The sequence below is a fragment of the Misgurnus anguillicaudatus genome, chromosome 8 (assembly GCF_027580225.2).
Source record: "Misgurnus anguillicaudatus chromosome 8, ASM2758022v2, whole genome shotgun sequence".
Taxonomy (NCBI): domain Eukaryota; kingdom Metazoa; phylum Chordata; class Actinopteri; order Cypriniformes; family Cobitidae; genus Misgurnus; species Misgurnus anguillicaudatus.
The window spans coordinates 7,812,489-7,884,577 of record NC_073344.2 but is presented as its reverse complement, the minus strand read 5'-3'; the positions used below and the strand labels follow the sequence as shown (position 1 = coordinate 7,884,577).

Below are 72,089 nucleotides of genomic sequence, written 5' to 3'. Positions count from 1 at the left end.
TCTATTTCCTTTGTATAATTGTTTATAGTGGAGTGTCCTGTATAAATATTTTCACGCGCATGCGCTGTTGTACGCGGACTGTACGCGCACTGTCCGCACGGTCTCAAATTTTGGGCTGCACACGGACGGTCCGCGCGGCCGGCTGCGGACCCTCCTGATGACGAAAATGACGTCATGCGGACGGTGCGCATATGCAGACGTCCCTAGTATACTTTTGGCTTTAAGTGTTGTTGGGGCCATTTTTGGGTTGGGTCTTAATTTGGCCACAACTTTCTCTGTGTTTCAGCAAATTGAATGATTTTTGGTGACAAATCTTATATTGACACATATTTTAAGAAAATGCTTTGAAATGTTTCGAAAACGTAACAATATATCGTAGGCAAATTTACTACCCTTTCAGGTTTTAAAAATGGCCACTAAATTAAACTTCTGTAAACTACCAAATGTTTACAAAATTCCACTATTTTAACTCTTTAATTGCCAAGTTCATAAGTGATGTCCTGATTTAGGGAAAAAAACACAAAATGATTGATTTTCAATATAAAAAGTGATTGTGGACGGGATTTTGTTTTGATCTTTGTCTTGGGCATGTCAAAGATTAGTAAAAACATTGGCTTTGATGCATTTTTAGTTTTTGTGCAGCATCAGAGTTTATTTTTTTCTCCCATTTATGGTTTCGTGGCCGTTTTTGCCCAATTGACTTCCATTATAACCACATTTTTTGATTGCAGCGCTATGCCACCTTATTATCATGCATTCTTGATTGTGTGATTGTGGTTTTTCCTTTTGCAAAGAGGTAAAAACTGTAATTTTTACTTTCATCACCATGTGGAACCATTAACCTTTTGGAAGGCCTGTGCAAAAAACAGATTTTAATTTCTGGTATGTACATTGAGTTACTGAGGTGGATTGAAAATTTGAAAAAAAAAAATTTTTTTACAGCCGTTTAATTTAGTGGCATTTTTTGGCCACTAACAAAACAAAAGGGTAGTGAATTTGAACAATGCACAAGGGTTAACTTAAGTCATTTTGCATATTTAATCTTTCAACTAAAACAATATATTTTTGAAATTGTTGTTATACTATAAGTAACACAAAATTGAGCCAAACACAATAAAATAGACACATATTAGGTCAAGTTTAATTTTTTTTTTAAAGGTTGATACAGATTGTCAAATTTTTTTACAGCAAGTTACTTTTTTATTTTTGCTGTTTTCTGAACTGTTTGTAGTTCAAATTTACGTTTAACTGATCAAATTATTGAACGAACAAGTACTGCTTCTTAAATGTCAGGTTCTTATGTTGACATCTTACCCCATGAAGGGAGCCCCAGTCTCCCCTATACAGTATGTAATATTTAATGGTTAATACTTAATTGATTTTATTAATAAGTAAGCTTTATTTGGATGAAACACCTTTGCATGACAGAGTTGTTCAGACTGCTTGGCACGAGATAGAAGAACACCCTCTGCTGCCACTCAATGCAATGGGCAATGCCCGTCAAACTACCTTCTGTTTGCCCCCAAGGTAAACATTTAGGCCCAGACTACCTGGGGAGTCTTTACATTGTTTCTCAGATCTATAACGGCAAATAGATCTGAGGCCATGGTATAAACATTTACCAAAATACACCAAATTATGTTTAAAAGCGAAGTACACAGTAAAATAGTTTACTTTTATGTTTTTCGTACACCAAATTCAGTACAAAAATTAACCCCTAACAAAGGCCTTTAATGTGACAATGCACATAATTACATAATTGTAATTGTATTGCATTTAGTGTTACAAAGTCACTATGCTACACAAAAAGTAGTGCGTATAGATAAGCATAAAAACTGGATTTCGACAATTTTAAAACACAGAAAGATTATGCACTATTTTTAGATCATCGAATTAATTAGCAAATTTGCAATAATGTCCATTTTTTCATGTGAAATTGATTGATTAATTTGCTTTACCCATATTTAGAGCTAATAACTTCATTTGTAATGACAAAATTGGCATTGAATAAAAAAGCCAAAAACAAACATTTTAATAAGTGACTTTTTTTTTACTTAATTTATACCTGTTCAAATTTAATTTATGTTATCTTAAATTAATTTCATAATCAGCAAATGTCTACAGTATATACAGTAGTAAGGTTGATCTAATTCTATAAGGTATAAGATGTTGCGCTTGTGCATGTCGACAAGTCGTCTATTTTGATTAGTAACGCATGAAAACGTGTTAAAGTGAAGATAGTGTTATATCTCACATCCACTTTTGTTTCTTTTTTACCCCCTTAAAAGTGTGTGTACAATTCATACCTAAAAAGAGATTGAAAGTAAAAGAAAGGGAAAATAAATAAATGAGTTTGTTAAAAGAGCAAAACTAAGGAGGAGTTGAAAGTTGAAAGTGGATGCTGTGAGAGGGAGACACAGGTAAAGGGTTGCTTAGTAACCACTATCCTTTTGAGACATAAAGACTATCAGTCTCCTCCAGCCTCCCTAGCGACCAGCACCGTGACAACGCAGCCACGTGCAGCTATGGGCATTTATCACAGAGCGTGTGTGTAATGAGTACTCAGCAGTGGGGAAATTGGGCTGACCTCTGGGCCAAAGCTGTTAGCAGGGACTGGTAGTAAGGCCAGCGGGGTCATGGCATCCTTGTCCCACCCACTTAGTGGGCAGTTATCACAGAAGCATTAGTTTACCATTGGCCTCATATATCCTCAGGCTCTATATCTAACACTGAAATGTTTGTACCACCGTAGTTCACTAAGAAAATTTAGTAACTATGCTTGTACACTTACGGGCAGATGTATAAAGACAGAAAAAATGTATGATCCTTATTAGAGCTTATTTAAAATATATGTTTGCTTATGTTTAAAGCTGAAGTGTCCTTGTTTAAAATACACTTTGTCATATTTTAACTTGGTTTCTATAAAAAGCCATTTGTTGGTTGATTTCACTAAAGTTTGGATCCTGACCACAGCCATACATGGCATCATGATTAACCAATTGTTTGACTTTTGGGTATGATTATCTGTTTGTCCAACCAATGGAGGACAGGGCAAGGTCAGGAGAAACATATGTGTACGGCCCATTCGGTGCTGTAGGAGTGCTCAAATTACAACTTTATTTCGTAAACTTTAAAATGAAAATGAAAATAAACATCTTGATTTTTCATTAAATATGGATCCAGAGCATAAACTTAAAAATACCACTATTTAACTCTTTCAAATCTTCACAGTGTCACTGTCCATTTTCTTCACTGAAAGAACAAAAAGAGACAATCAATACATAGGCAGATGGAGCACAGAAAAAGGTTGAAATAGCCATTTTCAGCCCAAGCTGGTCCCCAGAAAGTCATGAAATCAAAATTTGAACTTTAAAATTGATAAGGATTGATTTTACTGACAGCAGGATCATAACGTACACCTCTTTAGAGACCCTGGTAAAGGGCTAAAGATGCCGGCCATAAAAAACACTGAACACTAAATTAGACCATGGCTAGACAATTAGCTTTTTACTGTTTTAGGATATGGGAAATCTTTAGCGCTTCATCAGACAGGATTAGACGTCATTAGACCTCGGGGAATCTGAAAAAGACGAATGCAAAAATAAACTTGTTTGGACAGATGGATTGGATAGAATTCTCGATAACCTTAAATATTTTTTTCCTCTTTGTCAAAGCAAAAGCTGGGCTATATCAAATAGTACTCTGAAAAAAAATTTGTTATTAAATAGTAAAATAAAAAACAAACTAGGTTTAATATATATATTAAATATATATAAATGTATTAATATTTATGATATATATATATATATATATATATATATATATATATATATATATATATATATTATAAATAATTATTTGGTAACATATGCATCAATATTTATATTGAAATTATTCGGCTCCACCCTCTGCACCAAATATTAGCACAAATTATAAGAAAAATGACTTTTCGTCTTCAACGACATTGATGCATAGCATTGAGAGAACCCCAAATAATAACTACCACTTTAATGACCAAAATATGATAATGCGTGCTGTTTTTAATTACTAAATAATGTTGTATCCAGGAGGATTACTCATAGACATAGAGAATTAATGGTACTTTAATCCCATTGAGGAAAGAAGTTGAAAACATTATTGGGCGGAGTGAACCGAGAGCTAATTCTTGTTAGGAAAAGTGATTAGCGAGTTTGAATGGGGAGGTCTTTACTAGAGCTAACATTGGAAATACACATTGAGCTGCATGCTGGAGAACAGATGGTGTGTCATAAATTTTCGCCCCGTTTTCTGACATGTATTAGCATTCGGCTAACAGCCACAGCTTGCCAGCCATTTAGGTAATGTTTCTATTTGAGTGCTTTGGAAAGAGTGATAAAGTGTGTTTGCCGCTCCTTTAACAATTTCTGGTTCGAGTATGCAATCAGTGGAAACCGTTATTATGCCAGTATTCAAATGCTTCTGGTGTCCAAAACTAATCAATTCTGAGAGAGATACTGTAAAGACAAACGAACACTAAAAGCTACTATTGTATATTTTACTCTTTTCATTTTACATTTTCTTCTGCAGAGCACACAATGTGTAAACTAACAATGGCAGATGTGTTGGATTTATAAATGTTTGGGCTTGATGCTGTGCTAATTACTAAGATCATTAAGAAACAGCGGCAGTGACAAATGATTCGTAACATTTGCCTTCTCTTACATTTACCTAAAATAAAAACAAAATAGGTCTGCATTCTATTAAAGAGACACTACACTTTTTAAAAAATATGCTCATTATTCAGCTCCCCTAGTGTTAAACATTTTATTTTTACAATTCTGAAATCCATTTAGATGATCTCAGGGTCTGGCGCTAACACTTTTAGCATAGCTTAGCATAATCCATTGAATCTGATTAGACCATTAGCATCGCGCTCAAAAGTAACCAAAGAGTTTAGATATTTTTCCTATTTAAAACTTGACTCCTCTGTAGGTACTTCGTGTACTAAGACAATTAAAAGTTGCGATATTTCTAGGTTGATATGGTTAGGAAAAATACTCTCATTCTGGCGTAATAATCAAGGACTTTGCTGCTGTACCATGGCTGCAGGAGGCGCAATGATATTTTGCAGTGCCCGAAAATAGTCCCTTGCTAAATAGGGGACTTTTTCAGACACTGCGAAATATCATTTCCTAACTTTTTCCTCCATATCGCCATCTCTGGTTAAAACATAAAATTGCAGAATACGTTATCATGTCACAATGATATTGAAACCGTAAAGTAAAATCATACCATACAATTCAAATTATAATGATTATAAGCTTCCCATTGCTGATCGGAGTAAGGAAAGGTTTCTCAACACTATCTTACGGCAATTCGTACATATTTTACGAGGTGGCTATTTTGTTTAATTTGTATGACCACATTTGTACATTTTTGTATGATTTGACTTTGCCCTGTGATGTTGTGGTTTGGGGCAAGGTTAGGGGTCTTTTTTATAATAACCATATGTCGTTGCGCAATTAACGTTGTATGAATTCATACGATTTAGCCAACTTGTAAAATATGTACAAATTCTCGTAAGATCAAGCTGGGTTTCTTATTTAGGGGAGAATCGGGGCAAAAGTTACACGGGACGAAAGTAACAAAGCGATTTTCTCAGATCCCTTATAACATTTGCATCCAAAACAATGACAGCATCTTTACCACACAAACCCTTGACAGACATGACAAATATTGCGTTATTTACTCGCCGTTTTCCGCGTGTAGATCCAGAAAGGTGTTTTCAACCATGATAAGTAAATTCTTAAAGCGGTCATTTTTTTCCTTATAACGCGTTGTGTTTTTCGTTTCATGTGTTAAAGTAGTGATCAATCTACAGGTTATTTAGTGCTCTAACACATCCTGAAGTTTGACTTCTCTGAGTTTTTCAAAATAAAAGTAAATCATGTTTTAAATGTGAGAAGATCCTGTCGAGACGAAAGTAACGCTTGTTCCTTATGTCCCGCTGCTAATACTGTTGTATATTTTGAAAATTTATATTATTTTAATTTGATTTGATACAATTTTTAATAGTGTTCAAACTGTTGAAAACATGTTTTATTCTCAACAATTTAAGTTTGTACTTTTGGTTGCTTTTGAAAAAAATTCAAATTTTTTGATAAAACTGAAATTTAAAATTAAAAATGTAATTTCATTATAGATAAATTACAAAATATGTTTGCAGTTACATAGTCATGTATATTTAATAAAAACACGTGTAACACAAAAATCAATCTTGTTTTGTTGTGTTACTTTTGATCCACTGGTGTGTTACTTTCGTCCCTGCAAGTGGGGTCGAAAGTAACAATTCACTTCTTATGTTTAAAGTGAAATTATACTGAAGTCGTTTTACATTTTTACTAAATTCCACCTGGTATTGATAGACCACACTTGTGAGTTACTGACCACAGCAAAAATATATCTCTGTCTAAAACATTATCTTTTAAAATGAAGTTTTTTGAAAAATGTTACTTTCGCCCCTTCTCTCCCCTATTGCCTGTTTATTTTTAACCAAGAGTTAAGGATTGCAGCTTTAAGTAACTTACTCAAGGTCTTAGGTTAATAACTGTAGATTACATTAAGCACAAAGCCAAGTTACCAGTCTAAGCTGTTCCATAAATGTTTCATAAGCAGCGGTACACTGCTCTGCTCAATCTCAAATAAATCTCTAAATTCACTCCTGGGACCACAGAAAGGTGTAAAGCACAGCGAAGGATCCTCTCTACAGAATGAGAGAGCAAGCATTACATGAAGACCAAAGCTTGTCATGGGATGATGTTGCTTAGATTGAACTGATGGTACACCTTGTCTCATGGAGTTCAATTTTCACCACAAACTTTTTTCATTTCAGTACGAGAGCCTCCATCTGACTCTTTCTATCACTACATGTGAATGTTTTTTAGAGTGGCACAGGAACGAGATGAAAATGCAGATCTTGTCCCTGGATGTGAATTTTACAAAGAGCAATCTTACTTTTGTGCTTTATCTTCATTCATTCCTTCCAGTATTCTTCCTTTGAGAGTCTATTTATTCCTTGATTTTCTTATTTGTGATAGGAAGGTGATACAAAAATACTTAAAAGGATAGTTCACCCTAAAATTGTAAGTTTTTACATTATTTACTCACTTTCGTGTATTTCCAAATCTGTATGACTTTTGTTCTTCTGTAGAACACACAAAAAATAAGGGTGTTTTATAAACCATATCGCTGTAGATTGCTGTGTTCTGAAACCGTGTGTTAAATGGTTAAAATTTAGCAATTTTATATTGGTTTGGTTTGCATTCACAAGGCAATATTTCCACAAAACAAAAACAACCAGACTTTGTTAATACAATTAATGTGCAAGTAAACTCTCCTTTAATTGGTCAAGTGCATCTGTTTATTTTCCGTGATTCCGCTCAAAGTTGTCTGTCAGGATTGATAAAGTCCATAAAGAACCTTTCAGTTTTCAAAAAGGTTATTTGTTTTGGAAAGGGTTCTTTAATTATATTATATAAAAGTATTAAATAAATGGTTCTACTATAAGAACCTTTGACTAAAACATTATTCGAGGAACCAAAAATGGTTCTTCTATAACATTTCAAGAACCTCTATTTTTAAGAGTGTATACAGGTTTTGTATGATATGAAGGTAAATGCATGACAGAATTGTATTACTATAGAAAATATTAAAAGCTTTTCAAAAGAGCAACCATAAGTATTTAAGTATTGTTCAAAAAATTATCTTATAATATAGCGGAAGATTTTCTTTTTCCGGGTGGATCATCAAGACTATTGGTCATCCCAGTTGTCAATCATTCTGATGATATGTTGACATAAGGCCGCCGTACGTACTCGTCCCTAAATTCGCTTTTTGCACAGGCACACTTTGAGGTGTTTATGTGTTGGGGGCTATGGCTTCATTCATTCCAATCATCATCCAAGCCAATCATTGAAGCTCACGTTCTCATCGTGTTTTTCGCAAGAGAAAAAGTGTCTACGAATTGCATGACTAGAAGAGAAAGGCCTCTGAAGAAAGAAACAAGACCAGAATCTTTATTGGGAGAATATTTCACATGCTGGCGTGCGCTAAATGATGATGCCTCAGTCGCAAAGTTTCTACTCGACAGGTAAAGTTTGTCATGCTCTTTGAAGAAATCACTGCTAGTAAAAGTTGATGTAAGCAATGATTAGCGATGCTAGCCCTGGCACAAGTCACAAATCGTGCAGATACGATAAACATCTCAATGTATGAGCCATGCCGGCAGCAACTTGTAAACAGAGCGAAGAGAAGAGGCTCATGCTCTCTCTCTCGTGCAAACATTTAATAGGCGTTCCCTCTTGGGAGCAGGTAGAGTGTTGCACATGTGCATTTTTTTTTAAGTGGAGGGGCGGTTCTTTTAAAAAATTCGGGAAAATCTTCTGCTATACCTTAAAAAAAATTTAATATACTACGTTACAAATTATTATGCACATGCCTTTTTTTCCAATACAGTCAGTAAGTTTACAAATTTTATTATATTTTAATAAAAAAATGTCAAAAGATATTTTAATACTTTGAAAAATTAGCTTTTCCAAATTATTATGCAAATTGTACACAATTTCTAATGATATAATGGGTTATAATGATCCAAAAACAGATATCTTTCAAATGTGCTGCATGGACAGATAATATTATTAAAAAATGAATGAATAAATAAATAAATAATGTATTTACACAAGTTGCATAATAATAAATGAGCATATCTATGACGTGACTTTGCCCATATGAATTAAAAAAGTCGGTGGTGCTTTTTGCAGCATTGGATGGTGTCTTATCCTGCATGATAGTAAATTTATTTTTTAGAAGACATTATTCCTTTCATATCCCATAGTGAAAAACCAAACATTTTTAGGAACTCTACATAATCTTCTAGATGTACTTTTGACACACTCTCAGGGACCCCAAAGGGACCTAGTATCTTAAGGGCTCATTATAGTTGTGCGTACATCCAACGACGGCATAGGATTCATAGGATAGGTTTTTCATATACACTTCTGCATCGTCGCCTGCGTTGACGTGCAAACACGCATGCAAGAACGCTGGTAGGCAGTATCCACGCGTATAACCACAGTAGCATCACGATCATCAATGAAACAGCAGCTTGGCCAGCTTAACCCACAAAGAAAGGAGAAACAGCTTGTTGTGTATGTTTTGAGAAGACCAGCAGTGATTGAAGTAAATAAACAAACAGCGACTTATGTTGCAGTTTAAGTTAAATCCCTCCTCAACTTGGCCCATCTTTGTTCTCAACGTCACAAACGGAAATACTTATGACGCAGTTTTGTCGTCTGACAGAAGGGGTTCAAGTGGACCAATCACAGCGCTTGCGGTCCGCGTAGAACTGACGCTCTGTAAAAAAATTGGCAAGGTGCACGTCAGGCTACACAGAGGCTATGGATAACCACGGCGTAGACCTTACGCAAGACTATAAGTTGAACTTTACTTCCCAATATTACAGCTCAAATCATTACTCTGCCACCTTTCCCTAATGTTACAGTCTTGTTTGAACAGTAGTGGCTATTCACCAACAATTCAGAATGGCATTTATCTATACTATTCAGTGTATTTTGGCATGTCAATGAATAAAACTGTCTTTATGTATTCCTGGTTCACAACAAATGTCGGGGGGTAAAAATACAGCTTTATGCACTGAAGGATCCTGTATTGAGGGGTTCTTGCGATCGACACCAGCAGGATTAAATACATGTTTGCTTCTTAACGGTGGCTTTTTATTGCTGTTTTTTCCTAATATTTTCCTTAAAGGGGTGGTTCAATGGTATTTCATGCATTCTGACTTATTAACACAGTTATAGAGTTGTTTCCTCATGCTAAATGTAGGCAAAGTGTCAAAAAAGCAGTTGGGCGTGTTACAGAGTAATTCTGTGCACAATGCACTTCCCCAGGGTTTTGTACAAGTTTCGGAAAGTTTTTTCCATTACGGGTCAAGCTGACGTTTCAGGGGTTTCTTTACGTATTACTTATTTTATGGGCACTTCCCCCGGAAAACCCTGCCCACTCGTCAATCAGCGGGAGACGCTAGAACTTATAAACATCACGCTACAGCTTTGTTTAATTTCAAGACTCAACAATGGCACGAAAGAAGAAGTGTGTTTTTAGATGTAAGGAGAAGAAAGCCAGCCTTATGGAAACATTGGATAAGTTTATTATCCGGGGTAGCAGCTGGGAGTGTTGCATGACTCTTACTCGCTCCTCCCGCGGTAGTTACTCCTCCTTCTTCATTTTTCGTACAGTATCGGAAAGAATTGGTAAAGTTACTCTTTCTTTTATAAATCTGATTAAACTAAAGACTCTTTGGAGATATAAAGGATGTAATACTATAGGTACTCCAGATTAATCAGAAATGCAGAAACAGCTTGTGTTATGTGTGCTTTAAAAAGCCTTGATATAGTCAAAAAATGATTTCTGTTTAGGTTCACCAAATATAAATTGTTAGGAAATACATTGCTTTTTTAAGATAATGCATGCTTTTTTGTCTTTAAAAGGATGTTGTTTTCATACATTGTATGAGAACTACAACTTGCTTAATAATTTTCAAGTTAAAATCTTTTTCAAGTAGGTTTTTCTTCAATTAAGGTCTCCCTGCAAACTATCTGAGATTGATAAGATATGGGAAATAAAACAAAAAACCTGTATGTCTTTTTACTAAAATCTTACTGATATGCGACATGCATAATAATTTGGAACGCGGTGTAGTATACACGTACATGCATAACTAACATAACTAAACTGCCTGAAGTAAACCACACACACAAACTCTGATGCCACACACAGATTATGTTGCCGCTCGGCAGAGCTGGAGAAATGGCAGGAGAAGCAGAATGAAGATGGTTTCATTACAGCTGATATGAGTGGAACAGCTGAGGAAGCTCCTCTGAGCTCATATATGGCTGAGAGAGACAGGCATCTGCCAGCACGGCCTCTTTTATGACCACCAGCGCAAGTATGTGTGTGTTAGAGAAAGGGTGAAAGTAGCTGACAGGTCAAATCTTCAGCTGTGCTTTCGTATGTGTGTATGTGTGTTTGGGGGTTGTAAGACGACGAGAGGAGAGGTCTCTCCAACCCTGACCCTGGATTTAGCACAATAGGAAAGGCGGTAAGCCCACTCACCTGCTTTCTCGAGTCTTTGGGAGGTTAAGGTGTGAGGTGTGGTATACTCTACACCAGCACTTGCAAAAACACACAAGCCCCGGCATAGCACGGTCTTTAGCTCATAAGCCTTTACTATGCAAACAGCTCACATTGGCGAGCTTAGGTGGACGTAAGTTCTGACACTATAACTGTACACAGATATATATTACCTGCAACCTAACAGCTGACTTCAATCCTTCAGTAAACTTTTGCTTTATACAATCTGTTAAGAAACATACTGCTGGACAATGAGTACAAGAATCAATAAATGTTCGATATGACAATATCTTTTGGCCGTAAGCCCTAGCGTGCAAAGACCAAGGGAGATGTGTGTCATCCTGCAACTATGCGCACTATGCGGATATGGAATATCTGACTAAACATGTGTGGATATTGATACTTTGGTATCTTTAGTAACGTCCCGTACTCACATAACACTTAACCAATCATTAAGATAACCCCAATCATGTTTCACTTTGTACGGATCCATCAATGCCCCTGATTGATGCAGTGCAATATATACATATGCAACATAAAGATATTCACTGTATATTATATGTCTCCATTCTAGTCTTAATTTCGAGTCATACTGTATCTGAAACACACACGAACACCAGTCAGTGTTGAGTAGATTTACATCTCTTGAACCCTGGCAGAAGGTGTAGGCCAAAAACAGGTTTAGTGCGAGAATCCAAGACACAGCAATCTGCTGTATTTAAGCGCTTTGATGCATCTGGGGTTACAGGGCAGCTGAATAGTGCTGGGAAGGTCAGATGGTACAGGCTGTTCTAAGGGCACACTCACACTATCATTACCAAACTGCTTTTGAGCCCCAAAGCTTGGGATGTTTGAGTAGTTTTATCGCTTGGCTCCATACTGTGCCTTGGTTAATTGTGCCCTGGCCCGGTTGCAGAGGTGGGCTTGGGCGTATTCATTTGGGCACGAAAAGCAAAAGGCGAGACCTTGAAGGGATATATATTTTTTTGAAAATATGCTCATCACTCCCCTAGAGTTTAACATTTGATTTTTACCATTTTGGAATCCATTCAGCTGATCTCCGGGTCTGGCGCTACCACTTTTAGCATAGCTTAGCATAATCCATTGAATCTGATTAGACCTAGCATCACGCTCAAAAATAACCAAAGAGTTTCGATATTTTTCCTATTTAAAACTTGACTCTTCTGTAGTTGGGTGATTCTCACGAAAACTTGGTTTTAAACATGTCAAGCATGAAAATGTAAAAATTGCTTAAATTTACTTTTTTCCCATCAGACATTGAAAAACAAAGTCTGGAGTAAATGGGAACATTAATTTAAAAACTTTTACTTATCATTTAACACTTTTTGTAACAAAATAAAAAAAAATTAGTCCTAAAAAATCTCATTACCGCAACAGTCAGAAAACATCAACACTGACATATTTTCAAAATGACATGACAAACCTGAAAGAACATAATTTGGAGATTCTGCACATGCATTTAAAATCAAAGTATTATGCTTCTATTAATTAAATTAACATTTAATAAGCATCTGTTGCGGTAATGATAATCAAAATGTCGTGTAAGCATTCTGACAAGACAATATTTCAAATTAACTGTAAAAAAATGATCTTACCTGGTAGCCATCTTGAAGTAACTGGTCCATGTGCTTGGTCACTCAAAATCAAACTTTATTAAAATTCTGTATGTGTGCTTAAACTGTTCTCAAAAAGTGTTGCGGAGGATGAGAACATCAGGCATGGACACATCATTTTCCAAATTTTTCTTCATTATTATTATACATGAATATTCAGTAAATATTTTTTCTGTCATCTAAAGTAGTCTAGCAAAACATCCATTTATTTTTTTTCTTAATTTTTTTGTGTTAATTTAATTAAATTACAACATAACGCATTTTCAAACACAGCCGGACACATTGCGGTAATGAGAATTTCAGCAGAAAATGAGATAAAATTTACAATGATAAATTCTTATGTGGAAATCACACATTTTGCAAGGTAGAACACAGTATTGTGTTAATTCTGATGCTTTTTAATGTTACTATATTACACATTTTAAAGCTAAAATCATTAGTGCCGTGGTGTTTCAATGGTTTCGTGAGAATCACCCAGTTACATTGTGTACTAAGACCGACGGAAAATTAAAAGGTGCGATTTTCTAGGCAGATATGGCTAGGAACTATACTCTCATTCTGGCGTAATAATCAAGGACTTTGCTGCTGTAATATGGCTGCAGGAGGCGCAATGATATTACGCAGTGCCCGAAAATAGTCCCCTACTATTGAAAGTTACTAAGGGGACTATTTTCGGCTGCTGCGTAATATCATTTGAGAATTTGGAAAATGAGAATTTTTTTTACTTAACTTCCTGTTTTCCTTAAAAACAATCTCACCCAATGACAGTTCACCCTAATAGAATAAGTGGTCTAATACAACATCGGGAACTTTGCAAAGGGTCTTAATTTGTTGTGTTTAACACTCTTAACAGGAATAGCTCAGCATCGGCATCCACGCCAAAACCCGAACATCAGTTGACGTTAGAAAAATACAGCAACTAATAAATCTAGTGGCAACTCAACTCGGGTTTCAGTCCAACAGCATGCTGTGATACATCAGAGTTATTCATTTTGGAATTGCCATTTGGGAACTCAACTCCAGGGGGTCATTTGTACAACTTGTGCTTCTACAAGGAGCACAAATAGCAGGAGAAAGAAGCTTTGGCCTTTGCCGAAATGAAACCAACACACGGCTCATTTATCTTTTCAGCAGGCTCTTATTTCTTCTTTCCAAAGATTGTCTCTAATAATCAATGCCACAAACTTGCTGTTTATATTTAACTGCCAACACACCCCACCAGTTGCCGGGAAAATGTCAAGTGTCTATCAGAGGACTCGACTGAACTTGGAGAAGTAATTTGCTGTTTGTTTTGAAGGCTGAAATTTGCGGGGTTCCTTTCAATTTTATGGAGAATTACTGAGTAGATTATAATGCACTGTTAAAAGAACAGACTTGCACACTGAATATCAGTTGAGATACATAAATAATTTTTGATATTAAAGCTGTTTATTTAGCCTAAAGACCTTAAAGTCACCTGCACCTCCAGCTAATTCCATTGATAATTCAGTCATTTTTTACAGGTTTGGTAATGATGCTATTATGAAGACTGGCAGCTTTATTTAAGCAAGCGAAATATAAATATGATTTATTATAGGCAGTTTACACTTTACAGATCATGTCTGCTATTCTCATCTACACTAGCAAAACTTGATGCCTAATCAGCAGGAGTAAAACCGACAGACTGACACTCAGACAGACAGATGGAGGGAACAGACATGAGCTCCTGTCTCGAACCGAAGAAGCACTGAAACCAAAGCCCCGCAACTCATAAACCACAGCCTTTCACATTTCTCAATGCTGCCACTCATCTTCACCGCTGTCTCTTTGCTCTTAAGCAAGTGGAATCTAATCTTTTAAAAATTCAGTAGCTAGAATAATCAGGAAGACATATGCTTAAAAATAAAGTGTGTATTTTGGGGCGTGGAAGGGGTGGGCATGTTTTCGGAGTCGGCAGATGCCTGGGGTCTTACGGACAGCTTGACTTGTTAGGAAAACTGGGTATATGCTTACACTTCCGTTGACATGACTGCGGTATCAGCGTGTTGGACACCCTCCGAATGACCCTGTCAGGGTGAGCGTGTTTACAGAGAGGATCCGACAAACATTTTCCCAGCGCAACACGACGGGTGGATGGTAGTACAGTGTGTTTACAGCCACCAACATGCCGATGCCCTGACAAACAAAATTTTAAAATCAAGATGGCTATTAGATAGATGTAGACAGGTCTGAAATGTAATACTAAAATTAGCCATGTGCTCAGGCTTACATTATACTGCTAATACCTAAGGCCTACATTGAAGAAGGGTAAGATCCAAATCTATGACCCATGATATCAAAGATCAATCACTAAGCAATCAGCAAAATGCTAAAAAGCACTCGGAACACCTAGCAACCACATAGCGATGGCCTGCAAACCAAACACCTTAGCATTCGGTTAACAGAATTGGCTCCAATTACCTCATTCATTAACCTATTCTTTAAAAATGTAAAAAATCCCAATTCACCCACTTATACTGTGCCCTAAAACTATGTGCTGTTTTTGTTATAGGAAGTATATCACATTTTATTATACATTGTATGATGAGAACAAAAACAATAGATTGTTTATTTACTATTATGCGTATATTTTTATAATTAATGACTAAATGTATTATATTTGGATAATATAATTATATATATAGACAATAAATGTAATAAAAAATAATATAATTATATGTATAGACCCCTTCAAGGTTTGTAAACATTGAATGACTATCGGGTGCGCGCAGCACGGGGTCGAACTGTTCATACCATTTAGGCTTTATAATTTAATCTAACAGTGCTGAAAAATGATGACTTACCTCAAATGAAGTGAGCACTACAAACACAAGCCTCTTTGATCTTTGCATTGTCCCAGTCTGCACGTTAATTTCTTGCAGACGCAGATGTTGTATTTTTTTGTTTTTGAGATTCTGCATGAATCGCGAAAACTTAACGGAAGACCTGGTGCAATTTTCACAGCCCACGACGTAAGTAGGCATTTTTGACGATACCGAAAAATACGCAACTCAATCTGCTGTAATGACTTTTCTGACCCCGACATGCGCAGTGGGAACAGCCTGTGACGTGAACCGTGAAGGGGTCTATAGACAATAAATGTAATAAAAAATATTATATAGATAGATAGATAGATAGATAGATAGATAGATAGATAGATAGATAGATAGATAGATAGATAGATAGATAGATAGATAGATAATAAGATAATAAAACTGCCATACAGTATGCGCTACCCAGTCTCACAAAGTTTCGTGATATAGTCACGCATTTTTTTAATTCTTTTTTCATTATATTATCATGAATTCCTGCGTTTTTCCGTGATCGTATAACGAATTCCTGTTTTCGTGTGATTATCACATATTGGTTACTCAACTGCTTTTTCCTATTTTTAAACCATTGTCGCTTCGATTTAGGGTTAGATTCGGTGCTTTCATTAGAATGTCACTTTATATATTGGTTTATACTATTTTTTCTTATTTTTTTATATGTTGCCTGGCGTTGGGGTTAGAGTTAGGTTTGGGTAGAGATGTTATTTTATGTAAATCTAACCCTAAACCGAAGCGACAATGGTAAGAAAATAGGACAAAACAGTTGAGTAACCAATATGTGATAATCACACGAAAACAGGAATTCGTTATACGATCACGAAAAAACGCGGAAATTCCTGATAATATCACGGCTGAATATACAATCTGTTTTATATTGTAGAATATGACTGTCAAAAAGAACAAACACAAAATTATAAACTTGTTTCACAATGTAAACATTTTTGTGGCTTTTACTGTCTTACTGTCATAAGCAGTGGTGGCCGCTGACTTCTTTTTTCGAAAGTGCACAATGCGAAATTCATCACAACATGTATATAGCCCGTTGTGTGTTGTTCGTAATTTCAAAATATGTGTTTGGTGCGTCGAGTGAACCTATGTGCATCACGTGTCTTGTCAAAATAAGTGCCTGCTGCACACTCATCTAAAGGGTTTATGATAAAAGAGACGCTCACGTTTGCCAGATACTCGCATAATCTCATGCGTAATCAGAGTTTACTGTTAAGGTAGTGTCTTGCATGTATTTTGTGAACGTAAGCGGTCATAAACGGTTTTGACGCATGTGCAGTAGGCACTTTTTTGACAAATCACGTGATGCACATGGTTCACATGACGCAACAAACACATATTTTAAAACATGAGCAACACACATGACACTCCGAACACATATTTTGGATTTGCATCCCTCGGACGAGCCGCCACTGGTCATAAGAGCAGTCTCTCCCCATTATGTGCACACATAAAAATGCAATTCAAATCTTGCTGTAGGTCGAATCTTATAAACTAAATCAATTGCCATTGTTGTCTATAACAGTTCCATATTATACTGTTCCAGTACGACGGTACATCAATATTAAACTATTACATTTTAACACAAACCATGGTAATGTCATATTGTAAGATACTTTCATGTTTTTAAATGTTTTGACTGTAAAACGCCTTTACCTGCAGTAAAGAATTGTTTACAAGCAGGACACGTAGGTGTTGACAGTTTGATCTTCATTGCTGCCTATTGACGGTTTCAGCAGTTACAACATAAACAAACGGCTTTCGTGGAACAAACTTAACTTCCGGTAAACTTCCACAAAGAGTCAATGACTATAGAGTCCTTATAAAACAGTTTATTTTTTAAATAAAAAAGCAAAATAAATAACAATTAGATTACTTTAGTTCAAATCATAGCTAAAGCATGTCAAAAACTACACTGAGCTAACGTTACTGTGTAAAATGTGTACTTTCTAATGTATACAACCTTAACTACAGATCGGCTGCCAAACCTCCCTTCACATAGTGTCACAACTGGGATGCAGGAGTGAGGAAGTTAGGACGCAAGTGCAGAGTTCACAATGAAATAAATAACATTTATTAACAGAACGAGAATAAAACAACGGGCAGGTAACACAGGAACATCCAATAGAAGAAACAGGAACAGACATGAAAGTAGTGACAATGACAATGATCCAGCAGTGAGCAAACAGAAGACAGAGGTATATATACACACAGACTAAATGACAAACAGGTGTGATGAGGCAGGTAATTAATCAATGAATGTCCAGGTGATAACAATCGGAACAGAGACAAGACATGACACGGATTAACCGTGACATTACCCTCCCCTCTACGAGTGGCTACCAGACACTCACATAAAACACAACAAAAACAAAGTCTGGTAGCGAGAGTCCATGGGAGGGGTGGTGGGCTTGGGGACCCTGGCGAAGCCGGCAGCCGCCGGGATGAGACCAACAGGACGGTTGGCCGGACTGCGCCAGGAGAACCGGAGCGATCGCTCCGAGAACTGAGGCAGACGAATTACCCCCTTCCTGGGAATCGTCGACGATTAGATGCCCCTGGAAATCATCTCCCATCCCCTCGCGGAAACGGAGACCCTCGGTAGCCACCCTGGGGAAATGATCGGGCGTGGTCCGTTCCGGATCCCCCTGCGAGCAGGATGGTGGTCCTCCGAGGGACCGTCGACGACGACTCAACCGTTGGGCCCTCCGCCTGGGCCGATCCTCCTCCCGCAGGCCCGCAGGAGCGAGCGATCGCTCACGGTGGTCCCCAAGAGACATCGGGGCTGATGGGGAATGAACCCCGATGTCACTACTCCCCCACAACGAAACTCCTGGGGGAGCCGCCCTCCGTGAACCTTCTGCGTCCAGTTTGGCTGGATCATTCTGTCACGACTGGGATGCAGGAGTGAGGAAGTTAGGACGCAAGTGCAGAGTTCACAATGAAATAAATAACATTTATTAACAGAACGAGAATAAAACAACGGGCAGGTAACACAGGAACATCCAATAGAAGAAACAGGAACAGACATGAAAGTAGTGACAATGACAATGATCCAGCAGTGAGCAAACAGAAGACAGAGGTATATATACACACAGACTAAATGACAAACAGGTGTGATGAGGCAGGTAATTAATCAATGAATTGTCCAGGAGATGGTAATCGGAACAGACACAAAACATGACACGGATTTAATCGTGACACATAGTGGCAATCCATGATCGCCGTCTCCCCTCTGTCGTCATGATTTCACACAGTAAGATATGATCCTGGATCAACATTATTTGTTGGTCCTGGATCAACGTTTTAATCAAAGAAACCCCAACTAACTCTTAACTCAAATCCCAACCAGTTTTACACCTCAAATTAGTGTGAAATAATAGTTTGAGAAGAATTATTAAAAGCCTCTACCACACTCATAAACCTAAATCTAACATACACCCTAATCCTGCAATCTGATTGGTTAATGAAAATGTTGATCCAGGATCAACAATGGTGAAATCATCCTACTTGGTGAAATCACATTCACCTTCTCCCCTCGCTCTATGAAACCAAAACATTTGTTATTTTTGAAAAAATATTTGTTCCAGAGTTGAGTTTAGCCACTAGCCAGACCAAAAAACAGAGACTGGAAGTTAAGTTCCATCCAGACGTGTAACCGTGACAACGCACGTGCGTCCAATGAAACCGTTTATATGATAAGATGCATTTGCAGGTTTTCATTTTGCTTCATTGTTTATTCTCTGTGCTTGTTTAACAAAGTCACATGAAAGGTCACTCCAAACGACATGAGTGAACTAAATGAATCATTTAGACTGATTCCCAAACCATTTCATGTCTCTGTTGAACAACTGATTACAAAGAATCGATTCAAAAAAGGGAATCATTCATTCATGAATCAGGCCTCAGAAAAAATGGGCCTCTATGATGCTCATGGAATAAACTGCGCATTTGTTTATAATTTTTAAAAAGTATTACATTAAAAACTTGATTAAATGTATTATAATACTCAAAGTGAAAGTCCAAATTAAAAATACAGTTTTGTGACTAGAAATGTTAAATTAATTTACCATTTAACATGCTTCCACTTTTTTCCAAAACTAACTGTGATTTGTTTGTAAAATGTGAATTATTTATTTATTATTGATAATAAGTGTTATTTCATCTTTATTTTTACAATGTACTTTAAAATCCTATTTTAATATTTTACATTATTCACTATTATGTTTTTTAACAACTTGCTAAACCATGTTGCACACTGCTATGTGTACTACTATCTAATCACCACCGGTACTATGCACACGCACACATATTTCTTAATGTCAAAAACAGGAAGTGTGAAGGACAAGATGAAGAAGATGAGTGTCTTTAAGGACCTGAGGTTATCCTAATGATGCCATACATCAACCTTTAGAAAGGCACATAGAGTCAAAGTTGTCAATGCATGAATGCCACACCATTATCATCTCCTAGTTTTAATCATTGTTCCTGTCATGTAAGTAATCAGCTCTGTAACTTGTGTCCAGAGAGATCATTCACAGTTACCTGAGAGTAATGTGTACACTTGCGCCAAGACACTCATCCGGCTTTGTAGTGCGTACGTGTCTTTTCAGTAGCTCTGCTTTAAATGTTGTTGAGACAATGCTAAATGACGCTTTTTATGAATGTGCTAAAACAACTTCCCCCAGTGTGGGCTGTGGCACCAAAGGCAATGATGGGTGAGAACTAACACTCCAGGACCACAAACAGTGTCAGGGGTCCTGTGATTTCCTGTGATCACCTCCCATCTGCCCCCGCCTGTTCCTTAGAGATGGTCTCTCTGCATGGAGCTGCGATTTTTGCCAGCTCCCCTAATCTTTTTCAGTCCAGGGCACCAACCCCCTCTTCCATGTCTCACCGAGTTAATAAGTTAGGAAGCATCCAAAACATCAGGGATGAGCAGAGAAGGGCAGTTCTCACCTCTACTCTTGTTATGCCTATTAGGAGCCAGCACGTATGGATCTCCACCTTCAGCGCAGTGATGCAGAATATGTTTGGAAGGTGGCAAGGGTGGGATGTATTCATGCTTAGTAAGAGCACAGTTTCCTACTGTATATCTACAGTTTGTTATATGAAAAAGATTGGGAATGCTACAACACTATCACTCAGCCCAAAAAGCCAGTAAAGTTGACTTTTTAACCAGACTTGTTGTTTTAGAAGTTTTAATGTCTATCCATATTTATTTTTCAATCTATTTTATCTATTTAGATGCAAAAAAAAAACAATTTTAGGACTAAATGTCTTCTTTAGGCATGGTCGGTGTTTAGTGTGACCTGTCTTGGGACTAAACATATCTTGAGCGTTTTTGAGCAGAATGAAGTAAAAAGACAAATTCTTTAAAATTAGAAATTAGGATTGAATTTTATTTTGGTTTAAGAGATCCTGCAGTTTCCTGCTATTGCTCAAGTGGAAGGGGAGTTTACCCTAAAAAATTGACACATCAGTTTACATTTGTATACAGTTTTTAATACTATATACACATTTCCGAACCCCAACGTCTCGATACCGGGGTGCCTCAAGGCTCTGTGCTTGGACCCCTGCTCTTTTCCATATATATGACATCCCTGGGCTTTGTCATTCAAGAACATGGCTTTTCCTAACACTGCTATGCAGACGACACTCAACTCCACTTATTGTTTCACCCTGATGATCCCACGGTTTCTGCCCGCATCTTGGCATGCCTGAGGGACATCTCACTCTGGATAAAGGATCACCATCTCCAGCTTAAACTTTGGGAAGACAGAACTATAACATTCCAAAAACAACTAATGTAATTCTGGCATGGTGGCCTAAGATTTTTGCACAGTACTCTTTGTTAACCAAGAAGGATCAGTAGTACGTTCACATACACGTAAAAAACAGACTATACTCCAGACTTTATTTAGCCTACATTGTTTACGCCTAGCATAGTTCAAAAGCGGTGTGTCAAGACACATTACTGTTTACATCTTGTATTTACATGCGATACAGTTGTTTGGTGAAGTCTGTATATGTGTGAGCTTTTCCAAATTTTCAGTCGTATGGTTATTTTTATTTATAGCCAACGTGATTTTAGCACAGTGGTGGGTTGAAATTACAGGAGGCTTTAGGGTGGATTAGCACTTACACTAAAAATGCGATGTGGTCTCATTCTTTACTTACTTGCTCTAAATATGGTTTGAGTGATGGGATCAAATCGGACAAAGTGGTCTGGGCCTCTTTACACCTGTATTCGGCACTCTCCAGTTGTCATCAGATTGCTTAAAAATGGATTTTAATAGGCAATAATGAGATCATATTCAACTCAAAATATTTAGGATGGCATCTGACCTCTTCTCAAGGAACACGACGATCTTTTACCCAACAAATAACTCATTACACCTCCCATCCTAATGATCAAGGTCCTATCACCTTTCAGATCAAAAATCTAGGATGTTTTATGTCACCAAAAATAAAACAGGATTTGGAGAATGAGTTATAGGCGGAAGGGGGAACATGGAGTATTTCAACACCACTGATATCTTAATACAAGTTAAGAGACCATTCACACCTAATGGATGTAGTTTCAGGTGCATGGGGTTAGGAGTCAGATGGATGAGGTATAAAGTGTCAAGTTGTACACCGTGAGCATTCCAACCGGACTTTGGTAACTGTCCACCCTTGCTTACTGTGACTTATTCCTAGAAGCTTGTATCAGCTCTTGGAAATTTGTCACCAAACAGGGCTTTCATTAGGGGAAGACAGTAAAGAACGTTATGGTGGGCCCGTGATGAGAGAAACCCAAATGCAATAGGTCAGGGGTAACTGGAAACCACTTAATTTAGTTCTGAGACCATTACAGTTTAGAATTTGCCTTACACCAAACAGACATTTGCATCATACTGAAGGCTCTTAAAGAGCACTTATTGTCCGATTCACATTTTTACATTATGTTTGGTGTGTAAGTAGGACATGTTAAAGATATGCAAAAGGTACAAACCCCAAAGTAAACAATGATGCGAGTTATCGTCTCCAATGTTTGTTGGACTACAACAAACACACAGATTGTAGGCAACAGTTTACTTACTGGGATTGGTGATGTAGACAAGATCGACATTATCATAATTCCTCCTGCTTCGGACTCACTGCCTGTAAGTTAACTCCTGTTAGCATTGCATTGTGACCGAAACTTTAAAACATGGTAAGGAGCGTCACATTTCCGGTTGACATTAGAATCATTCCGTTCAATCACAACGTACAGATTAGTTGGCCAATCAAGTACACAGAGATTTGTAAATCAGTGTGTTTCAGAAAGAGAGAGTGAAATCTGGAGCTACAAAAATGTACGGTATGTTAAAAATAATGTTTTTTTTTTTAAATAAACCACGCAAACACCACATACACAAAATACCATTGTTTTTTAACAATGAAATTAGATTAGATTATCATCTAAGTGAGATTTCTCTTCAACATGAACAGAACATTGCCTAACCACCATTCATTATTAACGAATATAGGATGAATATAGGTTACAGTAATTTAGAAGTCCTGAAAAATATATCTGATCTGACTAATGACTCTATGGTCTCCATTGCCCTATTAGAACTCATCTGAATGATGAGGTGGCCGCTGAACTTGCCTGCCTGTTAATAGTCATTGTGCAAAAGTGTCGCGTCAGCTCTTTTTGTCTGTCTTTGCCTACTAGCAGTGCTGTTCTATGGACCGCTTCAGGGATGTTCAGGACTGTTTATAATAATATGACAATGGTAAGGATTGGAAAAGATGGTTTGGGGTATCCTTAAAAATATATGACCCTGCCTGTGAAAATCCAGCTAAAGTCATTTTATGTGATATACTGTTTACTACATAAAATTATTCTACATACTGTAAAGAAAATAACTTTAATTGTTTTAATATTAACTGACTCAAGCTCAGAAAATGTGAAGGCTGAAGATAATAAATAAAAGAAAGAAAGAAATATGTTTACAGCTTGGAACAAAAAGTGTTTTTGGTCTACAACCCCAAAACAGAAAAAGTTGGGACACTGTAGAAATTGTGAGTAAAAAAGGAATGGAATAATTTACAAATCTCAAAAACGTATATTTTATTCACAGTAGAATATAGATAACATATCAAATGTTGAAAGTAAGATATTTTGAAATGTCATGCCAAATATTGGCTCATTTTGGATTTCATGAGAGCTACACATTCCAAAAAAAGTTGGGACCGGTAGCAATAAGAGGCCGGAAAATTTAAATGCACATATAAGGAACAGTTGAAAGACCAATTTGCAACTTATTAGGTCAATTGGCAACATGACTGGGTATAAAAAGAGCCTCTCAGAGTGGCAGTGTCTCTCAGAGGTCAAGATGGGCAGAGAATCACCAAATCCCCAAATGCTGCAGCGAAAAATAGTTTTCTGAGTTTCTCAGAGAAAAATTGCAATGAGATTGAAGTTATCATCATCTACAGTGCATAATATCATCCAAAGATTCAGAGAATCTGGAACAATCTCTGTGCGTAAGGGTCAAGATCGGAAAACCATACCGGATGCCCGTGATCTTCGGGCTCTTAGACAGCACTGCATCACATACAAGAATGCTACTGGAATGGAAATCACAACATGGACTCCGGAATACTTCCAGAAAACATTGTCAGTGAACACAATCCACCGTGTCATTCGCTGTTGCCAGCTAAAACTCTGTAGGTCAAAAAAGAAGCCATATCTAAACATGATCCAGAAGCACAGGCGTTTTCCCTGGGCAAGGCTCATTTAAAATGGACTTTTGCAAAGTGGAAAACTGTTCTGTGGTCAGACGAATCAAAATTTGAAGTTCTTTTTGAAAAACTGGGATGCCATTTCATCCGGACTAAAGAGGACAATGACAACCCAAGTTGTTATTAGCACTCAGTTCAGAAGCCTGCATCTCTGATGGTTTGGGGTTGCATGAGTGCGTGTGGCATGGGCAGCTTACACATCTGGAAAGGCACCATCAATGCTGAAAGCTTTATCCAAGTTCTAGATACATATGATCCCATTCAGACGTCGTCTCTTTTAGGGAAGACCTTGAATTTTCCAATATGACAATGCCAGAGACCACATACTGCATCAATTACAACATCAAGACTGCGTAGAAGAAGTATCTGAGTACTGAAATGGCCAGCCTGCAGTCCAGATCTGTCACCCACAGAAAAGATTTGGTGCATCATAAAGAGGAAGATGCGACAAAGAAGACCTAAGACAGTTGAGCAACTAGAAGTCTGTATTAGACAAGAATAGGACAACATTCCTATTCCTAAACATTGGTCCTCCTCCAGCTGTTCCTTGTATGTACATTTGAATTTTCTGGTCTCTTGTTGCTACCTGTCCCAACTTTTTTTGGAATGTGTAGCTCTCATGAAATCCAAAATGAGCCAATATTTGGCATGACATTTCAAAATGTATCACTTTCAACATTTGATTTGTCATCTATATTCTTCTGTGAATAAAATATAAGTTTATGAGACTTGTAAATTATTCCATTCCTTTTTTATTCACAATTTCTACTATGTCCCAACTTTTTCTGTTTTGGGGTTGTATATAGCTTATTTTTCCCTTTATGACAAATATGTGGGGGGTCAATTTTTGGTAACTCATCTGTTTAAATTATATTAAGCCTTAAAGTTCTGCATAATTGCTGTAGCCAATTGAGTTACAGGTGATCAGTCACTGCCGTTACTACCAACAAGCTAGGCAGGCGTGGTTTCAGCACCCAGCCACCTCAGCTCCACCCACGTCCAGCCTCTTTGCCCATTTTCGGCGAGTGATGCCTGGTAACGCACAGCCAAGATGGCGACAACATGCTTCATCAACTAATGCTCGCCACAAACCTACGGGTGACGTCAACACTACATCTATATTTTTTATAGTCTATGCTTTTTACAGGCAAAAATGGTCCCTAGCTGTCACTGCAGCAGTTCCTGTTTAAAAAGGTCCTAATATATATTATTTAGGTTAAGATCAGTGGCGGCTCGTGACTGCTCTTCCGAGGGGCGCAAATTCAAAATATTGCTAGTGTTTTGAAAATATGAGTTTGTTGCGTCATGTGAACCATGTGCATCACGTGTTTTGTCAAAATAAGTGCTTGCTGCACATGCGTCAAAACCGTTTATGATGAAAGAGATGCTCACGTTCACAAAATACACGCAACTTGTTTGACTCTGTGGACCCTGTACCAGGTCCAGAATTATTTTATTTTGACTTCATAATCATGGCCCCAGTACCACATATGAGATACTGTTTGAAAGCTTAGACTCTCTACTTTTTGCAGATATGCATCACTTTGAGATATGTTTTGCTGTAAAAAAGTTATTTACATTTAATTTACACTATCACCCCCCCACACTATTTTTTATATGATTTAATATTCACATATCTCATATTTTTCAAGTATGACAAACATGGGCAAGTCTTATATCAAATGAAAGCTCTAATTCTCAGGAATAAGGCTCAATCGTTGAATGAATAAAGAGGTAAAAAAATCGTCTTTTGTAAACATATGGGAAACTTGAGTGTGAACTGCCTCAGATAGTACAGATAGCCACAAATGATACACCATCTTTTCTCTTAGGTCCTACTCTAAAAATTATTTTCACAGCATTTTCTTTGGTTGTGTGCATGAATAATCCCTTGCTATTTATTATATGTGCAAAACAAAAAATTAATATTTATATGAAAAATGTATTTTCGCACCCTTCAGTAAAATAAGAATATCTTTTGAATGCGACATGCTAAAGAGATCATTCTTTTTTTGGGTGTTTACTGTCTGCTGCTGGTAACAACCAGAACTGCCTGCAGTCTGCTAGAACACCCAGAACCAGAGTTATACACTATCAAAGACAGAAAATTTGGTGTTTTATCATATGAAAAACAACATAAATAACACTATTTGTCACAAACAGCAGCTTTTTATGTAACTTCAAAGAGTTTTCTGTAAAATGATATAAAGATATTGCATTTATTCCACTGTATGTGGTTATGGGAGCACTTCAAATATGTTTAGGCTGAAATTAAATACAAAAAGGGTATTATTCCTCCCATCAGTTGGAGTAAAATAACTCCATTTATAATGATAGAGAAAAAAATCATTTTTCCTCTGTAAGCTGGCAAATGCTGGAATCAAACAAAACTGTCTGCAGGTTTGTTACCACTCAGGGCCAGAGTTATACACTTTTAAATACAGACTTTAGAAAAAACATCAAAAAGCGCCTATTTATTTTTGTGTTTATTAGAGGACTGACAACACATACAACCATATTGAGCACTTTTAAAAGTGTTTAATGTAATTTCAAAGGGTTTCCTGTTAAATGATACCAAACTTTTGTATGTGCACCTCTGCTTGTGGGTATGAGAAGCTTTTGAAATTGGGTAGGCCAAATCCAGGCGGAAATCCCCAAAATAGCCTCAGAGTGGCAAACTCTAAATATGCATGAGATTATGCGAGTATCTGGCAAACACGAGCGTCTATTTTATCATAAACCCTTTAGATGCGTCTGCAGCAGGCACTTTTTTTGACAAGACACGTGATGCACATAGGTTCACTCGACGCGCCGAACACACATTTTGAAGTTACGAAGCACACACATGACGGGCTGCATACATGTTGTGACGAACTTCGCATCGTGCGCCCTCGAAAAAAGCAGTTACTGGCCGCCACTGGTAAAGATATACATTTGGTACCAATATGTAGTAATTTGCAGCCTTTGGTGCCAATATGTACCTTTGAGGTACTAATACGAACTCTTTAGGAATTAAAATGCACTTTTTTAAAGCGTACTGCCCCAGTGACAGCTATAGGGATCATTTTTGAACATTTATGACAGTGCACTTATCTTTATCTTATTTACTATAAGCGTTACATTGCTTCAGCAATCCAAAATGACTTCATGAGGGACAGGCCCATCAGATGGACAAATTTGAATGAAATATTGCAGGGTGGATTCTGCATTGGGGATTGTGTTTAATTAGTGCAGTGTTCTTTGCATGCTGAAGACCTGAGAGAGGACACACAATGCCTCCACTAATACTGTTTCACACATATTATAACACATGTTTAAGCAGATTATTAATCTAAAAGAAGTGCTTACATAGCCACACAACTGCATTACAATTCATCTGAGTGAAAAATGTAAAATTTTATTTGGGGAGCGATGGAAAGTTTTGTCTTCTTACATTACTCTAAAAACTATCACAAAGTTCAATGCGCTGAATTGCAAATGAACAGTAAAACTCTGAGAAATATTTTTCTTTTTTTCAATCTTTTCATCCAGATCATGAGCTGTCTTTATCTATAATATTTGTTGGAGAAAAGCAGACAGAAATGAATTTTAAAAAGTAATTTTGGTCATAATAATGGCACGGATGAAAAGTAACATTTAGTCATTACTGTCAGGGGAAATATATATAAGAGATATATGCATTAGCATTAAGGAAGCTATTAGTAATGAATCTCATCCTTCGGGGTCAGTGCTGATGAGTAATAATCTTATGCTAATATATTCTAAGACAGAATCGTCTGATTTTGTGGAGAAGCAGCAAGACTTTTTAATCTGAAGTCTGTTAACAACCAACATTATCAACCTATTAGTTTACATTCTGGTGAAAACACAAGTAAAACAACTGTTTCTTTAAATAGTAATTTTGGACTTAATCACCGCAAAGCAAAAAAAGCAAAGACGTGACGCTGTTTCTTTTTCTCATAGACATGTAGTTCATTATTATACTGCAGAGTAATTTGGGGTTGTTAAAGAGGACATTTCACAAGACTTTCTTAAGATGTCAAATAAATCTTTGCTGTCCCTAGAGTGCGTATGTGAAGTTTTAGCTCAAAATATCATGTAGATAATTTATTATAGCATGTTAAATGTGCCACTTTGTAGGTGTGAGCAAAAATGTGCAAAATGAGTTGATCTCTGCACTTAATTGCAGTGCTGTGGTTGGATAGTGCAGATTCAGGGGCGGTATTATCCCCTTCTGACATCACAAGGGGAGCCAAATTTCAAAGACCTCTTTTTTTTCACACATGGTTGCAGAGATTGGTTTACCAAAACAAAGTTACTGGGTTGATCTTTATCACATTTTCTAGGTTGATAGAAGCACTGGGGACCCAATTAAAGCACTTAAACGTGAAAAAAGTCAGATTTCATAATATGTCCACTTTAAATAAAGTATGTATCATTCTATTGCTCAGATTTCGGTCTATACTCTGTCTGAAAAAAATGGTCAAAATATGTAACCTAGCTGTCTCTGGGGTTGTACCCTTTCAAAAACCTTTGCACCTAAAGAGTTTATGTTTCTCAAAGGTGCATACTGGTACCAAATGTAAACATACCTGTACTTATGGTACATATTAGGACCTTTTTAGGGGGAAGTACCCCAGATAAATGCCCCTGATATATAGGGAACATATGAAGAGTTTGGTTCCAAAACGCAATAAATCCATTTTGACTAATTTGGGTAAAAACAAGTTTTCTATAGACGGTTTCATCGGACGCACGTGCGCTGACGCGATACACGTCTGGATCCGAACTTTAATTTCGGTTTCGTTTTTTTTATTGGTCTGACTAGTTGCTAAACTGATCTCTTGAACAAATGCCTCGTCGAAAATAACAAATGTTTTGGTTTCCTAGGTAATCTATGTGTTGTTGTTTTTTTTGCTTGTTATATAAATAAACTAAGTTTAAAGAACTTTGTTGTTATTTATTCTTAGCGAAGTTTACCAGAAGTTACGTGCAGACCACGACAGCCGCTTGTTTATGTTGTTACTGCTGAAAACGTCTATACCAAGAAAGTGACAAGATGAAAACCACTATTTTCTGTTATAAACTTTCACATAGCATCTTTAGGTTATAATAACATTAAAAATTCAAATCCATAATTTGATTTCCAAAGATTTGTTTTAAAAACTGATATTTTTTTCCGCAATATGCAATAATTTTTTTTCTATTGAATCAATATATAAATGTGCATTCATCTTTGCCATGTTATATTCATTAGTTGACTAGTGATATACACTGATTAAACATTAATGGCATTAATTACAACACTTACTTTGTCATATTAAGAACACTGTCATTGCTGCTGTTTTGGTCTTAGTTTAGTTTTCTCTAAATATCATCTTGAAATTTCTGTCAAATTTTATAAAGAGAAACACAAATGAACACACATGAGAATTAAGTACGATTTTACAGTAATATGTGGCATTGCTAAAATCATGTATTTATTATTTTTCATTTCAGACTTTGGTATTAGCAAATCTGGGAACAGTTGAGAATTTGTTGAGAAGACACACAAGATCAGAAGAAACATCTGAGATGGTTCTCATCCTACTTCCAAAAGTCTCCTTGGTTTCCATTTAATCTTATTGTTGTTGTGCAGTTAATCAAGAGATACCACTTGTTTCTTTTGGATACCCATAGTAAAAGTCATGTTTGTACTAATTTTGTAGTAAAAGTTACAGTAGTTTTAGTCCAGAAAATGGTGCAAAACAGGGGCGTAGCCCAAGGGGGCCTGGGTGGGCCTTGGCCCCCTCATTTACATGTCCCTCAGATTTCCAATTGCTTAAAATAAAATAAGAAAATGTTGATTTCTTAGTCCGATTGATAGATTGACGAATCAAAATGCTGCGCTGTAAAATGCAGCTATTTTCAAATTTGATTGGATTGGCTCATATCACGCATTGTTGTGCGTAATTTACGCTGTCATCTTCGCATGAGAGTTCATTAATATGTGGTGACAATGCATCATCTACATCTTATATAGATATAGATATTAGTTGCCCCCTCATTTTAAAATAGGACCCCCCAAAAATTAAATTCTGGCTACGCCCCTGGTGCAAAATAGCACTAAAAGTGGTTCACTGGCTCGTAATTATAGGGGAACTATTGTTAGTGCAAAAATGCACCTATAACCTGTGTAGCACCGGTGTAAAACCATAAGTAGTGCTATACTGTAGTTATGCTTAAGCGCCACTTATGGTTCTACAGAGGTGCTATAGAGCTCTAAAATGGTTCAGCTTTTAGTACTATTTGACAAAAAAAAAATGTTAGTGTTAATATAACTTGTCACAGTGATGGGCCATCTAGCTACCGAGCAACAAGGTCAATTTAAACAAATGATTATACGGATAAAAAATCTTTGTGGAGGGTTGAATCAAATGGCAACAATAAACTGCAATAAACATTTACTCAATGTCTCCTCTCAAACTTTCTTCGAGCATAAAGAGGGGCTTTCTGGAAGCAAAGAGGACATGCACAAAGACATCACAAGGAGCAAAGGGAGGGTGTCTTGGGTTAAAACAATGGTGACACCCACCTTAACAAACATGTGCCGTACCACAAACCAGCCTCCTCCGCTCGAACAGTGTGCTTGCGAGCCCACTCGACAAATGACTGCCTCACAGGGCCCTTTGTTTTGCTAACTGGTAACTGTGGATGTGGAAAATAAGGAAAACTTGAGTAAATAAGCAGTGCTTACCATCTCAATGGAGCTGCATGGGTGTTCTTCAGCACAACAGTCTGGGCCACAAGGCAAACGATGAGAATAACATGCCCTGAACTTAACAGCAAACAGGCCTCAATTGTATGTCTAAAGTTGCCCACTGCATTTTGATTTCTGCCCATTGTTTACGCACAGCAATGAAAAGGAATTGTCTTGGACAAACGGTACTATTTGTGGGTTTTGTTTCAGTTTTTGATCTCTACTTTGTTATTTTTCTGTTAGCTATTGTGTTTCTGAAGGCCTTTTGTGTGGAATGGAATGATTGCTTTCATTCGCATTCGCTGGACACGCATGTTTAAAGAATAGTTAACAAAAAATTTAATGATGTCATTCATATCATTTACCCTCATGTCATTCCAAACCAGCATGACTTTTCTTTTTTTGTGTGGTATGAAAACAAAGTTTATCTAGAAAATCCAAGTTGCTGTTTTCCATAAGGAAAGTGAATCTCTTCAAGGTGTGGTCACACAAGACTTTGTGGTTCATTCATTACTAAGTGAACACGGCAAAATAGGAATGCAAGAACATGCAAAAAACTGAAAATTTTGGTGAACTTTGATTTTCAAATTCACAGAGGTTTCATCAAAATAGATGCAAATATCACATCCTGACCACTTGCAATCTGTGACTTCTTTTTTGAGGGTGGATGATGCAAATCTAGTCTCAACATGTATTTAGCCCGTTATGTGTGCGGCTCATCATGTCAAAATATGCGTTCGTTGCTTCATGTGAACCATGTGCATCATGCGACTTGTCAAAATAAGCGCCTGCTGCACACGCATCTAAAGGGTTTATGATAATAGTGACGTTTGCGTATGTCAGATACTCTCTTAATCTAATGTGTAATCAGAATCAGTGTCTTGTGAGTATTTTGTGAACGTGAGCGTTTCTTTAATCATAAACTCTTTCGACGCGTGTGCAGCAGGCACATATTTTGACAATATGCATGATGCACATGGTTCACAACAAACACATTTTGAAATGACGAGTAACACACATGACACCCCGAACACATATTTTTGAATTTGTGCCCCTCGGAAGAGCAGTCACCGGCCGATCGCAAAGCTGCGTGGTTTGCACTGCAGTGAGGAAAAGTGGAGATACTAATTTAACATGTTTGAATGTATTATAATTTGTTATTTGTGAGACGTCATATCTGGTTGCCAATAGTCTTTAAAGGGATAGTTTGGCCAAAAATTATATTAAAACCCATGATTTACTGTCCGAGATGCATATGTCCATAATTTTTCAGACCAACACATTTTTAGTTATTTTAGATCTTTCAGTTAATCAAATGTTAAGTTACGGGGTCCAGGTCCTTCAAGTCCAAAAAATTTGCATATATCCTTCCCCAAAGAAATCCAAATGGCTCCAGGATGATAAACAAAGGTCTTCCGATGGTAATCCGCGTGGTGTTGTTGTAGAAAATTCATATTTAAAACTTTATAAATGAAAACAACCAGCCTCCGATAATGCCGCCATCCTAGACTCCTCCGCATTCAGGAGAGAGTATTAGCGTAGTGTACGCACTTCTCTTAGTGACGTATGACAAATTCGGAGGGCGGGGGCACAGAGCAGCAGCAGAGAAACCTCCGTAAACTGCGTACGCTCTCATCTTGAATGCGGACGTGACTAAGATGGCGCCTTTATCGGAAGCTAGTTGTTTTCTTTTATAAAGTTTTAAATATGGATATTTCTACACAACACCGCATGGATTACCCTTAAGACAGCCTTTGTTTATCATCCTGGAGCCGTTTGGATTTCTTTGGGGAAGGATAAAAGCACATTTTTTGGATTTGAAGAACGTGGACCCCTTAACTTAAAGCAACACTATGTAGTTTCCATGTAAAAAAGACTTACAGCTCCCCCATGTGGTTGAAAAGCGCAACAGTGCCTGGTATCAGACACTCTTCTGCAGGCAGGGGGAGGGGCGGGGCTGTGTGCTCTACCCTCCACCGCCACTTTCAGAGTGTACTTGTAGCAGCTAGGAGGCTGCTCAGGTTGCAGCAACAGTACAATTTGTCCAGTTAAAAAATTGTTCTATCACTGAAATAATTTTAGAGACATTATTTATAGGTAAAAAAATACATAGTGTTGCTTTAACATACATATGCATCTCGGACGGCTTGGGGGTGAGTAAATCATGGGTTTAATATAATTTTTGGAACTATCCCTTTAAGCAGTCCAACGTAATTTTAGCATGCCTGCACCTTTAAACAAACTCATAGTTGGCTAGCTGCACCTCTAAAAGGTTGAATAAATATATTCATACCCTCCCCATTCAGTATCCACAATATATGATGGGACACTTGCCATTGTCTTGTCTTTCATTAGGCTGAAAACATTCTGTCTTTTATTAGTGTCGAGTTCTGTAACGCTGCCAAATAACACTTGATTGCTCTTTAATTAAATATTAATGGCCGTCATTACATCTTCATTTATAATTAATGGCCGCTAACGACTGATATTGCACATTAATGTAATTAAACATTAGTAAAGAAGTAATGTAATTTCGCTTTCCCTAACAACTGGAGACTGGATGACTTTATACAGCAGAAGTAGCTATTCTACAGCGGTTACAGTGAGAACATTGGGGTTGCTATTAAAGCTGCAGTGAGGCTTTAAAAGGTCTGCTTGGTAGTGTAATAAAATCATTTAATTTTAATTTTGAGTCATAATGTAAATTAATTGACTTTCAGTTTTCAGATCACAGCATATTTTAGGCCTATCACAGTGCATGAACAGACAGTGGATGTTATTTAAAGCATTTTCCCCTCAGTGGCTTTTCAAATATCATTTAGTTTCTGTTTGATAAACTGTACAATTAAGTTAAAACAGTTTGATTTAAGCATGCAGTATAGGCCAGAATTTCTGTACCTCTTTACAAAACTCCGCCCCTAAAGAGATTCACACACAGAGTCCACTTGTGATCCAATAGACCAACATGCATCTAAAACCAGTTGTAAACACTACACAGAGATGCTTGCAGAGGTGAGCATGTCTTATATGTCGCTTTTATGCATTTAGCATACACTTACTGTATATCCAAAGCATCCTACAGTGCATTTAAGCTATGCAGTTACATTTATGCTATACTCTAAAAAGTGCTGGGCTATTTTCAATGTCGGGTCAAACAGGGACAAGCCTGCCGTTGGGTTAAATTAAAGGGGACATATCATGAAAATCTGACTTTTTCCATGTTTAAGTGCTATAATTGGGTCCCCAGTGCTTTTATCAACCTAGAAAATGTGAAAAAGAACAACCCAGTAACTCAGTTTTGGTAAACCATTCTCTGCAAGCATGTAAAAAATAAATAATTGAAATTTGGCTACCCTTGTGATGTCAAATGGGAATAATACCGCCCCTTAATCTGCACTATCCAACCACAGCACTGCAATTTATTGCAGAGATCAGCTCATTTGCATTTAAAAGGACACACATAAAAACTGCAAATTTTTGCTCACACCTACAAAGTGGCAATTTTAAAGCTCACGTAACACACGCTGTTTCTGCATTTCTGATGTCAATCTGGAGTACCTATAGAGTAGTATTACATCCTTTATATCTCCGAAGAGTCTTTAGTCTAATCAGATTTATAAAAGAAAGATTAGTTTTATCAAATCTTTCAGATAACGTACGAAAAAATGAAGAAGGAGGAGTTACTACCGCGGGAGAAGCGAGTACGAGTCATGCAACACTATACAACACTTATAACTTATGATTCACTACATGTTTGTGTCATTTAAATAATATGCACGCACCTATTTCCAACATAAGATAGAAGTGCGGTAAGTGCGGTAAGTCTTACTTACCGCATGCAACTCATGACCCGGTTGGAAAAAATCCAGCGCTTCAAAAACACACGCAAAACTCCGCTACTACCTCGGATAATAAATTATATCCATTGTTTCCATAGGGCTGGCTTTCTTCTCCTTACATCCAAAAACACACTTCTTCATTCAAGCCATTGTTGAGTTTTGAAATTAAACAAAGCTATGTCGCGTGATATGATGTTTGCAAGTTCTAGCGTCTCTCGCTGATTGACGGGTGGGCGGGGTTTTCCGGGGGAAGTGCCCATATAAATGATAGAAACCCCTGAAACGTCAGCTGGACCTGTAATCGAAAAAAACTTTCAGAAACTTGTACGAACCCTGGCAAAGTGCATTCGGCACAGAAATACTCGCCCAACTGCTTTTTTGACACTTTGCCTACGTTTAGCATGAAAAAACAACTCTATAACTGTGTTAATAAATCAGAATGCTTGAAATACCATTGAACCACCCCTTTAACAAGCTATAATAAATAATCTATTTGAATGGTATTTTCAGCTAAAACTTCACATACTTATTCTGGTGACACCAAATATATATTTGACATAAAAAAGTCTTGTGAAATATCCTCTTTAATGCAAATGTTTATATATGAACCAACAATGGGCTAAAACAACTCAGCAATTTGGGTTTAAACAACCCAGCATAGGTTAAATCATTATTAAATTGTCCCTTTTTGACTAAAAGTAACCCAGCATTTTAGAGTGTATATATACCATATGTGTTTCCTGGGAATTAAACATCCTTTGTGTAGCTTATACAATCCCAGCCAACATTTGTATATAGGGCCCATATGGGTATGAACTGGGCTGAAAAATGGGCCCTATATAGGATTGTCCGCGGGTTCCATAATGGCCTCATGCCAGTTGCCCACATGGATTTCATGCAGGATTGCACTTGCTACTAGGTGGGCCCCACCTGGGCAACATGCACGACACCCATATTGGGCCCAGATTTGAGTTTTATATGGGTACTACATAGGGACAACATGGTCATGAAGTATGGGTTGTAAGTGGGATTGTCCACGGGTTCCATATTTGCCCCTTGTCAATTACCCATGTAGGTTATCTGTAGGATTCCACTGGGTGTTTGGTGGGCCCCAATTGGGCAATATGCATAATGCCCATGTTGGGCCCAGATTTGAGTTTTATGTGGGTACTACATAGGGACAACATGGTCATGAAATATGGGTTGTAAGTGGGATTGTCCGCGGGTTCCATGTTTGCCCCTTGTCAATTACCCATGTAGGTTATCTGTAGGATTCCACTGGGTGTTTGGTGGGCCCCAATTGGGCAATATGCATAATGCCCATGTTGGGCCCAGATTTGAGTTTTATGTGGGTACTACATGGGGACAACATGGTCATGAAATATGGGTTGTAAGTGGGATTGTCCACGGGTTCCATATTTGCCCCTTGTCAATTACCCATGTAGGTTATCTGTAGGATTCCACTGGGTGTTTGGTGGGCCCCAATTGGGCAATATGCATAATGCCCATGTTGGGCCCAGATATGATTTTTATGTGGGTACTACATAGGGACAACATGGTCATGAAATATGGGTTGTAAGTGGGATTGTCCGCGGGTTCCATGTTTGCCCCTTGTCAATTACCCATGTAGGTTATCTGTAGGATTCCACTGGGTGTTTGGTGGACCCCAATTGGGCAATATGCATAATGCCCATGTTGGGCCCAGATTTGAGTTTTATGTGGGTACTACATGGGGACAACATGGTCATGAAATATGGGTTGTAAGTGGGATTGTCCACGGGTTCCATATTTGCCCCTTGTCAATTACCCATGTAGGTTATCTGTAGGATTCCACTGGGTGTTTGGTGGGACCCAATTGGGCAATATGCATAATGCCCATGTTGGGCCCAGATTTGAGTTTTATGTGGGTACTACATAGGGACAACATGGTCATGAAATATGGGTTGTAAGTGGGATTGTCCGCGGGTTCCATGTTTGCCCCTTGTCAATTACCCATGTAGGTTATCTGTAGGATTCCACTGGGTGTTTGGTGGGCCCCAATTGGGCAATATGCATAATGCCCATGTTGGGCCCAGATTTGAGTTTTATGTGGGTACTACATGGGGACAACATGGTCATGAAATATGGGTTGTAAGTGGGATTGTCCGCGGGTTCCATGTTTGCCCCTTGTCAATTACCCATGTAGGTTATCTGCAGGATTTCACTGGGTGTTTGGTGGGCCCCAATTGGGCAATATGCATAATGCCCATGTTGGGCCCAGATTTGAGTTTTATGTGGGTACTACATAGGGACAACATGGTCATGAAATATGGGTTGTAAGTGAGATTGTCCGTGGGTTCCATGTTTGCCCCTTGTCAATTGCCCATGTAGGTTATATGCAGGATTTTACTCGGTTTTAAGGTAGTTCCCAAATGTACAACATAAGCAAAACCCATCTGGGACCCATCTTACAGCTCTAAATGGGTGCTACACGAAGACTACCTGATCTAAAATCTGGGTTGCTGGTGGGATTGTATGCGTTTCTGCTACATCTACATGAGTTTCAGCTTTGAAAAGCTGTGGCAGAGGTTAAACCAAAAAAATTAAAATGTTAGTCTGAACTTGCATTAAACTACACAAGAAAAACTTTTTGAGTCTGTTACCATAAATACATTTGTTGCAGAATTGATCAAACTTTCAGAATAGGAAGTTGTGAACCAAAGAATCATACAACCCCCTTGACTATATTTAGGCAAAAAATACCCCAAAAGACACAATTCACAACAAAAGGTACAGCAAAATATAGATTTCTTTAAAATTATAACTATAAATCCTAGGTCAGCAGCTAGTAAATACAATAACTATAGTTAGGCTGTAATTAATTTGTTGCAGGTAAATACATTATTTTAGTAAACTGCATATTCAATAAGACATATCCAGTGTTATCCAGTTAGCGTATTGTAATGAGAGGAGTGTGATGACGCCCTGTATTAACAGGGCAGAAAGAAGTAAAGCACACAGTGACACTGAAATCCTTTCAAATTCCATTTTTATTTAACTAACCATCATGCCACATTTGTTACAATGGCACAAAACTATTTTAGAACCTTTTAGAGTCTTGAGTGTTTTGAAAAGAAGTATGTCCTTCAAGAAATACAGTAACAAGATAAAGTATATTAACCTTTTGGAATTTCATAGCTTTCTAAATAAATTTGTCATAAAATGTGATCTGGTCTTCATCAAGTCAAGGGTATTGACAAACATAATGGTTCTAAAAAAACAAAACAATAAAGACATGAAAGAACAGAATTATTTAAGAACAACCTAAAAACTCATAGTGCTTGTGAAAAAAGTATGTGAACTTTTAAGCGAACGAGACCTCGAAAAAGCAAAATGGAGTCAGGTTTTATCACACCTGGAGTCTCTTTAAGATAATGTATTTGGAGGTGTGGACTACAGCTACTTTAAAGTTTACTTTTGGAGTTCATTTTTTTATATGGGCCATGCCTCACCAAAAAGAGCTATCAAAAGAGCTTTAATCAAGAATTGTTGCTTTACATGGAGCTCGAAAGGGTTAAAAGTTATGTCAAAGACTGTAGAAATTCACCAGTCTACAGACATACAATCTACAAATGGAGATGCTTTGGGACTGTTGCTACTCTACCAAGAGATGGACACCCAGTCAAAATGACACCAAGAGCACCACGAAGACTCATTAAAGGAATAGTCTACTCATTTTCAATATTAAAATATGTTATTACCTTAACTAAGAATTGTTGATACATCCCTCTATCATCTGTGTGCGTGCACGTAAGCGCTGGAGCGCGCTGCGACGCTTCGATAGCATTTAGCTTAGCCCCATTCATTCAATGGTACCATTTAGAGATAAAGTTAGAAGTGACCAAACACATTAACTTTTTCCTATTTAAGACGAGTAGTTATACGAGCAAGTTTGGTGGTACAAAATAAAACGTAGCGCTTTTCTAAGCGGATTTAAAAGAGGAACTATATTTTATGGCGTAATAGCACTTTTGGGAGTACTTCGACTCGGCGCAGTAACACCCTCCCTCTCCCATTATGAGAGTGAGAAGGGGAGCGGACTTTTCAGGCGAGTCGAAGTACTCCCAAAAGTGCTATTACGCCATAAAATATAGTTCCTCTTTTAAATCCGCTTAGAAAAGCGCTACGTTTTATTTTGTACCACCAAACTTGCTCGTTTAACTACTCGTCTTAAATAGGAAAAACGTTGATGTGTTTGGTCACTTCTAACTTTATCTCTAAATGGTACCATTGAATGAATGGGGCTAAGCTAAATGCTATCGAAGTGTCGCAGCGCGCTCCAGCGCTTACGTGCACGCACACAGATGATAGAGGGATGTATCAACAATTCTTAGTTAAGGTAATAACATATTTTAATATTGAAAATGAGTAGACTATTCCTTTAATGAGGTATAGAAACAACCCAGAATGACAGGCAAAGATTTGAAGGCATTATTGGAACTCTCTGTATTTGAGTCTACAACACGTAAAACACTGAACAAGCAGTGTATTCACGGCAGGACACCAAAGGAAGTCACTAATTACAGTACTAAAAAGAACATTGCTGCACGCCTGAAATTTGCAAAAGAACAAATTGACATTCCAACAGTGGTATTTGGCAAAATGTTTTGTGGACTAATGAAACGAAGATTGAACTATTTGGAAAAACACACAGCACTACATCTGGCATAGAAAGGGCACGCAATATCATTATGAAAACATCATCCCAACTGTAAAGTATTATGGAGAAGACCTGTTGATTTGGGCCTGCTTTGCTGCATCAGGGTATGGCCAGCTTGCAATCATTGAGGGGAAGATAAATTCCCAAGTTTATCAGACAATTCTTCAGGATAATGTGTGAATGTCTGTAGGAGGAATGTCTGGGTGATGCAACAGGACAAAGACCCAAAACACCGGAGCAAGTCCAGAGGAGAATGGCTTCAGAAAAACAAAATCCGCCTTTTGGAGTGGCCAAGTCAAAGCCCAGACCTCAACACAATAGAGATTTTATGGATTGACTTGAAGAACGGCATACACATGAGACGTCCAAATATTGAAGCGTGAGCGCTCTTTTGCTGTTAACTGTCATATTAGCAGAAACTTTAAAAAGAGGGCGTTTACTGTGACCTTGTTTGAGGGTGAGAGGTGCACAAACACGCAGGAGAGAGTGAGAGAGTCCGGTTCTTCAAAGCACTGTAAACTTCCCTCACCACACCGTAAGGCCTGCCTCTCCCCTCATTCGATTGGAAAATGGAAAGACGCGAATGACGTCGTGCGCTTTTCCGCTCTCAGCGCTCCTTCAAAAGCGAGTGCTGCGACTGGCAGCAAAAACCGCAAGCCGTTCGGCACGCATAAACAGCACGCAAACGCTCCCTGCCCAAAAAATATCATTCAAAAAAAGGCGCCTGCAACTTCCATAAACACGTTTGATGTGGTTGGCCACTAAGTGTGTTCAATAAAGACATAAAAGATCAGAAGTTGTGTTATTTTTTTAGACACATTATGTTAGATGGAGATCAGATCACATTTTATGAAAAAATTATAAAAAAAAGTATGAAAATCTAAAAGATTCACATACTTTTTCTTGCCACCATATATAGTATAAGGAGGTATGTACTTTGATAAGTATATTGCGAATACAATTAGAAAAAAAATTATATTTAAAGGGCCCATAGCATGAAAACCTGGTAAAATGTTCGCTGCAAGCATGTCAAAAATAGGTAATATAAATGTGGCTCCCCTTGTGATATCAGAAGGGGATCTTATTATAATAATAACACTCCTTAATCTGCACTATCCAAACATGGCACTGCCATTTAGTGCAGAGAGTGAGAAAAAATAATTGACAGAACAACTGAGTTTCAATTTCAACAAACCACCATCATTGTGATCTGTGTTTGCATTTTAAAGGACACGTTTAAAGGACGCAGTTTTGCTTGGACCTACAAAGTGGCAACTTCAACTCGCTACAACAAACCATCCATATATACGATATTTTGAGCTAGAGTTCCACACATGTACTCTGGAGACACCAAAGATCCACCCTACATCCCAAAGGGGCCATTTCACAAGACCCCTTTAAGATGCCAAACAAATCCCTGGTGTCCCCAGAGCACAAACGCGAAGCTCCAGCTCAAAATACCATATAAATAATTTATTATAGCATGTTAAAATAGCGACTTTGTAGGTGTGTGCAAAAATGTGCTGTTTTGGGTGTGTCCTTTAAAATAGGGGTGCACCGAAATTTCGGTCGCCGAAATTTTCGGTCGAAAATGGCATTATCTGTTTCGGGCCGAAATAAAAAATCCAGCCGAAAAAGTCAACCGAAAATGAATGTTAACTGCGCCCCTCCCATCCGTGCACTAGCGCTTGGGTTTCACTCACGGTGATCAGTCGTCTCCCACCCCTCCCCTTCGTGCTCAAGCAGGTTTCACTCACGGTCGAGCTGTTTGCACGCGTCTGCAAAGATTAAGCATGTCTTGATGTGTAAACTTTAGAGAGAGTCGCGCTAATATGTCTCATACTGTAATCCATTAACATACATTCGGCGAATAAAGCAACGAAACACAACGTAACGTTTTTATGTGGAGCGACTGTTGCGCTGTTTGGGATCCACCCTCGTTCTCTATGTGTGCGCGCGTTTAATAGTGCACATACGAGAGAAACGCGTTTAAAAAAAAAAAACAAGCAAACATAAAATCTCTCTGTTATTGACAGGGCACATATAAACAAAATTATCTCCACAGTATTCTTTTTCTTATAAAAACATTTCTTTATGTTTTAAGTGTATGTAGACATTACAGTCAGATTAACCTACTTAAGTCTGTGTCATTAATGTTAATCAAACAACCCATGACAAAGAGACAAATAGCTCTAAAAATAATAATACATTTAATTTATTGTGTTATGATTCATTTAATTTGATTTATGTACCTAATGCTAATTTCAGACCTTATTAATGTACAACTTTGTTCTTTTTTGTAAATGTTTGCAATTTCTTTATTGTTTATTAGATTTTTTCCCACCTGCTTTTTGCTGATCCGAAAAATAATCTGATCTGTGCCTCAAAAACTGTAATGTGATCCGAACTGTGAGGTTTTTTTTATCCATCACACACCCCTAGTAAAGTTAGTACACAGTGATAGCCATAAATGCAATTGTACTTATAATTGGCATAATAATTTCTTTCGGTGTTTCGGTTTTTCGGCCTTGGTTTCCTTTTTTCGGTTTTCGGTTTTGGCCAAGAATTTTCATTTCGGTGCATCCCTACTTTAAAATGCAAATGAGCTGATGAAATTCAAACACTGATAACAATGATGGTGGCTTGTTGAAACCGAAACCCAATTGTGCTGCGAATTTTTTTCTCTGTCTCTCCCTCTCTGCACTAAATGGCAGTGCTGTGGTTGGATAGTGCAGATTAAGGTGTGGTATTATTATAATAAGAGCTCCTTCTGACATCATAAGGAGAGCCAAATCCCAACCACCCATTTATTCACATGCTTGCAGAGAATGGAAGTTACTGGGTTGATCTTTTTCACATTTTCTAGGTTGATAGAAGCACTGGGGACCCAATTGTAGTACTTAAACATGGAAAAAGTCAGATTTTCATGCCATGGCCCCTTTAAAAAATTATTGAAATGGGGCCCTTAAAAGTAAATGAAAGTAAGATAATTACAAACACAGTTTTTCAATATTTTACTATGTTCTTCCATCAACTTAGCCGAATAAATACATATCTCTCTTTTCTCAATGCGTACACTTAAACTTAACTTGATATTTCGCAGAGTCTGCTCAATGTACTAACATTAGTACAGGCGTGTTGGTTATGTTGACTGTAGTTTAAGCAAGAGGGGGAGTAGTCAGGAGTGATGATGTTACTGTGCCCAAGGTCGAGTGCTACAAACTAAGTGCTCTTCCGCCATACAATATAGTTATATTTTTTACCATACTTCCTCGTGTAACTACTCATGTAACAGTCTTTGAATAGGGAAAACATGGAAGTGTTTGGTGGCTATTAAATTCATCCCTGTTTGGATCCTAATGAATGAATGGTGCTTGGCTAAATGCTAACACATTCACGCCACACTTTACAACAAATAAAGGCAGGGTGCATGAAAGCCAATGTTGATATTTGAAATCATCTAAACAAACACACCATTACCCTAATAGAATCTGGACCTTCTTTTGATAGACCCGCCCCACACATACGCAACCCAGGCAACGATGTCATTTAGTAGACATGCTGCTAATTGGCTACAAGTGTGTTTTGATAGTCGGCCTGTCTCCCTTTTCCAAAACGTTTTTTTTAGAAATTGTGCACCCCACCTTTAAGTGCACACATTGAGAAAAGAGAGGTTTGTATTAATTCATCTAAGTTGAGGGAAGAACATGGTAAATATTGAAAAATGATTGTGTTTTCCTTTAAGAAAAATTAAAGAACTACAACAGTTCAAATCAACAACTGTAGTTTTAACCTTTCTCAAACAGACATCCTTTTCTGCATTCTTGATGCTCTCTGTCCTCCTCTGTCCCTTGCCCCAGTAAACCATTTTGGCAGTGCCTTCTCAGCTTCTTGCTGGTTGACCTTGGACATCAGGGCGTTGTTCTTAAGAGCATCTGCAAAACCAAATACATTTTTAAGATAAAGAAATATTAAAAATGGCACATTTGTACTTTTTACAATGACAGTCTTTGGCATACAGTAGGTATTAAAGGATGGATACTCGAACCGAGCCAGCGGGACCCGACGGTACCCGACGGGCCGGGTTCGGATAGATATTTAGAAATTATGTTCGGGTTGGGCTCGGTGCAATAAGGCATTGAACATTTGAAATTTAAAACAGCTTATTATAATATGTAGGCAGCCAATGGGCCTGTTTATAGCGATAGTTCATCTTAAAATGAAACACGCGCATTCACACATCACCTTCTTATTCATCTAATGTTTAATAGCGGGTTGCAAAACAACTTCATAGGTGCATACTGCCACCTACTGTATCGGGTGCACAGAATGAGGGCGTAGGGGCTGCCGTTTCTCTGGGGATAATGTTGTATTAGAGGTAAAAAATGATATAAATACTGTTCGGTTTCTCGCACAAACCGAAGGTTTTGTGTCTTAAGTAGGACACGGATGTGTCGTCACGAGCTGCAGGGTTTTATTTGGATTTGTCTGTGCATGTTTTTTTTCTCTTTCGGTTTTTGTTACCATCCACTTATACAACTGACAGACTGAAACTGTTGGAGTTAAAAATCTACATTTGTGTTCTACTGAAGAAACAAAGTCACCTACCTCTTGGATGGCCTGGGGGTAAGCTGATAAACATAAGTTTCATTTTAAGATGAACTATCGTCATCCATCTTCATGTGTGCGGAAATGTGTTTATGTTGAATAACAGCTACTCAGGATCTGAAAAAAATCCATAAAAATGACAAAATTATATGAGTTAACAGCTACTGTTAAAGTTCACTAACCAAGTCTATACTATACAGTATGTACGCTAAAAAAAAATTCATGTAAAGGTAGGCATAGAAGTCAACAGTCTTGTTATAACGCTGCACCTAATTGCTTCCCTACATCCAAAATGACATTAAAACTTGTAATAGATATCAGTGATCAAACTGAGCAAACAAAATAGTGCTCTTACTAGATGCAGCCAAACGAAAACGTGATTTCCATAGGAGGGGACAGCAGTCAATATTTTACTTGAGTAAAAATACAGTAATTCGTGTTATCTAATATTATCAAACTAATGTGTCACAAAAAGCACTCACATCTGAACAAACATTACTTTTTAGAGCGAATCAGACGCCAATCGTCGATGGATTTTCTTCCTGCTGTGATTCAAGTGAACATTTCTGAAAGCGCGTTAACTTACTTTGTCAGCTCGCGTGCGTTTATCCGGGTCTGACGCACAGGTCGCGCGAGCATTTTCGTCTTCGAATACATTTCCCGCTTCTGTTTCAGTAGATTGATAGTTCACTTGCATCCACTCCTTGGCGTGTTTTTAAGTTTCACGTTACGAGCGAGAAGTGCTGCAGCCTGCAGATGTACAGATGATTCAGATCTTGCAGCAAACGGAACAAATCATTCAAACTGATTCAAACCGTTCAATCAATAGCTAGTTTAGAATCGACCCGGTACAAAACAGTAATTCATTTGCAATATTTTGTGAAGAACCGACTCGTTCAAAAGAGTCATTCATTCACAAATCAAATGCTTCGGCAAATTATGAAATAATAATAATAATCTGAAGTTCGCATTTCGTACTGCATTAAAATAAAGTGCGTCGTGCAAAACTGAGGGCATGTCAATAGAAATATCATCGAGTTACGAGTAAAAGTAAAAATACCCACTATAACTGTTATCCTAAAGCGCTTCTTAAGTAAATGTTACGTTAACAGAGTAAATGTAATGTTTTAAAACTCTAACAATTTAAACACAAGGTTGATTTTCGCAACCTCGACCGTACGCATTCACCAAACGTTATCCCGGCGAGCTTCGCCACTGATTTAGAATAACATCCAAGAATATTTTAATGTTTGACTACTTGAATATACTTTTTATCAACAGTTTAATGTCATATATTGTAATAAAACAGATCTACTCACCACACTTCGAGCTTGCAGCACTCCAGTGAAGACAGCAATGTACCAGCTCTACGTTAACTGGCTCAGGAGAACAATGCGCATGTCCTTTCTTTCTTGGCGCCGTTTTTTTAAACGAATACAACATAGTGATGATGCAGGACAAATCACTTTTTAGCATTAATACTGCATTTTCTGTAGGATACACATATAATTCGAGTTTATTGCAATACACGTACACACACACAAACACACACACACAATGTCTACGGTTTAGAATTTGTATGGGCCTGTATCTGCATAAATATACCCCAAAACACAATGTGCATATAGCCCTTACGAAAATTTACCATGGTTTTATTGTGGTAAAAGTGTAAACATGTTTTTTTGGTGTATTGGTTACTAGCAAAACCATGGTTCTACTATGTTTTTTGTTTTTGTTTTAACTATAGTAAAACCATGGTTAATTTTCTACATGAAAGTATAATAGCCCATTGAAAAAAGAGACAGCCTAGCTAACGAAAATTAAGCATGTTTTTTTGTGGTACAGTAAAATGTTTTTTGGTATTGATTAGGCCTACTATTGGCAAAACCATGGTTTTACTAGAGTATGTTTTTTTTTTTTGTTTAAACTGTAGTAAACCATTTAATTTAATTTAATTATTTAATTTTCATAAGGGTATATTTTGGAAAACTGTAGCCCATAGACCCCAAATAAATAAAATCCAGTAGCCATTCACGCAGTGACGGCCGCGTGGTGACTTCTTTATCGAGGGCACATGATGCAAATCTCATCACAACATGTAGCCTGTCATGTGTGTGGCATGAATTTAGTGTAGTGTCTTGCAAGTATTTTGTGAGCGCCTCTTTAATTACAAATCCTTTCGATGTGTGTCCAGCAGGCACGATGCATGATGCACATGGTTCACATGACGCAACAAACACATATTTTGACATGATGAGCAACACACATGACACCCCAAACACAAATTTTTGAATCCTTCACAAGAGAAGTCACCAGCCACCCCTGCACCACACCATAGTTGGTGAAACAAACTGTAAACTTATTTCTGAAATCTGATTGGTTGATTGAAATGTTACCCCCGGGTCAACATAAAGTTGCCCTGAGGACATCAACCACTTGGCAAAATCAGGAGAGCCTAGTTGCTCAATGCTCTTCTCATGGACCTAAACTCATGGACTCAGCATGACTCAGCTTGTCTCAATGTTGGCTAAACATTCTAAACACTTTCAGTATTGAAGGTCTGGCCAGAGCATGATAGAGGCCTTTGGTGTATGGTGATAATTCACTTAGTATCTATCAAAACATAAAATCAGTTCTACATATGAACAAATCCTCTCAGTATAGCAAACATTGGAGACAATGTAAATAAAAGATTTTTGTGCAGTTTTGACTGTTTAATTTATTAAAATTACACTCAGACATCCCACCCTACAAAAACTGATTGGGAAGGAAGCTCACCAACAAGCCCCCGCAAAAAAAACATACATTTAAAATAATTAAATCATCAATATAAATTATATATTATTTTGTGTTATGTTGTTTATTAGCCTACTTTAATATGGTTGCTCTTTTAACAGCTATAAAATATATGTACAATTATGAAGGACACCTTAAACTCCTTTGACCCTATATTTATAAAAAACTACACATATTTAAAATAAGATAAAAAGGAACAAATAAAGATAGGATCAAATGTTTTTGTTTTGTTTAAAAGCAGAGGGTTTACACACAGATACACTTTTATGTACTTGAAAAATAAAGTAAATATTGTATTATTTTCCAGTGTTTTTTTTGGACACTCTGTCATTTACTGTACATTGTAAATAAACTACTGTACAGTGGTTTACTGAGCTGAAGAGAGAGGTTGATTGTAAGCCTGCCCACAGTGAAAACTGATTGGTCTAGATATCAGAATACGGTGAATATGGTCTGTCACTTTCTCACTTTTGCTAATTATGTTAGATCGCTTTAGACTTGCAGGAAAATTTTAACCTGAGCCTGAACCTAACTAATTTTTGCAATGTTTTGTCATCATATTACAAATAACATTTTAAATGCACTAATACCCATGCAAGCTTTGGGTAAAAAATGCAAGGCTTCTGTTACATTGATGCAGCCGTCTTTACTTAGAAGTTATCCTGCAGTCCTTTGGGACTTCATAAACTATTAGGCTACATGTCTTGCTTTTAGCGTCACCATGGTTTGTGAAGTAAGACAGTCTGAAAACATAGGCATAAACCTTTCAGGATCCCTGTTTAAAACAGGGCATGAAATGACAATTACATATGGGGGTCCATGTCGGGAGCTTGTATGGGACTGATTGTGTTTGCCCATTTTGGTCTAATATGATTTGACAGAAAGGGTCCCATAAGTGTTTCCTTATTTAGAATCCATATACTCATGACCTATGTGGGTCCCACTTTGGGCCCATATAAGGAGTCTTTAAAGGAATTATTGTGTTTGCCCATGTTGTACCCATATGGTTTGGCCGAAAGGGTCCCAAATGTGTATCCTCATTCAAAACCCATAAACTCATGACCTATGTGGGTCCCACTTCAGACCCATATAAGAAGCCTACATGGGAATAATTGTGTTTGCCCATGTTTTACCCATATGGCTTGGCCCAAAGGGTCCCATATGTGTTTCCTTATTCAAAACACATATACAGGTGACCTATGTGGGTCCCACTTCTAAACCATATAAGAAGCCTATATGGGAATAATTGTGTTTGCCCATGTTGTACCCATATGGTTTGGCCAAAAGGGCCCCATATGCGTTTTCTTATTCAAAAGACATATACAGGTGACCTATGTGGGTCCCACTTTCGGGCCATATAAGGAGCCTATATGGGAATAATTGTGTTTGCCCATGTTGTACCCATATGGTTTGGCCAAAAGGGCCCCATATGCGTTTCCTTATTCAAAAGACATATACAGGTGACCTATGTGGGTCCCACTTTCGGCCCATATAAGGAGCCTATATGGGAATTATTGTGTTTGCCCATGTTGTACCCATATGGTTTAGCCAAAAGGGCCCCATATGTGTTTCCTTATTCAAAAGACATATACAGGTGACCTATGTGGGTCCCACTTTCGGCCCATATAAGGAGCCTATATGGGAATATTTGTGTTTGCCCATGTTGTACCCATATGGTTTGGCCAAAAGGGCCCCATATGTGTTTCCTTATTCAAAAGACATATACAGGTGACCTATGTGGGTCCCACTTTCGGCCCATGTAAGGAGCCTATTTGGGAATATTTGTGTTTGTCCATGTTGTAACCATATGGTTTGGCCAATAGGGTTCCATATGTGTTTCCTTATTCAAAACACATATACAGGTGACCTATGTGGGTCCCACTTTCAGCCCATATAAGGAGCCTATATGGGAATAATTGTGTTTGCCCATGTTGTACCCATATGGTTTGGCCAAAAGGGCCCCATATGTGTTTCCTTATTCAAAACACAGACATGTGACCTACGTGGGTCCCACTTTCGGCCCATATAAGGAGCCTATATGGGAATAATTGTGTTTGACCATGTTGGACACATATGGTTTGGCCAAAAGGGTCCCATATGTGTTTCCTTATTCAAAACACATATACAGGTGACCTATGTGGGTCCCACTTTCAGCCCATATAAGGAGCCTATATGGGAATATTTGTGTTTGCCCATGTTGTACCCATATGGTTTGGCCAAAAGGGCCCCATATGTGTTTCCTTATTCAAAACACATATACAGGTGACCTATGTGGGTCCCACTTTCGGCCCATGTAAGGAGCCTATTTGGGAATATTTGTGTTTGTCCATGTTGTAACCATATGGTTTGGCCAATAGGGTTCCATATGTGTTTCCTTATTCAAAACACATATACAGGTGACCTATGTGGGTCCCACTTTCAGCCCATATAAGGAGCCTATATGGGAATAATTGTGTTTGCCCATGTTGTACCCATATGGTTTGGCCAAAAGGGCCCCATATGTGTTTCCTTATTCAAAACACAGACATGTGACCTACGTGGGTCCCACTTTCGGCCCATATAAGGAGCCTATATGGGAATAATTGTGTTTGACCATGTTGGACACATATGGTTTGGCCAAAAGGGTCCCATATGTGTTTCCTTATTCAAAACACATATACAGGTGACCTATGTGGGTCCCACTTTGGACCCATATAAGGAACCTATATGGGAATAATTGTGTTTGACCATGTTGGACACATATGGTTTGGCCAAAAGGGTCCCATATGTGTTTCCTTATTCAAAACACATATACAGGTGACCTATGTGGGTCCCACTTTGGACCCATATAAGGAATCTATATGGGGATAATTGTGTTTGCCCATGTTGTACCCATATGGTTTGGTTAAAAGGGTCCCATATGTGTTTCCTTATTCAAAACACATATACAGGTGACCTATGTGGGTCCCACTTTCAGCCCATATAAGGAGCCTGTATGGGAATAATTGTGTTTGCCCATGTTGTAACCATATGGTTTGGCCAAAAGTGTCCCATATGTGTTTCCTTATTCAAAAGACATATACAGGTGACCTATGTGGGTCCCACTTTTAGCCCATATAAGGAGCCTGTATGGGAATAATTGTGTTTGCCCATGTTGTACCCATATGGTTTGGCCAAAAGGGTCCCATATGTGTTTCCTTATTCAAAACACATATACAGGTGACCTATGTGGGTCCCACTTTTAGCCCATATAAGGAGCCTATATGGGAATAATTGTGTTTGCCCATGTTGTACCCATATGGTTTGGCCAAAAGGGTCCCCATATGTGTTTCCTTATTCAAAACACATATACAGGTGACCTATGTGGGTCCCACTTTCGGCCCATATAAGGAGCCTATATGGGAATAATTGTGTTTGCCCATGTTGTAACCCATATGGTTTGGCCAAAAGGGTCCCATATGTGTTTCCTTATTCAAAAGACATATACAGGTGACCTATGTGGGTCCCACTTTTAGCCCATATAAGGAGCCTGTATGGGAATAATTGTGTTTGCCCATGTTGTAACCATATGGTTTGGCCAAAAGTGTCCCATATGTGTTTCCTTATTCAAAAGACATATACAGGTGACCTATGTGGGTCCCACTTTTGGCCCATATAAGGAGCCTATATGGGAATATTTGTGTTTGCCCATGATGTACCCATATGGTTTGTCCAATAGGGTCCCATGTGGGTTTCCTTATTCAAAACACATATACAGGTGACCTATGTGGGTCCCACTTTCAGCCCATATAAAGAGCCTATATGGGAATAATTGTGTTTGCCCATGTTGAACCCATATGGTTTGGCCAAAAGGGTCCCATATGTGTTTCCTTATTCAAAACACATATGCAGGTGACCTATGTTGGTCCCACTTTGGGCCCATATAAGGAGCCTATATGGGGATAATTGTGTTTGCCCATGTTGTACCCATATGGTTTGGCCAAAAGGGTCCCATATGTGTTTCCTTATTCAAAACACATATACAGGTGACCTATGTGGGTCCCACTTTGGGCCCATATAAGGAGCCTATTTGGGAATAATTGTGTTTGCCCATGTTGTACCCATATGGTTCGGCCAAAAGGGTCCCATATGTGTTTCTTATTCAAATACATATACAGGTGACCTATGTGGGTCCCACTTCGGGCCCATATAAGGAGCCTATATGGGAATAATTGTGTTTGCCCATGTTGTACCCATATGGTTTGGCCAAAAGGGTCCCATATGTGTTTCCTTATTCAAAACACATATACAGGTGACCTATGTGGGTCCCACTTTCAGCCCATATAAGGAGCCTATATGGGAATAATTGTGTTTGCCCATGTTGAACCCATATGGTTTGGCCAAAAGGGTCCCATATGTGTTTCCTTATTCAAAACACATATGCAGGTGACCTATGTTGGTCCCACTTTGGGCCCATATAAGGAGCCTATATGGGGATAATTGTGTTTGCCCATGTTGTACCCATATGGTTTGGCCAAAAGGGTCCCATATGTGTTTCCTTATTCAAAACACATATACAGGTGACCTATGTGGGTCCCACTTTGGGCCCATATAAGGAGCCTATTTGGGAATAATTGTGTTTGCCCATGTTGTACCCATATGGTTCGGCCAAAAGGGTCCCATATGTGTTTCTTATTCAAATACATATACAGGTGACCTATGTGGGTCCCACTTCGGGCCCATATAAGGAGCCTATATGGGAATAATTGTGTTTGCCCATGTTGTACCCATATGGTTTGGCCAAAAGGGCCCCATATGAGTTTCCTTATTCAAAACACAGACATGTGACCTACGTGGGTCCCACTTTCGGCCCATATAAGGAGCCTATATGGGAATAATTGTGTTTGCCCATGTTTTACCCATATGGTTTGGCCAAAAGGGTCCCATATGTGTTTCCTTATTCAAAACACATATATAGGTGACCTATGTGGGTCCCACTTTGGACCCATATAAGGAACCTATATGGGAATAATTGTGTTTGCCCATGTTGGACCCATATGGTTTGGCCAAAAGGGTCCCATTTGTGTTTCCTTATTCAAATCACATATACTCATAACCTATGTGGGTCCCACTTTGGACCCATATAAGGAACCTATATGGGAATTATTGTGTTAGCCCATTTAAGACCCATATTGGTTGCCCAAGAGGGCCCCATATGTGTTTCCTATTATGAGCCCATGCCCTCATTTCCCATTAACATCCCAACTAGGACCCATATAGGGAGCCTATGTTTTTTAACCCATGTGGGGCCTACTACACTAACCCAAGTGAGTCCCATATAAGATGCCCATAATAGGACCATGCCCACTTGGTACCCATGTAGCCCAAGTAAAACCCATGTGGGGCCCACATATACATGTTGGCTGGGATACCAGTTGAGCTTCAGAAACACTATAGTGTCAATGGAATGTAATTTTCACAAAATAATCATTACACTTACATTGTGCTATGATATTAGATGTCAAAAACAGTAGAATAAAGTATCTTGCACCACAACCTGATTTTTCCTGCAAGAAAGCTGCACATGAAAAAGTTATTAATGAGCCAGCGCTCTTGTTAATACAAAACTTTTACCGATATGTAGCTAGAGAACAAACATGCATTCTAATAGTGTTTCTGGAAACTCAACTTGGTTCAGACAGCATTCCATTGTAAACTTTGTAAGCATGCCTTCAGTCGTACTTAATAAAAATTCCATGTTTTCGTGTAACCAGAAAACGCAATTAAACACACAAAGACCAACCAGCCCCTTCACCCCAAGAAGTGTATCAGAGAGCGTTTTGGACAGAGAAGCTCTTGTATATTGGTGTGGGACCAGAAGACTGTAGCCTGGGGCATCAGTGGGGAAGTGGCATCAATAACTCTCTTTTTCTCACCATGATATGGCATCAACTTTAACCCTAGATCAAAGGCTGTCAGACTAGCATCCTTCAAAGTGATTACATTTTGATACTAGTCAGCTTTTTGCAGCCAATTTCCTATTGTTTCTCTGTTATGCTGGTTCTTTAAACAGTTATTTAAAAGGCTTTCTTCATGTGAACACATCAGTAGTTGTATTTTACAGCACTATCATAAATTCACCTAAATACTAAATAAAAATTCTCTCATAATTGACTCACCCCATATATGCCATCCCAAATGTATGGGTGATTCTCACGAAAACTTGGTTTTAAAAATGTCAAGCATGAAAATGTAAAAATTGCTTAAATTTACTTTTTTTCCCACCAGACATTGAAAAACAAAGTCTGGAGTAAATGGGAACATTAATTTAAAAACTTTTACTTATCATTTAACACTTTTTGTAACATAATTTTAAAAATTAGTCCTAAAAAATCTCATTACCGCAACAGTCAGAAAACATCAACACTGACATATTTTCAAAATGACATGACAAACCTGAAAGAACATAATTTGTAGATTCTGCACATGCATTTAAAATCAAAGTATTATGCTTCTATTAATTAAATTAACATTTAATAAGCATCTGTTGCGGTAATGATAATCAAAATGTCGTGTAAGCATTCTGACAAGACAATATTTCAAAATAACTGTAAAAAAATGATCTTACCTGGTAGCCATCTTGAAGCAACTGGTCCATGTGCTTGGTCACTCAAAATCAAACCTTATTAAAATTCTGTATGTGTGCTTAAACTGTTCTCAAAAAGTGTTGCGGAGGATGAGAACATCAGGCATGGACACATCATTTTCCTAATTTTTCTTCATTATTATTATACATGAATATTCAGTAAATATTTTTTCTGTCATCTAAAGTAGTCTAGCAAAACATCTATTTATTTTTTTTCTTAATATTTTTGTGTTAATTTGATTAAATTACAACATAACGCATGCTCAAACACAGCCGGACACATTGCGGTAATGAGAATTTCAGCAGAAAATGAGATAAAATTTACAATGATAAATTCTTATGTTGAAATCACACATTGTGCAAGGTAGAACACAGTATTGTGTTAATTCTGATGCTTTTTAATGTTACTATATTACACATTTTAAAGCTAAAATCATTAGTGCCGTGGTGTTTCAATGGTTTCGTGAGAATCACCCGTATATGACTTTCTTTCCTTAAATAATATTAAATCTATCAATCAAAATAAATAAATAAACTCAAAATAGTAATTGATTTATCTCACAAATTGTTTTGTTTCAGAAGACTGGAGTCATTTGTATCACTTTAAGGCAGCGACTATTTACACATAGTGCAAATAGCATAAGATATTATTTACACTAAGTGCACCTAGCAATAGCTATACACTAAGTGCAAATAGCTATAGATGCTATTTACACTAAATAAAATATAGATATTTTTCTAATTACTCTAAGTGACAAAGTATCAGCATTTTATTAGCGATATATTATTTACAGTACGTGAAAATAGGTTTTATTTAATAAATAAAATGATCAAATTTGCAATAATTGTAAATGGTAATTAGATGCAATCTATTTTGGCGGATACTATTTGCACCTAAGTATTTTTGTAGAATAAGGATGTAAATGATTAGATTTATAAAATTAATAAATAGATGCTGCATTATTGGGAGAATAAAAAACCTACATAAAATAAATACTTATATAAATAAATACCTACGAGAATAAATACTTACATTTTTAATAAACACTCATAAAGCACCTTATTTCCACTTTTAAAACATTTTCTTCATTTTTATTTAAGATAAATGCCTTTTCAATGGAATATGTTGTAGGAAAAGGGAAAAGAGTGAAGTCGACAAAATGCAGATTCAATTTAAGTGACATTGCGTCAAAAGCTTTTTCCAAAATCCATAAGCTCTACTGCCTGCGCCACTAAGTGTGAATAGACACGCCGTTACTTTAATAATGGATGTATGTGCTTTTAAAGAAGATAATGGGTGTTTTATATCAAATTATTAGTGTTTAACTTATATAAAAATTATATTCATCTGGGATTGGCATGAGGGTGAGTTTATATTTGGGTGAACTCTTCCTTTAAACTTTAAAGGCACACGTCAGCGCAGAACTGATTTGAAACCCATCAAGATGCAACACGTGCATTTTACCCAAACAGATCAAAGCTGAGAAAAAGTAAACCAGGAAAGCAATGAGCAAATATTTTCCGCAAGGTAATAAAAATAAAGTTTGCGCTAGAGCATTGGTAAGCACAGCACAGGCCCCAACCATTAAAAGACAATCACTTCTCTCTCTAGCGCTGTGAAAACAAATATACATGATGTGTCTACAGGGCTGGTATCCTCTGAAGGCACTAAAACTTCCACTAATTAAAGGTTCCTAAAGCTCACCGAGATGCAAACAAAGACTGAATTTAAAAAAAATATCACATCACGTTGTATCAACTGTTTGCAGGAGGAGGGGGGAAGAATGATGGGGTGGCAGGGTTAAGGACAATTTCAGCAATGGTTTTGTTTGGATCTAAGAAACTGCTTACATCTGTCCTGAGATTTGATCATAAGCGGTCAGGCAAGAGTCACAGACTTGTTTACACCTGGCAGTTCATACATCACAAATGTGTGTTCTATGAGCACATGTGAATGGATTATATACGTCATTCACTTCATTGCACAGATAAAGTGCACAAAATACTATTCAAGTTCAATATAATTTTGATTTCAAATATGCTTCCAATTAGCAGAAATGACAAACGAATTCTCTTCAACTTGAGCTGGTTTGAAAAGTGTTAAAACTCTTAATTAAGCCAAATGGTTCATTTACAGGTGGATAGTCAGCATGCATTTGCATTTACACTAGAAATGCGACGTGGTCACATGCATTCCTGATAACATCAGAAGGTGGCTTATGCTAATTCACTTTAACTGCAAGTGAGTGTTAATAACAGGTGTAAAAAGAGTCAATGGGAAGCCATAAATACATTAAAGAGTGCCTATTACATTGTGTATTTGGTTTAATACAATGTGTTCTCATGGTTGATGGTTTAAAAAACACATGATTTTCCACATTCTGTACATTATTGTTGCTCATCTATGTCCCGCCTTTCTGAAACGCATGGATTTCTACAAAGCTCATCGTTCTGAAAAGTGCGTGTGCTCTGATTGGCCAGCTATCCAGTGCATTGTGATTGGCTGAATACCTTAAGCATGTTTCGAAAAAAGTGATGCTCCATGCCATATTTGGAAGATCAACTCCCAACAGAAGATAATATCGTCTTTACTACATTAACAATACGAGCCCAAATCTAATCCAGAAAATGCAGATGACCAAGCTGATCGATCAACTTTGCCAGCACAGCTTGAGTAAAACTTAACAAATTGGTAAGGTTACTGTGCGTTCACACCAGATGCGGAAAAGGTGGCAAAAACGTGTTATTCGCGCATAGTTGGATACTTGAACATATTGAGTTGGCTTGCTTTGGGGGGGGGCTTATATAGCTCAAATTGAGTAAACTTACTAGATTGTTCAACCTCCTCACTCACTTTCTTCCAAACAGGATCTTTTTAATTCTTGTAAAAGTATGAGGATGTCTCGTATAGCGATGATGATTGTCCTCCATTGTTGTTTGGTTTTTCTGCCTCCACTCACTTCCTGTAATCATGTCACTGCTACAGCAAGCTCTTGATTGGTTAATGTGGCGCGAAAATTCTTGATTTTTCAATTCGCGCGGATTACGTGGAAACGCTCAATTCGCGGGAAAATTGTCTTTCGCACCATTCATGCTTACCGCTCATGCCGTTTCGCGTCTTTGCATTGCCTTAACATGTAAATCACTCGTGCTTGCCGCCTCTTCTGTGTCTGGTGTGAACGCACCATAAGTATACTAAAACATAAAACCAAATCTGCAATTGTGAACAACAAGCGCTACTCTACACCAGGGTTCTCAAATCTTACCCTGGAGGGCCAGAGCACTACAGAGTTAAGCTCCAACCCTAATAAAACTTACCCACCTGTGATTTTCTAGTGATCATTAAGACCTTGATAGGCTTGCTCACATGTGTTTGATCAGGGTTGGAGCTAAACTCTGCAGTGCTCCGGCCCTCCATGGTAAGATTTAAGGAACCCTGCTCTACACTGCTTAAAACTCGTGTTTGAATCATGGTTTGAATAGTCAGTAGCAAATTCTTTAAATATGAAAAGATAGGCTACTTACAGGCAGGGAGTCAGAAGCGGGCGGAATTATGATAAGTCTATGTCAACTCGTTGCGGAAGTAAAAAAGTTCAAGAAAATAGATGTTAGTTGGAGACAATAACTTGCGTCATCATAGACTTTGGGATTTGTATCTTTGCAGATTTTTAACATTTACTAACACACACTTACAGACCAAAAGAAATGTAAAATCACGAAAAAGGAAAATAGGGGCTCTTTAAAATATCAAAACATAGGATACAGCCAAATGTAAAATGTGATTTTATATTTACATTTGATAAATCAATAGTGGAAAATAAAATGAAAAAAAAATTCCTGCCGATGCTTGACCCAAGAATACTTCTATAAAGACTCCAGCCTGCATTAGACAGTGGACCGGGTGGTTGTGTAAATCTATTGCTGATATGTCCATATTAGCTTTGGAATTAGTTTGTCTTGCTTTAGATGAAAGATGCCTGCCATCAGTAAATAGAAAATTTTTTAATTGAACAAATGCATGCCTCGGTGGGATTTAATAATTTAAATAAAAAATGAATTACTCATTGAGATAAAAAGGAAACGTTTTGCTTACTGGTTGAATAGATGTTCATCACTCATTTATATGAGTTTGGTCTCATTATATGCAGAAGAAATGACAGACACTAAATTAGAATAAAAGATAAATAATACATTAACCTTAATTCAGATTAAACATAACTTTCCTTTTATTAAGTCCAACAAATGAGTAAATCAGGGCAACAGACTTGCAGCCGAAACACAATAATTAGGCCGTTAGGTGTAATGCTGAATCTATTTTGAAAATCACTTTACTTTCTGATCACATTAACATAACACAGTAATGATTCTGTGAAGCACTGTATCTTCTGTGTACCCATGCAGATGCATAACTGTGACAGTAAAAAACCAAGCTGTTGTAATCTCTCTTTGAAGATAACATCATTTCTCTTGGATACGCAGGCTGAAATAATTGGATTTAAAGATTTATAAATTGAAGTCACACCTTTAGTATGACCAGTCATAAGAGCAACAAGCAGGCCTATGCTTTATTTGTTACCTCATATTCAAACTTTCAGTTTGTTCTAAGATTTAGGGCCCTATTTTAACGACCTGAAACGCAAGTGCGAAGCGCAAAGCGCAAGTGACTTTGTGGGCGGATCTTGGGCACTGTTGCTATTTTCCCGGCGGGAGAAATAATTCTTGCGCCAGGCGCAAATCAATAAGGGGTTGGTCTGAAGTAGGTTCATTATTCATAGGTGTGGTTTGGGCGTAACGTCAAATAAACCAATCAGAACGATATCCAACATTCCCTTTAAACGCAAGGGCGCAAGTTCCATGGCGGGTTGCTATTATTATGACAGATTTACCAGGCGCACACCAGGAGCGGTTCACAGCCGAGGAGACCCATGTTCTTGTAAGAGCAGTCAAAGACAGAGAAGTTGTTTTGTATGGGGATAGGAGAAACCCGCCCAAATCAGCGTCGGTTAAACAGGCGTGAGAGGCCACAATTGTCTCATCAGCTGGCTTTCCCATCGTTGCGCCAAGCGCTACAATGATGTCAGGAGATGGGGGAATCCCAAGCTTGCCAGCATAAATCGGGCACGCCGTATAACGGGAGGTGGATCTGCCTCTACACAGAACCTGACGCCAGCAGAGGACATCGCTGCGTCCACCCTCACTGCTGAAAGGCTTTGGGGGCTTTGAAATCGGACCCAAGAAATGCAAGCAAGGTCCAACCCCAAAGTACACTTACAAATCAAGTTCATATTAAGTTTTCTTATGAAAACATTTTAATTATTATTTACATAAAGTAAACGTAATACAGCCACACAACATACTTATGAAAATACTTTAATCGTTATTTGCATGAGAATTTTTTAACGCAGCCACACAATAAATAAAAACTATCACCACAATGCTCACCACTATGATTTCCCTTATCTCATGTGTTAATATTTTTTATTGCAACAATTTATGATTTGCAAAAATAACTGTTGCATCTGTGTAGATTAAATAAGCGAAGTGTGTGCGCATTGTGCACGCTATACATTATGGTCAAGCATGTGCCCTTAAAATAGCATAATGAACCACGCGCCACTGACTTTAGACTAGTTTTTTCTGGTCAGTGGCGCAATTGTTTTTTCAAACTGCAAAATAGCATCAGGGATGGTTTGCGCCGGAACACGCCTCCTTTTTTGCACTGAACCGCCCAGGGAGCGCAAGTTCATTCCCTAGTTTGCCGACATGCGTCTGTGGAGGGAAAACCCAGCTGTGCGCCGGTGCAAAATACGAATGATACATGCGTCACTGACAAAGTCAATTGCGCTGGGTGCAAGATAGGACCCAACATTTCTAAATAAATTAAACATACCTGTCACTCGTCCCAGCCTATATATATATTATCCTTCATATCCTTCATAATCACAAGTCTTTTAGCATTTCTTTTTTCATCATTCGGTCTATTCAGCTAATTATAAAGGCAATCTAATTTTACACCACCTCATTTACTTCAGATATTTATCTTGAGCCAGCTCTGACCATATTACAACAAAGTCTACGGTTATTTAGCACAATAGGTCTGACTTCTAAATTGAGTTTCATATTCTGTTTCAAAACACACTTGTTGTGTTTCATATCTCAAGCAGATGCTGGCAGCCCATTAGAACAAGTAGACATGTGGATGTCCTTGGATAATTGGACGGGTAATTTATAGATCATTCCACAAAAAAAGATTTACTGTATTAGAAGTAAACACCTCACATTTTTGAGTCTGGTATTAAACAAACTGTTATTGTTGATAGTTGCCTCTCCTGTTATTATTTTTATAGGACAGTAAACATAAAAAACATAATTTATTAGTGGAAGGAAGACAAATATTTTTGATTTGAAGGTTCAGGCACTTCTGTTTTATGGAAATCAAACATTATTAAATTTGCTTGTAATGTACAAAACTGCATTTAATTATAGCTCAAACCATTACTATTACATTCAATGTAGCTTTTGGAGTTTCTGATAAAAAAAATTCAGGACACCAAAGATGTCTTGTGGCCTTGTATAGTTCTTGGTTCTGTAATAGGAATTAAACTATTTATCAGTTATATCTTTCTTCAGGGCAGACTGTACTTTTGAATTAAATACAAAGTCCTTATATGAATTCATATGTGACCCTGGACCACAAAACCATAAGTCATAAGTCGCACAGGTTTATTTTTAGCAATAGCCAACAATACACTGTATGGGTCAAAATTAACCATTTTCATGCAAAAGATCATGTTTTATGAACATATTTTGTAAATTTCCTACTGTAATTATATAAAAAATGTATTTATCATTAGTAATATGTGTTGCTAAGGATTTGATTTGACTTTCTCAAAATTTACATTTTTGCATCCTCAGATTCCAGTTTTTCAAGTTGTATTCTGGCCAAGAATTGTCATATTGTCAATATTGTCATGTTGAAAAATGTACCATTATGACTGGTTTTGTGTTTACATATAAAGTTGCTAATCATTTCCCTAATCAATAAAACAAGATATCTATATGAATCCTCATTTCAAAGGCATTCAAAATTTCATCACGTGTCATGTCGCTATGCCCTTTCCTCTGAAATGTATCTACAGGATTTTCATAACTTATCGCATATTTTGGCTGTATAAAGATGACACACAAATTAAAGCGCATCAATACGTCTAAGCAATTACATTTGTCTGTCCTTGATAGAGATCTTGATTGAGAACACATCTATGTTTTGATATAATGATTCATACTTTTGCTCGTTCGACTGTGCGCGTATGTCTGCGCATGCATTAAAAAACAAACAAAACAACAAATAATGTAAAATGTAAGTAATATTTAAACTTAACATAACATAAATATAATGTTCAGCTGCATAAGCATCCTGAACAGAATACCTCTCCCAAGAAAACCACATACTATTGTTTATTATGTTAAAGAAGTTAGTCAGTAAAGAGCTTCTCATTAAACTGCGTTCACCTTCCAGGTTTTTCAGAGCAAAGTCTATTTGTAGTCCACTGATTAAACTATTAGTGGGCTGCAGATTTGCAATAACTTTTCAAACTTTCTTTAGCCTGTTCAAACTCCAAATGTCTTTTTGTGCAAAAGCGTATGGTAAAACATACTTCATGAAACTCCACAAAGAATAAATTCTCCTTCGTGGCCTACAAAGCATTCCAAGTTTGTCCGTTAAAGCCCAGCTGCTGAGAATAGAAAACACTGGATCTTTTGTGAGATGAATCAGAGTACATTAGCTCTCAAATACAGAATTATCCCTCTCTTTTCCCTTTAAAAGGTACAATCTGATGAGGTTTTTGCCATCTTATTTGTTAGGGCATCTTTTTAGAGTTGCCATAACAAAAGCATAATGGAGATCATTGTGACATGAATTATGCTTGGACCTGCAAGTGGGTGGGTTGAACTCATGGATCACAACACCATGATGGTGTTTTTCTGCCGGCGACAAAGAGCTTCTTAATCGTGACCGGGTCTGTTTCAGAACTGAGTCATGCCATTTGGTCTGCTCTGTGCACCGCAGACCTTTGGCCATTGTGTTTGTCCATTTTAATCAAATTCTAGACGAGCTTATGGTTAGAGCCAATGTGAATGATAAAAGAGAGCCGGTCTAAGATGGGGACGTGTTGTGAAGTCATGTTTTCCAGCGCATAGAAGTCTGCTGTCCCATTTAGACTAACACACACACCATCCTTTTGTGCAACATTATTCAAATGGGGTCCGGTTTTAAAGCATCTGGCATAAAAGGCCTATAGAAATCTAAAGGACAGAATATGGGACCAGTATGAAGGCAATAATAAATGTCTTGTCCCTGGCAAAAGAATGTGGAAATGGCCCAAGAGGCAAAAAGCTGCCAGACATGCAGAAACAGTTGAGGAAATAGAGATTACGTTACACTCAATACATTTTTGTCTAAAGGAAAAATTGCAAATTATCTGTAATAAATGTTTTTTTTATCTAATCTGTATGAGAATTAACCAGGCAAACATCATAATTTAGCCCAAAATGCTCACAAATAAATACTTTGCCATTATTTTCTAATACTACAAGTTAAAAAATGTAAGCTACTTTGCACGGTACACATCGCTTTAAAAAAAATCGAATCAATATTGCTGCAAACACAAGACCCCATAGTAGTCAAAATATTTAGTGACAGGCACATGCACATGTGTGGTCGCATCTTTACAGACACACACAAACACACACACACATGCACGGCTCCACTACCTTATTAACACTGACATCTGATGCCACGACTGGGCAAACGAAGCTCAACAATTGATGTCAGAGCCTTACAAATTAAATAAATGGGGAAACGCTATGGTGTATTACACAGACTAAGTCTCCTTAATGAACAGTCACACGTTGGTGCACAAAGCATCCTGTGCCAGACAAATCAAATGTGTGCTGGTTGGAAAACTGGAAAACAGACCTGCACATGGTGAGAGAGGAAATCAATGAATAGATTACCTTTATAGATTAAGCACAAATTGAAAAAAGTGACAATTACATAAACTGTGTCCATAGCTCAAGAACAAACTCGATACCATTCAAAGTTCTATGTTTAAATAAAAGATTAAAAATGTCTGCTTTTTTAAATAAGAGCAAATGAAAATACCACCATCTATTAATTTACCTCTGTGCATTTGGCAGACACTTTTATCCAAAACGACTTACAGTGCATTTGAGGCATACATTTTATTCAGCATGGTGTTTCCTTGCAATCCATGGTTATCCAAAAAGGAAATGCAATGGCATACAAATAAATGACTTCATTGTCTGTTACACAACACTTTTGTATGTTATCCAGCACTATTTTCTGATATACGCATACACTTGCTGTGGCATAGGTGTGGATACTATTGGTGGGTTGGATGCAAAACTCTAGCCAGACATATCCTATTCTCCAAGGTGGGCTGAGCAAGGCTTTAAAAGACAGGAGAGGAGAGAGATGGAATATCTAAAAAGGGTTAAGTGCCGGGGTTACCCATCCACGGAGCATAAAATGAAGGCTCTCACTTTGATGGACACCAGAACGTGGAGCCCTGATGTCCCAAAATATTAGGTTTCTCTTCTAATAATGTTGGAAATGTTGCCTACTGTCATGATTAATCTGGCCGGCCGGTGCCGCTGATTGCAGGTGACACGGTCACAGCGCAGTGCCCGTGTTAGTTTCCACACACCGTCAGCTTCACTCCCAGTTCCGGGCGAGCCAGGCTGCGCGGTGATAGCGGCTCTCCTTTGCCTCTAATGGATTGTGACAGCCAAGAAGGAAACCTTTATTTTAATTCAAACAACAAAAGCCAAATAGCAAAACTTATGTACGTGCCCAACTTTTCCTCTTATGGTTTCTGTTTCTCAAAGGTTTTTTTCAAAGGCTGCCTTTCTTTCTATCCACCATTGCTTGTACCGCACGAAGATGCGAGCACTGCACAGGGCGGGAAAATCTTGGAGCTGCAAAACACGGAGGTATTTGCAGATGTGGAGGACGGCACGAAAACATTTGTTGAATCAAAGGCTTGAATTATTACACAAAGTTCAGCGTGTTTCACATGGTACTTAGAAACACCATTGTCCGAGTCAGGAACAAGGAAACCCTTTCTTCAGAGGGGGTGAAAGACAACCTTGGCCATGCTCATAATCGAATCTGTTTATCCCAAATGGCCCATCAGGAAGGCCTCGGGAATTCTTCACATTGGTTGTGGTCAAAATGCACTGTTTGGCCAAACAATGGCAACATTGATTTTAATGCTCAGAGAATTTTGGTTGAGCTGAGCAAACTGAGCGGGATGGAGGGGGAATACCGCTCTCTGTAATTCCCATGAGGGGGGATGAGGGTCATATCTATCTCCACCACCTCCCGCTTCCACCCACTCCATCCCGCACCGTCCATCCGGCTATGATCTCATTCTGAAAGCTGTCCTCTCGAACAAACATATGCAGATTTCCAGGCCAGAAAATAGCACCACTTCCGCTTTTGCCCCACTATTAGGACCGATATTCTTTCCCTGTTGTTCCTGCACAATCGTTCCTTGTTGACAGTATATCAAGACCGAAATGGGAGTGGGGGGACCAGTGTTTTGAGAACTGATGTTACATTGATGTCCGGTTGCCATGGGGCCGCAGTCGCGGCATGAAGTCATGACCTTCCTGTTTGGCCACATAGTAACTTATTGAGTCGATACAAATTACCCTGATTCTTTATCTACCAATTTAGCTGCTGGTAGTGGGCAGGGGTCATGCAGTCCCATTCAGAGGATGGCTTTTGAAGTTACTGCTACCACTGTGAGACTTTAACGCTCACCCCCATGCGGTGGGATGGGAGGTGGGTGGTGGGGAGCGAGATGTTCCCAGACAATGAACACCATTGCTTCCCGCCTTTAAAACACTTACTTCAAAAGGACCTCCCTCTGCCAATCCTGAGTTTGCTCTGGTCGCCAACACTGGACATGCTTTTCCCAATGGATATAAATGTTTTATTAGAGGTGACACCTCAGGCTTCTCTTCTGCATTTCAGTGCTAACGCTCAGACAGGGGGGGAACGAAAGCACTGAAGGGAAAACGATCATGCAAAACGTTCTGAAAGAGGCAAATTAGAGAACGATGAACACCAATATCAGGGGTGGCATTTAATAGCATCTGCGCACTTGATTAAATCAGACCTCGCAACAAATTGACTCCTGAGCAATGCCAAAGATTTTATCAGGACATCCAAGCCAAATGTCATCATAAGACACCAGTTTTGTCAAATTATAATCTGATTCATGCGGTATGCAATATTCAAGCTCTCTGTCAGCTTAGAAAATATAATGATTTACAATAGGTATACATAATTGATTGCCAATCACTCCTCTAATCACTCTTCAATGAGGCTACTGTGTTTCCCCAAGAAGATGGATGCTCAAAGAAGCCTTTGAAAAACAGATGGTGGATCCCTAACAATAAGGTTTTTGCTTCCTTCTGAAAATGATCATCTTCCTGTGCAACACTGACAGATCATTATCTAATACTAAATGTTCTCTAATGAAACAAGATGTGCATTTTTTAATATAACAAGACATTTGTTTCCATATTAGTGATGTTATGTAATCGTACCAGCCCATTCCCTTCATCCAAAATGTTACATTTTTGCACGTTTATGCATTTGGGAGACGCTTTTTTAATACATTATAGGTTCAACTGTACCCATGATCTTGGCTCTATTGTTTGAGCTACAATTTTTTTTAAATGTACAGTATAAGGCAATCCTCCCACTATTAAACAGATTTGTAATGTTTTCTCTTGAATCATAGGTAGGATCATGTATGACCTTTTCTATTAAATTCTGGCTAAAATCTCATAATCTATTTATCTTTAAATCAGGAGCATTAAAGTTTGTCTTCATGCATTGATTTCACATTGATTTCAGTCTTTGACATGACCTTACTCAGTCAATATTAAAGATATCAAGGTTATAGGATGATTTTATGTAGAAAACAGTGTATAAATAAAAAAATAATTTAACAAGACATTACTTTTTTCTCTTTTGTTGTGTTCCTGGTTTTCTTAATGTCCAACAAGAACAAATTTGGTGCAATTAGAGGGTCAATACTTACAATGCAAAATAAATGACTCAATTCACATGATCGTTGATGGTGTAGAAAACCAGCACTGAAGCGCTAATGAAATGTATATTGCGTAACGGTAGATAAAATGAAAAAATGCTAATGACACACTGGTCCTTCTTCAAAAGATGAATGTGTTTCGTTACATTTGCCCACCTTAACGACAAGGATTTAATTTGTTGACAATTGATACTCATCACCTTCAAATGGCTTTTAATTGATATCGGTGCGGAAGCAGTGAACTTTAAATAGACATTTCTAATTATTGGATTTAAAAAGTGGGGGCTTTACGGGAAATGTTATGGCATTTGGAAAAGGATTCATGAGGCAATAAGTAGATGGCCACCCTGCAGCTAAATGACATTAAAGCCGGTTACCGCTTATACCTGAAGGGAGCAATGGCACCAGTCTCGAGAGGCGAGAGTGGGGTCCCACCTCGGGGCTGGTACTTATCTGGAGAATACATTACCTTATCCTGATAGCTGGATATTTCTGTGTCACTCATCTTGCAATTGAAATGTAGCTCATGTCTTTGGAGGAGTCAAAAGGAGGTTGAGCTGCTGGGGAAGATGAATGGTGTCTGAATTTTCTGATTACTAATGTTTGCCCTATACCGTTGTTAACTGAGATATCCCATTAGATGGGATAAAACGCCGATTTGTGTTCCCGTATCAGTCAGCAGAGCATTGTGTTAGCACCGCAAAGGTTATGAGATCGATTCCCAGGAAATAAACATAAAATGTACAGCTTTAATACACTGTAAGTCACTTTGGTTCAAAGTGTCTGCCAAATGCATAAATTTAAATGTAAAGCACAGTTGAGCAATATCATACAAACAAAATTGCATTTGTACCAAATCAGAGCCAGACCATAACTAACAGGGGGGCACGCGGCTTCCAACGGGGGGCACGCAATTAGCAACCATAACTTGCAAAACAAGGCATATAAAACAACAAATACAGTGCACGGAAACACTAATACAACTGGTACATACTGTCAGCATATTTCCCATATAAAGTGCAGAAGATGACAAACTAATCTGTATTACCATAATCACGTCGCAATGCTGTTAACGGTCTATAGCTACACTTTACACACTTTTTTTAAACAATGCTAACTTACCTTTAAAAAACGATTTTTTTAAAGTCAAATCAACATATATTTTCATGTTACTTTAACTTGAAATTTGAGTTAAACAATTAAATACATTTGTTATGTCAACTTTTTTAAGCCAAAACTTAAAATAGTAGCCTATGTTGAATTTACTTGCAAAACCAAGTTGTTTTAACTTGTGCTGCATTTTTTTACAGTGCACCCAAAAAGGTATAGCATTGTATTATGTTTTGCATACTCATAAAGGTACAAAACTGAACCTAAAGGGGGTCGCACACCGGAAGAGAAGCGCAGCGCCGCGTCTAGGACAACTCGGAGGTATTGTACACCGAAAGTTTAAATAGCGCAAGCTTAGTCAGATAGCGTCTACTTGAAATGGAAAATATACATTAGCAGCCAATGTTAAACGCTAACGATTTGGGACAAATATGATGTTATTTAATGTTAAATTATGTGAGTGCCGCTCTGTGGCACGACAGGGATTTGAGCAATGTCCAGAGTCACAGTGTCGCCGGTGTGCGTACATTCAAAAAAATGTGTTTTGTTTTTAAATTCATGGCATGTCGCAACGCGACACTTCTCATCCGGTGTGCGACCCCCTTTAGAGTACCATCCCAGCAACAAAAAAGGTACTGTACAGTTTTGTACTTTCTTCTCTGACAGTGTGCAAACACAGTCCAGAGTGCAAAATTTTAGTGGCGGGTGTTACAAGAAATAACAGCATACTTGTAACGCTGCTTGTCAAATTAAATTAAAGGACCTTAATTCACTTTTGTATAATAAATGAAATCAACTAAATTCCTTTAAAACATCAGCTAAAGTTGTTAAGCATTTGATTGATTAAATCATTTGCTTTGTAAAAGGCATAACCCTTATCAACATTGTTCAGGCACTATGGACTTTACCTTTAAATAAGACGGATGACAAACTAGTTAAATGGTTATTTGCTGTCATCATTAACTTCTGCTTAGTGTAACCCCGACATTGCTTTCCAAGCCCTCCCACGCCAATGATCTCCCATTAGAGAGCTTAAATCTCATTACCCCATTCATCCAAGCACCAACATGCCTGCAGGGAGCTAGCAAACAGCCGTAACACTGCTCAGACAGATCCAGACGATGTCCCGCAAGGCTCTATCCCAGGTCCTGTGGCATTTTCAGCATGGAGCCCTGTTGGAGGAAAACCAGGCTGAATGGATGGGACAGGGGTGGTTATGTATGGTTAAATGTGGTATGGAAGAAGTCGGCGGCACTCCTGGGGTCAGGCAGACATGGTGTGAGAAGGGTCAGGCTAGGCGATAATCTCAGAGGTTCAAACACTAAAGCTACTGTGTCTTTGGTCTTCTTCCCTCAGGTGAGGTTAGGGGCTCTATATTTCGCTGCACCAGGACTAAGGCTCCATGGAGAATGAGCGAAGGAACGAACCTGGAGAGTTCAGAAGAGTGATAGGGACCCATGGGGATAGAAGTTCTCTAATCTTGTCAACGGTGATGAGACTTAATACATCACCCACGGTTAGCATGAGAGACGGATTAAGCTGTCTGAATTCACTTTAAAGGTTTATTTACAGTGCACGATTGTATATTCGGTAATGACAATATGTACCCTTCAAACCCTATGATAACCTAAAGTTAATTCATATTCACATCTAAAAAATGTGATTTTATCTCTAAAAAACATCTGTCAGCACAGCCCTCATTTTTACACCAGACTGGCGACAGAACAGTACCATGTAATGTCTGTCCAGCATGCTTCATTGGCTTATAATGGATGATCAGTGTCAATGCAGCCAACAAGATGATTACATGCCATTGAGCCACAGCCATTCTTTAGTATCGATCCACTTCAGCTGGAAAGACAGAGGGTGTAAAAACTGAGCCAGGTGGAAGCCACTGAGACAGAGAGCCAATATGTGTTCATTTCTACATATAGGCTGCACTGCAATACATTTTGGGGATGTAAGTTAAAAAAAAAACTTAAAAGTTAATATGGATATTTATATTGAAATTGGATGTCAAGAAACATAGTAAAATATGCAACATATGTCAAGATTTTAAAACGGCCACACATCGAATAATAATAATAAAAAACACGTTTAATCTTATATCTCTCTGTACAAGATTATTTTAACATCAGCAATAATCCAATACAATGAACTATAAGGTCTTGAACCGATTTGATGTTAGCTAATGATTTCCTTTAGCACCCATTCACCATTATTAGTCAAGAGCGACTGTCGGACACCACAGAAATTGGAAACAGTCTGATTGACTTGTATTGTCATTTCAACACTGTCTGTGTACCGGTGATCAAGTGCGTTTACAGTTCTAGCCCATTGTGCATAAACAAACTGAAGCAGCGCTAGATCACAAGATTGTTTTAACCAGAACCAGCCTCGCGAAGAGCAAACGCAAGTATATTGCATGTTTTCGGCGATAATTGCAATCCCAGCAACATAAACATTATTCCCCTCTGTACACTGCGGCATCGTAGCGTGTTTCATAACAAAACCCTCAGATCGTCCATGTGCACTGACTGAATAGCTTTTGTTGTTTAACATTAATCAATTATTTATGCCTATAGAGCTTCAAAATATTTATGTTTAAATAGAAGAAAGCTAGTGGAAAACAAATGGTGTTTTAGCAAAAGACACAAAGATGGTTGAAAGATGGTGTTTCAGGTTCATTGGAGGTGCTGGTATAAGGAGATTTTGGGAAGGAGTTGTCACTGATTACTGCATAAAACATCAACAGAGACCGACACTTTAATGTCTTACAGATATAGATGATATAGGAACACAGACAAACCATCTATGTGTGTAACAAATGTGAACCTTTTTGTTATATTTTTTGTCATCCAAATTTGTCTAAAATGTGAAAATAAAACAATGTTTTTGTATGGATTAATGTACTCACAGAAAAAAGGCACAAAGTTGTCACTAGGGAAATACCTTTTGAAAAGCTTGTTATATGTACTATTTAGTTACATATATGTACATTTGAGGTTCCAATATGTACCCTTTAGGTACAAAGGTGTACTTTTTGAAAGGGTACCGCCCCAGTGACAGCTTTTGTACCTTTTAAATGAGAGCATAGTGGCCAAAAGTGTGGAGAGGACATTTGTACAATATTTTATTTAAAGTTTACAAAAAAATATATTTATAGGAATAAGTATGTATAAAGAAACAATACTACTAACTACATACACATATATATAAAATAATCTGTAACGCTTTTTTTGAAGGGGTGTTTATAAGAATGACATGGCAACTGTCATTACGTGTCATTTGTTCAAATATGTCATTTTTAATGCAAAGATGACATTGTTTGAGTTTTTGTTATGACAACTTGATATAAACCAATACATCATAACTTCAAGTCATAAATCTGTCATAAACATGACATAGCAGAATAATTATCAAACTTAAGAAACTACCTAGATTTATGGGTTGACATTACAGTAAACTGTCATTTAAATGTCATTAAGTGTTAATACTCTGGCAAATAATTTTAATCCAACAGACACGTCAAAATATTATACTTAACTTTATGTATGTGCACAATACATAAAAAACTGACAACTAACAGAGCTTGTTCTTCCTCACACATAGGGTTCTAAAGTTTTTGGACATAGAAGAAAAACTAACAAAACATTGAATTAATTTAATGTAATTAACTGTTTTTCCAGCAATATGGACCCAACGCTGCATGGCTTAACCCATTGTTTTCATTTAATTTTAGGTGAATCGGTCTCCAAATGCAATAAAGTATAATTTTATTCATTTTAATTATTATTATTATTGGATGATTGATTTTATTTATCTAACACTTGGAGGAAACTTAAAAAAATATTATGAACTGAAGAATATTCATGATGTTGTTATAAAACTGTTTGACAGAGTATTAACACTTAATGATATTTTAATGACAAATTATATTTGTATCACTGAAGTTGAGGTCAAGAAAAATATTCATGACGCCATTATAGAGCTATATCACACGACTCCGAGAGGGATATTGCTTTATACAACAGTTCGACGGCACACGTTTGAAAAACGAAAACTAGAAAACAACAACAGAGTTATTTTAAAAGCCTTTTTGTTTGAGAACTACTTCTTCCGCCACGGATTTCAGGGCGGCCAGAATGACAGGTGACACTTTCGGCTGCTTTGAATCTCTGACTCTCATGTTGGCCTTGTTTGTTTTTGATGGTCAAAATGAGATCAAATCAGCAGTATTTGGTGTCATGATAAAACTATTACTTGTTTTCTTATTCATATTTAGTGTCTTTTGTGTTGTTATTGTTTTGGCGCGAGGTAAAAGTTAATAAAACTATACTTCTATAATGTTACTATTGGTTTACCATTTCATCTTAACGCGATACAAGCACTGTTATTATTAGACTTCGTTCTTGTCAGTACTATATAAAACTGTTTTTTATAAGTGTCAGAGAGATGTTTTTGCATCCTGCTTATAAATATATCAGTGGCGATATCTCATAACATGTTTTAATAGTCACGTCGCGATTAAATAAATGATCAATGTCCACATTTAAAAGCTGCGGTGCTTACCTGCAGTTCCACGGTGTTTTCGCGTTCTGAGAAGAGATATAGCTCCAGAAAAAAATGAGTGTTTACATTCCTCTTTCCAAGTGTCCACACGATGTGACAAGACATACTCCCAATAAGTTTAACGTAACATCCAAGAGCGCTGATCTTTGACGGAATAATAACTTCCGATTGGGGATTCACATACTGATTTACGAGCTAGTGAACTAATGAGACACAACGGCGCGTTTGTGTGTGTCCTTGTGCGTGTAGTTTTTCCATTCAGAGATGAGCCTCCATTCACTAGGTGGCGGAATGATACGAAAGGTGAAGCGGTTACTGTGCCGTTATCAGTACAATATCGCATAGCTCTTAGCCAATCAGATTCGAGAACCAGAAAGAACTGTTGTATAATTTGTTTTAATGTAAGTAAAACATCCAAAATATAAAGAAAATGGCACAAAATTGAGAAAACAATAAGCTGTTGTTTTGAATGTTTTGTACACACATACTTCAGTTACTTTGGGAGCAAAAACACCATTT

General features: G+C 37.7%; 1 long non-coding RNA gene across 1 annotated transcript; it reads right to left on the bottom strand.

The window, feature by feature from the left end:
- Nucleotides 1-43,212: 43,212 nt before the first annotated feature.
- LOC129436694 (uncharacterized) lies at nt 43,213-46,224 on the bottom strand. Its single transcript, XR_008641902.2, has 4 exons — nt 45,656-46,224; nt 44,923-45,086; nt 44,337-44,453; nt 43,213-43,663 (listed from the first exon to the last, which is right to left on the bottom strand). It is a non-coding gene; the product is annotated as an uncharacterized lncRNA (long non-coding RNA).
- Nucleotides 46,225-72,089: the final 25,865 nt, after the last annotated feature.